At 36.9% G+C, this 72,089-nt stretch overlaps 1 protein-coding gene across 2 annotated transcripts; it reads right to left on the bottom strand.

Annotated features, from left to right (window-relative positions):
- Positions 1–34,879: 34,879 nt before the first annotated feature.
- On the bottom strand, positions 34,880–68,472 carry LOC114539738 (pro-epidermal growth factor-like). 2 transcript variants are annotated; one of them, XM_028560345.1, is made up of 7 exons: positions 68,398–68,472; positions 59,900–60,229; positions 59,120–59,498; positions 50,716–51,125; positions 46,631–46,738; positions 40,062–40,187; positions 34,880–35,602 (listed from the first exon to the last, which is right to left on the bottom strand). In XM_028560345.1, the coding sequence occupies exons 2-7, from the start codon at positions 60,192–60,194 to the stop codon at positions 35,259–35,261; spliced, it is 1,662 nt and encodes a 553-aa protein (XP_028416146.1). In that variant the 5' UTR covers positions 60,195–60,229; positions 68,398–68,472; the 3' UTR covers positions 34,880–35,258. The 2 variants fall into 2 exon arrangements, with proteins under 2 accessions (XP_028416146.1, XP_028416145.1); XM_028560344.1 differs by lacking the exon at positions 68,398–68,472 and adding an exon at positions 62,569–62,736.
- Between the last annotated feature and the right edge of the window lie 3,617 nt (positions 68,473–72,089).

Below are 72,089 nucleotides of genomic sequence, written 5' to 3'. Positions count from 1 at the left end.
AGCTTTGTCACCTTATCTGCCTGACGTAGCACGTATAGCGGCGAGGCCGTCATCGCGGCACAGCCCGACGTTCTTCAGTTGCCCTTTTAGTTTACTTAAGATTAATAAACCAACGAGTTTGCAGATTTCGGCGCCATCAAAACTGCCCATCGTTACATCAAAAGCATCTGCGGTGTTTGACTTTGTCCACGTCTGGTTGTTGTTGAATAATAGCGATTGCTAAAAGTTTTATAGTGTCAATGATAGCGTGTTGTGATATTTGTCGTGTCAAAATTCAAATTACACTTTCAATTGACTTAAATAACACTTTTTCAAGTTAAAGGTGTGATAGCCTTTCATAGTTGGTTATGCCTTTGTAAAACGGCATACAAAGCTGAAAAATATACAAATAAACTGCATACTTACCGCAAAGCAAATACGAAAACACGTAATTAGTAAAAGTAAACACGTATACCCTTTTAAAACATTTATAAGCGTGCAGATAGTGAATTATTTCTCTTACACTGCTTTCTCTTAAACTGTATCCCTGCTCTTCTTAGTTATCTGTCATTCTTTATCTTGTTTCTTCTCTTTTTTTTTGCACAAAGTTTATGATGAAACGACACACAAACGCTTGAAACAAGAGTTTGAAAGACGAAATGACAGTTAAATTGCTGACGTTCTCATTGAAATACAAACTTTCTGTCTTAGCCAATAAGAACGTTGTTGATGATTACCAGTCATTACTCGCGCATGCGCATAATAGACAAAACGGTCGAACGTCGACCGTCTACCATCATAGAGATTATAAATAGCACTAGAGGGGTCATCGAGGAGAAATTGGGGAGCGCGTTAATGGGGGGCAAATCCAAGTCCCGGATGTTCACTCAATCACGATGTCCGAGGCCAAAATATGTCGTTTTTAACGAGTTTTTTTTATTTCTAAATGTTTTTTTGCCTAAAATATCGTCTCAGGATGTCTAAATTAGTAAAACCAGTTTCAAAAAGCACTGTTTTTCCTTAAAAAACCGGCAAAGCGACCTAAATAACGAATATAATTTTTCTAAAATTGTTGCTAACGTGGTTGCTAAGGAGGCATTGATCTAGCCAATCAGCGCTTGGCTTACCATCCGGGACTTGAATTTGCCCTCCATTGTCGCGCTCCCTTTTCCGACTGATTCTTTTGATACCAATGCCTCCTTTAGTGTTATTTATAATCTCTATGTCTACCATCATGACAAAGAATTTGGTCAACTTTAGATTCCACGATGTTCTCCCGGGTTCCGGGTGAAATTCCTAATCTCCGGGCGGAATTAGTACCCTCGCACGTTGCTCCGCACTTGGGTCGGCTTGGGGATAATAGCGAGTTTGAGCAAGGCAACGAAGTACGAAGATTAGGACGTGTTTCGGTGGAGGTAGGCTGGGAATAGTAGTCTTCGTCTTAAGTCTTCGTGCAGCGGGATATTTGAATTGAGCAGTTCTGTCAAAGTTATACGACTACGAACACGGTACTAATTTTGTAAACATGAACAAAGCTGAATACGAGATGGCTATTTTAGCATTGTTTTCAGAAGCTGCTTTGGAAGTGGAAGATTTTATGCTTCTTTACGGTTTAAAATCTCAAACAACAATTATATTCCATACTATTCAGGATTTGACTTGAATATGTCTTACCTTGAAAACTTTGTTCTGACCACAACAAACTTTGTCAAAATATTCGTCCTAAACCAGGGCAACAGGACGAAGACGTTAAACCCTCACCGCTGACCTTAAGCGGAGTATGCGCAAAATGATGCGCAGGCGTTAAAAAATTGTGAAGTTTGTCTTCATCTTCGTACTTCGTTGCCTTGCTCAAACTCCATAATGCGACATTGCAAAGACTTGTGTAACAAATTACTGCCCTATCGTTGTTTTTGGGTAATTTATTAAGAACAATGTTGTTAAATGGTTAGGAAAATAGGAAAACCTCCATCAATACACCTACCACTACCAGATATTTTGCCTTAACATGTGTGGCTTACTGTCTGTAATCACATGGTGACTGTCGGTAAAAAATACTGAATACAACTTTGCATAAGAAAAATGAACTATACAAAGCACATACCGCCGTAAAGCCTCTTACAGACTAGCAAGTTTTCTATGACAGGTTTTTATGTGATAAGTTTTAATTGTTCGTCTGTACGCCTAACTTTGACACTTTTTTCTATGACAAGTACACTTGTTCAAAATCAAGCGGTAGGCCAGCGGACTATAGTATTTTGCGCTCACGTTGTTCGCTGTAGGATTACATCGTTGGCTGCAAACTAAATTGTCAAAGTAAACTTGTTGGCACGTTCACACGAGCAAATAAACTTGTCAAAGAAAAACTTGTCATAGAAAATTTCATTGTGCATACACACGTGCAATTGCCAATTGAAACTTGTCATAGAAAACTTGCTCGTTTGTAAGAGGCTTATAAATGCAGTTTCGCCTTGTTGTAGATTGGTTTAGTTTCCTTTTGTTGATTAACATCACTAAAACTAAAATTGGATTGACTAGGGGTTGAATTCATTAGGAATCTGATTGCCATTGGGATGTCGTGTATAATAGTGCTGCAGAATTGCAGCTGCCATGTCACTGATTTTGTCAATTTGATATTCATTGTATTTCTGTTCAGATAATCTGTCTACATTTCTTGTGAAATAAGCAGAATTGACTAAGATGGCCTTCGTTTCAACCAAAATTTTGTTTCCTTTAACAATCTTGATTTACTTTGGCGGAATTCTGATCAATTGCAACGAAGATATTCCCATTTGTGACAAGCAATTAAAACAACTGAGAGAAGACGTGAAAAACTGGGAAAGAAGATGTGTGAATGAAAGTCTGGGAAACTTGGATGAAGTCAAACGACATTTTAATGCAAAACGACTATCACTCAATGAACGTCGACGTGAGAATAATTCCCCTAGTTGCACGGCAGAAAAAGAATATTTCCAGGCAAGAATGCGTATGCACTCAAAAATGTGCTTCTATGATGGTGAGCTAATCAATTCTCTTATATCTTTTGTGTATTATGTCAAAATGAGGGCTGGTTCAACCCTAGCAGTGGTGCAGGCTCATTAGGAAATCTTTCTGAAAGTTTTCGAGTGTTTCAAGATGTAACCACTCTTTTTTTCTAAGAAGTATACAACATAGGTCTAAGTTAGGTTCATGTCACATAAACCCCACTCCTACGAGGAGAATGCAGGAAATCGTCTTCTTATTCCAGGACCTTATCCTGAGCAATATATGTTCTTGGCGAACGACACTGCAATCGTGGTCATTGATTTAATAACACTTGACACAACAGTCGTCGTCGATGGAAAAAGGAATATAAGAACGCTGGGCATTGACCTAGAGGGTAAGAAAATATATTTTGCGGAATACGAGAAAGAGATTCGTCGGGCAAATTTTGACGGCACTTATGAAGAAATCGTTGTGAATGATGCTGAGGCATGGCAATTAACAATTGATTGGATAGGGCGTCGTATATTCTGGATTAAACACTCTAAGCTTACCATTAACGTGGCGACTTTAGACGGTAAAGACAAAAGAAAGCTGATTAAAAGATCCAAGTCTCAGGGCATAGCAGTTGACCCCATCGAAGGGTGAGTGTTTCATAAATTGAGAAGTAATGGCATCAAAAGCTAATTATTGAGTTCCTTTTAAGCAAAAATATAATCACTATAAAGTCAGATTTGTAAGAAAGTTTATTGCGACGTAAGTAACTGTATTATTCGGATTTTGTTTGTGTTTTTTTTCCGATTTGTTTTATCATGAATTCATTCTTCTTAATGTCATTCCATTGTGAGATGCTATTTTACAATGCCGAACCGGCCTTAACATAAAATAAATTATTTATGTCTGTTATAGGGGTCTGTTATTTGCACAAAATCAGTTGAATGTATCAAGTCGGGTTTGCAAATCGGTTAAAATGCAGGGGGTGCTTATAATCGCATGTTTCTGGACACGAAGTCATATCCTGCCCAATGATGTATCTTTGGATGAGAATATTGTTTGTTTTCTCTTGGTAACACAGATCTTTAAAAGAAAATATTTTTTATTTATATAATAATGTTAAGAATTCAAGCAATTTCATTGGTCAAGAGCCATGATCTATAAGAGGACAGAGGCAAGGAATGACGTCACAAATAACTTCTCTCGTTTTATTTTTTTAGCTAATCACATTTTAGCATGGTCTTAAGCTAACCAATAGAATTTCTTCAATCCTATAGATCATGTGCGCGTGATATCTGCAAAATTTTTACTTTGACAATTTTCCAGATTGTTCGTGAAACTATTTGCCTGTTTAATTTCGTTTTTTTTTATTTTATTATATAAAATAAATAGACAACAATGAACCGTTAGTCTGAAATAAAATAGAAAATTTTCAGTCTCAACCTGTGTCTTGCTTGATTCATATTTTGACTCTCAACATGTCCTGTTTATTCGGAATTTGTTTTTTGAGTGTTCAGAATACAGGCGTATGTCTCTCAATAATTTCATTATTCATTTCTTTTCAATGATTCATTGCATTTGTAGCCGCAATATCCCTGATTATATAGCTAGCTTTCAGCCAGTTTTATCAATAATCACAATTCTGTATTGTTGTTCGATGTAGATATTTATTTTGGACTGGTCGTGATGGAGAAAACGTAATGCAAAGACACTTGGCTATGAACAACGACAAACAAATATATGGTTTCAACAGATATGAAAATTACGTTCTGGCTCTTGACTACAACAGGAAGCGAATTTACGCGTTCGAAGAAATCGAAGAAGCTAACGTCATAATTGAAATGAATTACGATGGATGTGACAGAAATCATACAATTAATTATGGTTCAAATGGTTTTGGCGGACGTTTGTCAGTGGACGTTATTGGAGATTTTCTTTACTGGAAAGAAAGAAATTCACCCATTATTATAAAAATGAATGTCACCAGCAGAGATATATCTCGTTATATTCCGTTACCAAAAAGCTTCACCGTGAGAAAGCTTCTCGTCGTAGACAAAGATCGACAGCCTGAAGGTATGTTCATACATTCGGATAAATGATGCAATTTCTAAATTCGTTTTTTGGTAAGGAACTACCCAACCGACATTAGAATAAATCGTCCGTCTCGTTTCAGGCATTTCTTTTGTGTGTCTAATGTCGTTTGAATTGCTGCCCTTTAAGTTACAATATATATACAAATTTATACAATATATATACCAATATATATACCATGCTTTCAGTAGCTAAGTTGGCCAAATTTTGTATATCAGAAACTTTATTCCTATAGAATACTAACTTATGGAGTATTTTTACTTTCGCAGGAAAATGCGCAAAAATTTCATGTCTTCACGGCCACTGTTCTAACACAAATGGCACAGAAATTTGTCATTGTGATGAAGGTTTCAAACACAACGGACAATCTTGCGCAGGTATACAAGAAATAAAACCAAACAAATTTATGCACGTCTTATATAGCTACGAGTCATTACTATTTCGACTAGATACACTTTAAAAGGCCTATTTTTTCCTGTTTTGTCAGCGGCTAATGTTGCAAATAGAGATAACAATGGCTTCTTTTGCCTGACTACTCCCTCCCTAATTATGATTTCGGTGGTTCACAATTGAATTGTTAGACGTTTTCTTAGACCTGCATACCTTTTTTTGTTAGCTTAAACAGCTAAAAATGCCTATGTGACGAAATTTTACTCTCTATTTTTATGGTCGCATTATTTTCATGCTCGCAAAGAACTCTTAAAAATCACTGAATCACTGAATATAACAAATTTTGGTAACATATGCTTTTCCTCAGGATATTGAATTTTGTATGATATCCGAATTGCACATCTAATGACACCACACTTCTTAATGAGTTTTTAGAAAATCAGTTGTCTTAACGAACAATTATCAAAGTGCATACAGTGCATGTGTGAATTCATAACTGGGTGAAAGTTCACTGTTTTAATTTTTTTAATTCGAAATTTTACTTTATGGGGGTCTGACAGTTTAAAATTTTTTCGTTGACTTTGAACTTTGAACATGAAACTTTAACCTGGCTATATTAGTAAGCTAGTTATTCTGAGCAGAAAAAGAGTTGTATGAATGTGCAGTCACCATAGTTACGACAACCAAACGCACCCAATGATGAAAAATGGACGATTTTTGTAAACACGATAACTAACCAGGTGTTAACGCTAGAACAACAGAATTGGTATTATTTAGTTACAAATATTTTTGCCTCGGAGCTAAGCCTACAGCAAATCAAACTTTTACGGTATTAAAGGCTATTAAACGTTTGGCAACCTATGATTATAAAACTTCTACGATCTATCTAAAATAATTAACAGTTGGTATTTTTCTTATATTGAATGGAATACGCCACTTTTAGGTTCACCCCCGACACAATCGTCTTTAATTAAAGTCGACTAAGAAAATTTTATCAAGTTAGCTTCATTACTTTTTGAGTTATCGTGCAAGAAAGTATATAAGGGGATTTTAGTTTGCTATTTAGTTTGCTCAGAAAGTTTTGCGTTATAGAGAACAATACAATACAACAATGAAACAATAGAATAAGCCAATCGACCCCTTATATTTGCTCGGGTTAAAACCCTCATTAATAAAAATTTCGTTTAACTCTCGCGCGTTCTTTATGTAATTTTTTTTTTGAGAAAAATATTCAGCATCTATTAGGGAGACATGCATTTAAGATTGCATCCCTAAAAATTTTTAAAATAGGTATTCTCAGTGCGGTAGACCACCTTAATATTTCTTTTACTCATTATGCAGTGTAGTTGTCATTGATTGTATGGTATTTAAATATTCAGTTCTGCCCGACGGACGAATCCGTCGGGCAGAACTGAATAAATAAATAAATTCGTCGTTTTGGATTTGGCCCTGAACTTTATATCATCGAGATATTTTCTAGTCTCTTTTAACAAATTTGTTTAGATATTGATGAATGCGTGCCATCCCCGTGCAATCTTACAGGTCTGGAGCGCTCATGCAACAACACTCCAGGTTCTTACATTTGTATGTGCAAAAATGGGTTCACTTTCAAGGAAGCCAGTTGTGCAGGTATGTAGATACTCTCACATTTTGTATTTTATTTTCATTTCTTATTTTCTTGTTAGGACACACACATTTAATGAGAGTATATTAAAGTCAAATAAAACCATTCTTTCCCCCAAAGAGTCAGTTTGAAAAGACAGATTCGATTCATCTCATTAAAACGCATAAATTGTAATAATTGTTCTCCGCGTTGCGGTCAAAATTACGTACATAGACATGAAAAAAAATTCGGTTTAAATGAATTAAGAAATTTAGCAATAAGATCGAAATTAGCGTAAAAGAGCCTTAAAGTTGTCCGATCCAGCCTTTTCGGTATTCGTAGAAAATAATTAACACTTATTTGCCGCGATGGAAGGAAACAAAGATCAGAGGAATAATATTCCTGTCTGCCTAACATTATATAAGCCAAGTAGCTAGCGCTTAGTTCATCTCAAAGAAAGGGGTGGGGTCACTGATGCTACATCTGCTATTACTAACACTTGTGTCAGTCCAGATGCCTTTTTGGCTGGTTTTCACGATAGTAATAGCAATATATCGTGTCAAAAAAATTGAACTTGTTTATATTATGATAAACGTACACAATATTTTATCGCGGTTATGCTGATGAGAATTCTCTCACGAGTTGAGATCGCACATACGTTACGTAGGAGCGAATATGAAGTTTCACACATTTGCATGGGATGAAATTGCTGTTCTATGGTACGTGTACTCAAAAAATCCTGAGGCCACACAAAAATCGCTGAAATCGAGATGCACGTCAAGAATACAGGGCTGCGCGCGGTTCACACAATAAACTAAATAAAGCAGCTAATATATAGCGCAGCAAGAGAAACTCCAAAAAACAAGAAACAGAATTTAGATTTAGAAAGTGTGGAATGTATCATCGTCGAGAATTGCACTCATTTACATACCGCAGTACCTATATTTGCCCGAGAGAAAAGAGACACTTGGACTAAGGGACTAAAAATCAGCTGGAAGTTGTCTTTCTTTACATGTGTAATTTTCTATGTTATAGCCAACTCTGAACTGAAAATCAGATTGAATGGTTCAAGTAACAATATGAGCGGAAGAGTGGAAATATATCATCCAACACTTGGCTGGGGTAAAGTCTGTGATCGACACGATTATGGATACTTGAGAACTACCCAAGGTAAGGTCATCTGCCGTCAGTTGGGTTTCTCAGGAGTGACCTGGATCGGGACCGATTATCGCTTTGGCGATGGAAGTGGTCCCGTATTCCTTTCTAATGTTCAGTGCTCTGGTGATGAAGCTTACATCTGGGATTGCAGTCATAATGGATGGAATAATAATCCCGGGTACTGCGAAGATAGTCGTGGTGTCGTTGTGGATTGCAACTGAGATCACAATCACTTTCTTTTACTTACTGCTCGCATAGTGAATAATAATTATGTGGTCTGTAAATTAGCTAAACACCTGAGCGTCAATGATTTAGAAATTTGCGACTAAATGTCCGTCGCTTGTACACTAATTTGCGGTTCAGCAATACGTGTAATGGCATTTAAGTTTTACGATATAAAATGCATTGAGTTAAAATATAAAACGTAGAATCTTTTCAACCACAGACTTTGAGCACTGTTTGGCGACCTCAAGATGGATTGAACAGCTGTTTAAAAATGTTTTGGTGACCGAAGTTTTAAATAAACAATATTTAAAAATAAAGTGCTTAAATTTTAGCTGTGCTCTCTCAAGGAATTTCTAACATTACCCACATCCATGCATACGAACATTTCGATTCGGATAATTGATGAATTGACGTGTGATATATTATTGCCATTCGTACTCCTGATAAAAATTTTTCTGTACAGTTTTTTTATGAACTCACTCCAAAAATATCATCAGAATCATCAGGCAGTTCAACCATGCGTAACCTATATGAACATTTAAACACAATCAGTTAACCGAACATAAAAATATATGTTGCAAAACGGTTGCTCTATTGATCCAGAGGTCGGCGAACAGTGGGAAAATCTAAATAATTTCAAGTTTTGTACTTAATTTCACTATAGGAAAAATTAATGCGACATGTGTTGCATCTATACTAATTTGCATTTCACCCTTACATAATGATGTAAGGGTGAAATGCAAATTAGTATAGATGCAACACATGTCGCATTATCCAGATAATCCAGATATGTTGCATGAGGAGGAATGTCCAGCATAGCAATTCGAAAAGATTTACTCGCTCTTTATATTTCATTTAGATTACAATTTGTAAGATTTGTAGTTTATTGTATATAACAGTATTTCTTAGTTTTTAGACGCGTCTGAAAAAGGGGTTATCAGTCTGCATGTTGGTCAGTCAGTTATGATATGAAGGGGCTTTGGGTTAAGGCTTATGAGAATAAGTATGAGTTAGGGATCATGACTGATTAAAGCACGCGTCATTAGCGATTGCATGTTTCATTACGTTTTCTTGTTATGCTATAATGATTTATGAAATTATAGTATACAACTCTGTTGTCACTGGCATTTGCTATTGAATTTTCACCCGGTGAAAGTTATAAAATTCAATCACGCGTGTGTTGTTATAATTCAGCTAAGTAATCTCCAACTCATGGTGTTAGTAAAGTATAATGAAAGTGGTTTACTCTGAGTGAAACGTCTTTTAATGATCTGAGTACAAACCGAAGCAAGTATTTGGTAAGTATTCTGTATTTTGTATCGGTTATTTAATTTAATTTACTTTACGCCATCGTAGTGCTTCATTGTGATGTTAAATTGTATACCGTTTCTAGGTATCGCCATTTAGTACCATTTTTGTCATTACAAAAGAAGACAGAGTCCGGCATTCACTGTATGATATCGGTAAATAAATGGATGATCATAGTCCTGTTTTTACACTATACACTCAATTCATTGGTGCGCGGCATTGTTAAAATCCATGCAAAGTCTTTGTACAGGTATAGGCTGAGCATAGATAAAGATGGGTATAGGTATAGTAAACAGGGCTAAAATATAACGTTAGTATAATTGTAAAGGTGGATATAACTATGCTATAGTATTAACATTATGGGTGTTTCAATGTAACATCTGTAATATTAACTATCAGCAGAAACAAAATACAAACATTTGTCTATAAAATGCAAACATGTATCAAATGGTTTTATTATAGCCAATTATTATGACTGAACATAATTAAATATATGACTGAACACATTGTCATTTGTCCAAACCCCGTTTATGCGTACATTATACTGGTAATAGGTTTTAATGACAGGACGAACCTCCGAACAAAGGGTAGCTTACGCAAAATATCGCACATCGAACAGAAATTTCTCGAGAAAACACAGAAATAGAGTGCTTACATGGAGTGCCTTCGACGGTGCGACCGCAATCTCTACGAAGAAAGGAAAGTTTTAGGCTTGCACCAGGAACAACCCTAAATGTTGTGAATTATTTTGCCCTGAGAAAGATCGTTCGTTATTTGATACGGCTATGATGATGTGGACGTAACTGTTTTCAGTGCGAGGAATACTATCCTATTGGAAATATTTTACAGTCTTGCGATTTTCGTTGACGAATTTAGTGAAACATTTGCAAGATGTCTCAATCTGTAATGAAAATGTTTGCTTTAGTGTCTTTTAGCTTTGTTTTTTTTAGATCTTTTCCTTAAAAAATCTTACTTGATTTCCGTGTGCCAGTTCACAGTTTTTTTTTCATTTTATTTGTAGATCCTTGAAATGATTCGCGAGTACGAGACCGAAGCTGCCCTTGATATATTTCTGGAAGCGCTCGATCTCACTGACGAGGAAAAAGAAGCTGAATATGGACACAGAGTGGCGCTATCGATCATAGGCTGATCGAAAACTTGTTAGATTCGGTAAGTGAAAAATGTAGTTTTTGTTCGTTTTCTTTTCAAGTATTTTTGAGTATTTTTCTTTAAAGTTTTACTTTAATTAATTCTCGCGTGTTTGTAGACATGTTTTCCTTTTTTTTTTATTTTTTGTAGATCCTTGAAATGATTCGTAAGTGCGAAACCGAAGCTGGCGAGGGGAAAGAGGCTGTTTTACTACAGCGATTGACAATTTGGACACGGGAAAATTCTGTCGACCATGCACAGTCTGATCAGAACCTGGTCAGATTCCCAGCGTCAACGTTTTGCCAAAGCATGGACTGACGATATTAACATCTGTGATGACATGCCAACCGAACCGATCGAAACCCAAACATGAGAAGGAAAGCGTCCCAAAGACAACGAAAACGTTGAATCGTTTGCTAAACGGCTGAAAGCGGAAGATTACTTTACCTTCAAATCGGTAAAGCAAGTGAATGTGAGGAACGACAAGTGCTTATTTGATTTTACCGTACTTACATGCATATACCTAAACCCTTTTTTATTTTGCATGCTGTGGCATGAATTATAGAATAAATATTATCCCAGCTAGGGAGAATTGGTAAGGTTCCATATAATTCTATTAGTTAAGTTACATTGTACGATATTTGCAGGCGTTTATTATACTGTCCAGTCCAACCCACTGGACGTGCATGGCATGTCGAATGTTATGCCGACATTGCATCGAGCTTTCCGTAGTTTATTTGACCGCATGACCGAAGGCATGCTTCCAAACGATCTTGTTTGCTTTATATATCATGAATTCAAACCAGCTTGATAGGCCAATTTCCTTGCGTTTCGCGCCTCGGGATAATTTAACCCTAGAACGTCTCCTGGCGGTGGTGGAAAAAGTTGCTCAGTCAAATGATCAATTCACTCTGGACGATTCCCTCAGCGTCCACGTCGTTCATGTAGAAATGCCCCAAGGTTCTTGTCGAAAACCTCGTGCTGTACGTAATTCATCTCAAGGCCTATTTAGCCAACAAACGTTCCATTATCCAAATTAAAATAATGACGTTATCTGCTGTGCTCGTGCTATTGCTGTGGCCAAAGCGAAGCATGACCAAGATCCTCAATACAAGCACATATGTTAACCATCAAAGACCTTTGCAAACCTGCATTGCTCACCAACGTCATGAATTTGCTGGTGTTCCCTTCGGACCTTGCGGAATCCCCGAAATTAAAAAGTTTGAGGCGGCCCTTCCCTGATACCAACTAAACGCCGTGTCAAAAGAACACCTGAACGCTCTTATCTACTCTGGCCCCGTCGAGAAACCTCTTTACCTGTACTATCGCCAGAACCACTACGATATCATCACCAGTATGCGTGCCTTTCTTGCACGAAAGCAATATTGCCATAAATGCAAAAAAGGCTATGACAAGATTACCAACCACCCTTGAAGCGACCTTTGCATGCTGTGCCATAGGCACAGCTGTCCTATCGTAGAGTGGACACGTTGTAACGATTGCAATCGCTATTATAAAAGCCAAGAATGCTACAAACGTCATAAACATGACGTCGGTCACGGTGAACGTGAGCTTGCCACAGATTCAGAAATCAACTGGTTTTTCGACGAGTCTGAAATCTTGGAACCTCTGGAACCACGACGTGCTTTCTTCGGTGGTCGCACGAACGCCACACGTCTTCGCTATGACGTCGACCCAGAAGAGAAGATACGTTACGTACATTTCTGCAGCCTCTGCCCCTAGTATGTATCTTGTTAAAAACTTTTTTAAACTCAAGGGCGCTTATCATTAACCTCGTTAAACAATTTTAGGTGCAACAAATACGGCGAATACCCACTTGACCATCCTCAAATCATCACCGAGAACTTTGCACCAATCAACGAGAACTTTGGTTTAGTGAAATGTTCCGTTCTCCCTTCTCGTGCCCTATATCATCCCGTGCTGCCTTACCCCACTCAGGATAAGCTCATGTTCCCACTGTGTCGTACTTGTTCCGACACCCTGCAACAGGAACCTTGCCATCACAACGACGCCGAGCGAACACTTCACGGAACATGGGCGACACTGGAGCTCGAGAAAGCACTGGAAAGGGCTACAGACTAAATGTGGCATATCCAAAAGCACGCCGATGGGCTCTTCAAAGATCATATTGACACGTTTCTCAAAATCAAGCAAGAGGTAAGATTTAAATGATCTTTACCGTATTTGAGTACCAAAGTCTCATTATTCTTTTCTCTTTTCTAGGCGAGTGGTTTTCCAGCAGGTTGTGATACGGAAGAGAAGAAAGCTCAATATATTACCGGCTACGCCTGAAAGGAAGGCAAGCTGCATTCAAGCCAAATTGTGAAGAATCCTGGTCTGAGGGCGTTAGCCAAGTTCATGTTAAGAATGCATCGTTTCTTGTTATAGGAAAGTTTGTGCAACCCAACATGACCAAGGTCAAAATAATGTCTGATCCAGCCGAATACTTCGACCTCCTCTCCAGCGACAAAATTAACATTACCGATGCGAACTTCATCAATGATGAACTCATCGAAGTCCACGTCGAGAACGTGGACGAATTCGTCCGGCGGAAAAACAAATGTCGTCATCGCTGCGTTCACCACAGCCCATGCCCGCCTCAAACTTTATGGTGTCCTGGAGCAATTAGATCGGCGAGTATTTTATTGCGATACAGACTCGGTGATCTACGTGTCGAAAGATGACGGATGGGAGCCACCCACAGGAGCCTACCTTGGCGAGCTTGCTAATGAGTTGGATGGGGCCCACATTAGCAGCTTTGTGTCAGGAGGACCTAAAAACTACGCTTACCAAACAAACACGGGTAAGACTGTATGCAAGGTTTGAGGAATCACCCTGAACTACAGGACCCAGCAACACGTCAATTTTGAAGTCATCTCAGAGATTGTTAGAGGTGTCGGACCTCATAAAACAACCGTGGACATTCCATAAAAGATTGTGAGGAAAAAGACATGGAAAGAAATTATTACCAGGAGCGAGAAAAAGGACTATAGGATTGTATATAATAAACGTACGTGTTATTGTCAATAATTTTTATACTTTGGCTTATATGGTTTTTAACATTACGCGTGTTTCAATTTTGTGTGTGGATAGGGAGATTGAAATTATACCTTTACATCACTTGAGATAATTTGTGTGATTCTCGGGTGAGAGTCACGGGGTTAAATGTCAGAGATTCGGGCCACAAGGCCACAAAAATGGCCCGCTAAGGCCCTGCTGTCCTTACTCCATATGCTTTCGAGGCATGATGGCAAATGATTCACATATCGAAAAACTTCTATCTTTAATAAAATAGCCTTTTTTGCGGCGTTGTGGCCTTGTTTCATATCTGTTATTGTGTGAAAGCTTTGCAACAAGCTTAGCTGTTTTCAGTACGAGTAACTCCGTTTGCATCCTGTTGGCAAATATTGTAATCGTTGTGTGATTTCTCTGACGAAATTTGTGAAGATTCTAAAGATGTCTCAATCTGTAAGTGAAAATGTTTGCTTTTGTTTTAAGGTTTTTTCTTTCTTTCAAAATCGTACTTGATTTTTTCATTTGTTTATATTTATAGATCCTTAAAATGATTCGCGAGTGCGAAACCGAAGCTGCTTTTGATGTTTTCCAGGAAGCGTTCGATCTAACCGATTAGAAGAAAGAAGCTATTTTGCTACAGCGATTAACGATTTGGACAAGGAACAATGCTATCGATCGTAGCCTGATCGAAAACTGGTCTGGTTCTCAGCGTCTACCTTTTGCCAGCGCGTGGACTGACGATAATAGCATGTGTGATGAGATGCCAAGCGAACCGGTGGAAAGCCAAACGGGAAAAGGAAAACGTCCTGTAGACGATGAAAACATTGTATCGCCTGCTAAACGGCCGAACGCCGAAGAATACTTTACCGTCAAATCTGTAAAGCAAGTGAATGTGAGGAAATTCAAAACAACAGGTACTGATTTGATTTTATCTTACTTGTATAAGGATCAAATGTTCAAACATATCTTGTATGGTGCTTAAAAATAAAAATTAAAAAAAAAACTTATGATGAAAACTCAAGATTGAACATCTGATTAGAGTGACGCTAATCCATTTGCTTAGGCATCTACACCGCGGCTAGTTAACCTGTAGTCAGACGTTAATGTTTAATCATGTGATCAACAATGTGTTTTTATTCTTGCATGATGCTTGTGCATGATACAGCATAGCTTATAGAATAATTGTCAAACTCTTATAACCTTAGAGTTGGGACCCAGGTGTCAGTCCACTTGGAGATAATTGGTAGGGGTCCTTATAATTATAAAAGCTAAGCCACATTGTACTGCATTTGCAGGCGTTGATTATACGATCCTGTTTAATCCCTTGGACGTGCATGGTATATCGAGTGTTATGCCCACATTGCACCGTGCATTCCGTAGTTTGTTTGACCGCACTACTGATGGCATGGCTCCCCACGACCAGATTCGCTTCATTATGCATTCAACCCAACTTGATAGACCCATTTCTCTACCTTTCCTCCCTCGAGATAATCTAACCCCAGAAAGTTTCCTGGCCGCAGTGGAAAAAGTTGTTCAGTCAAATGAGCAATTCACCCTGGACGATTCCCTCAATGTGAACGTCGTTCATATAGAAATGCCTCAAGGCTCCGTTCGAAAACGTCGCGATGTAATTAAGCTCGAGGCCTATTTTGGCCAAGGATGCATCGTCCAAATCAAAAACAAAGACGATATGTGTTGTGCTCGTGCTATTGTCGTGGCGAAAGCAAAATATGATCAAGACCCACAATACAAACATATTGCTCACTATCAAAGACCTTTGCAAACCCGTCTTGCTCACCGGCTTCACGAATCTGCTGGTGTTCCCCTCGGCCTTGCGGAATCCCAGAAATTTAAAAAGTTCGAGGAGGCCCTTACTTGATAACGTGGTGTCCAAAGAACACCTGAACGCACTTATATACTCCGGTTCCAAAGCTGAGAAACACCTGTACCTCTTCCATCATGATAGCAACTACGATGTCATAACCAGTATGCCTGCCTTTCTTGCACGAAAGCAATATTGCCATAAATGCAAGAAAGGCTAAGACAAGATCACCGATCACCATTGCGGCAACCTCTGCATATTGTGCCATACGCAGGGATGTCCTATCGTAGAATGGGTTCATTGTAACGACTGCAATCGCAATTACAAAGTTGGAATGCTACAACCGTCATAAAGATGATGACGGCCCCGCCAAATCCATATGTCGCTCCCTTGTAAAGTGCCAGACATGTGATCGTGTCGTAACTCGTGCTAGCCTCAATGATCATCATTGTGGTAAGGTGAGGTGTTCCACCTTAGTCATTAGGTCAATTAATGACCAACTACGTGTAATTTTTAATTCCCGCCAACAACCTAATCGCTTTGGGAAAGGCCGGGATGTTCAAATTACGCGTAGCACCTTTGGCAACACGATTCGATATAAAGCGGAGTGAACTGCAATACGTTTCAAACAGTCTGTCAGGAATCAAGATGCAGTTACAAGACATTGTCGGGATGTGGACATGGATGGATTTTACCTGGAATCCCAGAGGCGATTTTTATGCAAAGAGCTTGGTGTGATTGAAGTGGGCAAAGTAACAGCCAAGTCCTTCTTTTTCGACATTGGCGTTCATTGGACCTCGCTCACAGAAAAAGAGAGGCGAACGTGTAATTACGTTCAAAAAAAATTCGCAAGTTCCCATTCGGAGTGCCGAGGGGCACCAAAGCCTTTCCGATTTCAGACTTGAAGGCAATTGTAGAGGATTTCTACCGTAAAACACGCGTAGATTCATCCTCTACAATTGCTTACAAAGGTGGACATTACAAGAAAGACTTGCTTGCGAGTCCCCATATTCCGGCCGTAAATTTGGAAGGCTTTGGCTGCCCTAAAGCTGAAGAACTTTTTGACGATCTTGGTTGGTTGGAGACATGTGGGCATCATTTAGCGGCCGATGCCTACAATCACTGCGCTAAGGTTGATAGATAATACTAATTACTTCCAGTAGCGTAGCCAGCCTGTCAATCTGTCCCGCTATGCTAATATTTTGGTAGTCGGATACGAATGTGCAGCAGGCTTTTGCATACTAATTACTTCTGTAGCCATAGTGATGGGTGTCACTACTTTCAATTTATGACCTAGTCGCAGATGTCTTGAGTTAAGACGAAACGTAACTATCAAATATTTTTTATTAATTTTAAATTGTTGAAATTGTTTTTTATGGCTTTACTAAAAGCACTATGTTGGGCTTTGATATATTTAATTACCAAAACGCTTCCCGCCCACATCTCTGCCAACAGTATTCAATGCGTGTCGATATGTATATTGATTGCTATAAAAACTGACTTGTAGATTTGGCAACTAATAGTCTTTGAATCCAACAAATCAACAGGATTAACTATTATGTTGTTCTCTCGCAAATTTGGAAGAGATTGGTTTGTCCGGTGAAGTCGAAGAGATTTCGTACAAAATTTGCTGTAATATACACAGCGGAATGTCTCAGAATTCATGATTACAAATAACATTTACTGCAAACACGGAAGATCCCCTAAATTAACATTGTAACCAAAAATAGCGTTAACTAGAAATATGATATTACGACGGAACTCGAAAGCGCGATAAATCTATTTCGTCGCGACAAGCACAATCATCAGGTGAAGCGGAATTTTACATAAAATGACGTAATGCTTATAATACTAGTCGTTGATTGGCTAGAGGTGAAATGTGAACAAGACGATAGCAATATCTATCACTATCACTATTACACCGACGTGTACTAAAACCATTATGCCAACCCCGCCTTTTTTCAACGAATAAAAGGCAAAAGTCAGATTTGTATTTACAGCAGTTTCAAACATTAACACGTCGTCATCTCCTTTCTTCGTTTTTTCCTTTATTTTATTAACCTTCAAAACGACACTTACAGTATGCAAACACATTTAGGCGAAGCTTAAAAAAGGGGTCGTTCTTTACAGGCCTAAATATTCATAGCCGGAGAAAGATGCTATACAACCATAACATACGAGAATGGAACTAATGTTAGGTATGTGCTTAATTTTTTTTTTAATTACCTAGTCTTATTACTCTCGTTTATAATTCTAGATACCTATAAGTGTATATTACCGTATTTTTTCCAAAACACGTGTGACCAGTGCCAAAATTTCTATGTGAAATTGAAATGTCGGTGCAAAACCCAAATTTCAGAACTTCCCATTTTGGAGGGCAAACACTTTTTTTGCCCCACATGTTGGTATGTAAAGATACTTACAGGGTGTATAACCTGTATAGCCTGTGCAACCCACTTAAAATATTCATATAAATGTTCGCTTCTATTCAATAACAAAACATATCGCAGTCCCTTGGTAATTATTGAGGTTGCGCTTTTTTTATACACCTCGTATAGTTTAAATTGATGTTTATTATCATTATTATTATTATTTATTTCGATATTTTGATAATTCTTCATGTAAGATGATCTTATTGTTATTATTAACTCTGCAAAAAATCCGTTAGTTACGAAACAACAATGTGTGCTATAATGACGCCTAATTTTGCCCGCCATGTTAGCTATAGACAAAGTAGGAATTTTAGACCACCTTTTATTTGTACATTAACGATAGGTTCAATATTTTTTCCCTTTATACTTAGTACCTTTCTCTCTTTTCCCACTGTAGTGTGATCAATGTTTCAGCTATTTTTGGTGGAAAAGGAATTTTCATTAAAATAACATGTGCCGTTTATATGATTTCCTGTAGTGTGATCAATGTTTCAGCTATTTTTGGTGGAAAAGGAATTTTCATTAAAATAACATGTGCCGTTTATATGATTTCCAAGGGAAACAATACAGATACAAAGCTAACTATGTGTTTGTTTTTTTTACCATAGTCTTGTGCATAAATAATATTTTTAATAATTCTACATCCTTATAAATGTATATTACCGTTCTTTTTTGCATACACGTGTGGTCAGTGCGAAACTTTCTCGGTGAAATTGAAAGGCGAGTGCAAAATCCACATTTAAAAGATCCTAATTTTGGGATTGTGTAAAATGCACACGCTTACATACCAATCTGCTTTACAAGTGTAGATTCTTTCGCTCCTAATCAAGCTAACTTTTTTCTTGCAGTAAATTATCAGACTCGTATTGAAACATCCGTTTAATCGCATATGTGCAGAATAGAAGAAACCTGAAGAAATTTTGTAAGCAGAAGAATATGCATGCATGTATTTTAAAGGGCAAGATAAGAAGAAAAGCCAGGAGCCTCATAATTGAAATGAATCACCCACTGTAAGTGCTCAGACTGAAGCACAAGGTTTTGGTATTAAAAGAACTTTCCAATTTATCATTAAGATAGGGGAACGTTCTACAGTGTGACTTGAGGCCAAACGCCGAGAGACAGAGGAAGCACTTTCTGGGATTGCCTGGGATTTTTTAAGAACTACGAGTTAAACAATGTCTGTTAAGAATGTGTTGTGACATTCCAACATGGAGTTTGCTCAAATATCTTTTCGTATTATCAATTGCCATTCGCTATAAGACGTCGATTATTGGGATCTTCATCATCATTGTTTACATATTAACCAGTGTTTGTAAGGATGAATACTGTTTTGGACGAACTTAACTGAACACATCTTTTTACTGCGTTATCATTTCAGACATCTTGGGTACATCATTATCATCACATTCGAAATCCAAAATATACCAACATATTTTAGCTTTACCCCGAATTAACTCCAAAATCTGTCTTTATATATGTTCCTATACACAAGAATACACATTGTCGATCGGCGATGGATAATCTGAAATGCTGGTAATTGTGGATGGTGTTTTCAACATTTAGGGTGGTGATCACATTTGTGATTGGAATAAACACTTTAGGTCGATGAAGTAGTGTTCGACAGTAAGGTTTTTCATTCATGGTTTGAACAACTTTGAGTGTTTTCGCAATCCCATGCAGGGCATTTGTGAATAACATTTAAGGAATATTCCGCCATAATAAGCCTTGTAATTCTTCTCTTTAAAATGTTCACCACTTGCGTGCCATTGTTAGATAAGTTGGTTACAATGTATTTTGTTACCATGATGTTTGAAGAGGGACAACTAGGGGAGGTAGATCACACGTTGATTTAGTAGAGGGTTGTGTCATGTAGTGAGTGACAATGTATCTTTCAGTGCAGAAATTCCTCCTGTTGAGAGTGAATATCACTTGAATAATCAGATTGCTTGGCTTTCTAATATTATTTGATTTAACAAACATGTCGACATTCTAACAAGTTGTGTGGTTATATTTGAGGTTCATCAAAAAGTTTCGATTGACGTTTTATTCTTTGTGGGCTTCCAATTCGTTTAGTAAAGTGTTTCAGGAGCATAGTGTGTTTTTAAGGATGTTTGCAACACTTTCCACTTTACTATTTAACTGTTTGCAATCCTGCATGATGATTCATAGAGAAATTTAATCCCTTTTCATCATTTACTAACACAAGACAGTGTAATTAGAAACTGCAAAAATACGACACGATTTCTTCATTGATATCTTCATACTATTTCTCTGCGACAGGATGTATAATAGTTTCTTTCATTTCTCGACTTTATTATCAAAATGTTTTAAAGGCCATGAAGTATTGAGCATTCTCTCCAACACAATTTAGGTTGCACACATCAGTTTGTCTTTTTAAGACAGATACTACCACAGTTCTTTGTCAAACACACACTTGTTGCAGGACAAGAGATGAAGGGACCCGAGTCAAGGAGAAGTTTCGAATAATAATAAACAAACAAGTATCTTGACAAATTGAATACGTGTACAAAAGGATGGACAAACAATACAATATACGAATGTTAGTTACTAAAATATAAAGACGCCAATTATTTGATCTTAACGAAGCAACGCACATAACATATAATGAAAAAACACCAAGAAGGTTTTTTTCCCAACCACCACCAGGAAGGTTTATTTCCTAACAAATATTCAGGCAAAGACCAAACTCTGGAACCAATCAGAATTTTAGGTGTTAAAGAGAACGTGATGTTTGAATTTTTTCGCGGAACTGTTTTCTTTTCAAATGCACTAACTTAATCAGAAAGCTCTTTCGGATTAGTATTTTTTAAATGTCACGAAATATCTATTTTTTCTGATGTAACCCATTTTAAAATAAAAAGCTCCGCAAATTTTTTGTATTTGAAATTAAGAATCCTGCACGAAAGTATCTACAATTGTAACGATAGTTATTGATTGCATAATTTCATGGTTATCGGAAATGTTTTCCGAAAAAAAAACAGGTTATTCATATCTTTATCCACATTGACAATTGACACGAATATTTCTGATGGATAAATCTGAATCAAAATTAATATCTAAGTTGAAGATATTACATATCTAGTGGTTTGTATAGTGTCATAATTTTTCTGCTTAAATAAGCAAATTTCGCATTCATCTGATAACAACAAGCCTCTCACTTCCGATGGTACCGTTCTTTGAAAAGTCAGTTATCAAAAGTCAGTCAGCTTAAAATATTCTTAATTTCTTATAGCGCTGTTACACTATTTAACTTTCCTTCCAACTTGCAATGCAATTCTAATTCTTAGGTATGTTAAAGAGTGTTCGATATGCTCAGAAAACCTTATCGATCGTAAGAAATGTTCCTTTTTCTCAACTTTAGATGCATCATGCAGGAGTAGAATTGCAATGCAAGTGAAGTTGCAAGGAAAGTTGCATAGTGTAACACCGCCTTTAGATTAATTTTTGGGATATAATGAAGCCATGAAACGTTGCATAACACATGCCATATTAACTTTCTCTTTGGCTTTTTGTTAGGGAGTTGTTACATAACAATCATTAATCAAAAAGTGATTCCATGGGAATATGGCTTAATCCCATGATATTGGGTATGATATTCCTAAAGAAATACCAAGTAGTGTTTTTGTTCCAAAAGATTAGGCAGGCTATCATGTGAAAGAAGGCGATCTGCTGAGCTCACCATGATGTCTGCATGAGTCTAATACTAATCGTAAAATGCGAGGAATTTTGAAAGATATCAATCGTTATAGGGTTAATTAATCGTTATTCCCCAGTAATATTGATATGAGAATTAAGTAGTATTCTAAATAAAGAACGTCTGCCACCGAAAAACAAGTTTTTGTGGTACCATGCACACGGACATAAAATAATTTGAAAATGGTTGGAACCAATTGTCTCATAATCATATTGTTTCTTAACACAACTTTTAGCTTTACTTTAAACCAAAAGCTATTGCGCTGTCCTATATAAGGCTTTCGCATACAAACTATGATATGCGGTCTAACAGATACAGTTTTAACTATTTGAAATCCAATTCGGCTTTACTTTGGACAAGTGCCTATATCATAACACAGTTAGTTGCATATGAAGGTATTTAACGTCTAGAAATATACACGGTCATATAATTGATTATTTAGAAACGAGAGTTTTGGTCTAGTACATTGAAAATCACGATTTACGCCGTTTTAAAAATTTCTTGGAGTGCAAACTTCCGTAATTGATCCTGAATATATTTTCTTAAAAATATAGATATAAATAACGCTAGAATTAAACGAAAAGTTTTACTAATTAGGGTTTCACCCTGAGCTAACAAAAGGGGTTCATTGGATTATTTTATTGTTTCATGGTTCTTTATAATTTATGCATCAATATGTACAAAACGTGTTTTCGTCGCCTTTCTTAGCAAACTAAAATTCTCATTCCCCTTACTTTCGTGCACGATAACTCAAAAAGTAATAAAGCTAACTTGATAAAATTTCCATGATTGACTTCAAAGACAATTGGCTTCGAGATGAAATGAAAGTTGTGTATTCCATTCCGTCAGTAAAATAGTAACTGCTTATTTTCAACGAGAACGTAGAAGTTTTATATTTATATTATATCGGCTTTAAAACGTTTCATACTGGAAAATTTTTATCTATTTGAGAGGTTCAGCTCCGAGGCAAAAATATTTAGAACTAAATAAAACTTATTCCGTCATTCTAGCGTTAAAACTTAGCTATAGTTTGTTATCGCGTTCACAAAAAGCGTCTATTTTCCACCATTGCACATGGGTGTGTTTGGTTTGGGTAACTATAGTGAATGAAGATTTCTATAAGTCTTTTTTCACTCAGAGCAACTTGGCTTGCAATATGTCATGAAAAGATTTTTATATTTTTCAAAATAATGCTTTAAATATTAATAATCAAATATTTTAATTTACTAGACTACCTTAACTGGCTATAATTTATATAGGCAAGGTTGTTAAAAGTTTGATGCAACTGCTCCAAAGCCAAAGGTTCAACGATTCTATAACTAGATATTTGCCCCGAATGCTACTGTGAATTAAGCGGTACAATTAACAAAAAATAAAAAGCAAATTCCTTAACCATGTCGCTAGATTTATAATCCCAAATATTCCCGCATGTTGCTGCAGACTTCACGATCTGCCTCACCTAAAAAATGCACATCTTTGTTGTTGAATTCTAGCATGTCCATCGATTCGCACCTTGTAAATGTGCACCCTGATTTGCACCCTGCAAATTGTCCCAAGGTTATTACCCCTGTATGGTTGTATTATTGCTGCGGAGCGAGCGAGCCTGAAGCGAGCGAGCGTAGCAGCAGTCTAATTTGTCCAGAGAGAAGGTTCTGAACTAAATTTTATTTAGCGGAAGGAATTGTGGTCGTGCGCGTTTTTTATGCGTAGAACACAAATTTTAAACTCACTCATATCCAAGTGCTTTTTGATTTCGATGGACAGGATCTTCAAATTTTTGTTAAATTTTAAAGCTTCTGTTCTATTTTGACTATTCAAGGTAAGATATTTTCATCTTTTGTTCATATGTTACGTTTACAGCTGTTTACATTTTTAACTTGTATATTTATGAAACGCGAAAAGCATACAATCGATCACAGCTAGATTCATGCTGTTTATTTACGAACTATATAAATTCTTATAGAATATTAAGATGTACTATCCAATTTGCTAATTCGCTTTGTTTGAGCAGTTGAGCTGTCAGTGCTGTGAAGCAAATCAAGTTTTACATACAGATGCCCTACTAAAAGTTATTTTATCCATTGACATTTGTATTCTTTTGCTGATTTCCATATTTTGCATCAAATGATGTTTCAAGTATGCGGCTTGACGCTTGCGAGTCGTGTTTAATAACATGACACAGTCGCAGATAAAATATGCAATTGATCGTCTAAATTGCCTGACTGAATCACTCAGATTCGTGCAATGTTTGACTTATTTTATATTAGGTTACTGTAAGCATAGGCATATGTTTTTATTCCTATTTTACAATGAGCTAAATATTTTTGTTATTTAGTGCTTTTACCGGATCTTCACGTGGTTTCTGATTACACGTCTTCTCGAGCGCGTTCAAAGTTCAAAGTAATAAGTGATGTTTTGTTACTCTTCACATGAAGCCAAACATTTACATGGACTCTTACAACAAAAACAAATAGCATATTTCAAAAACAAATACAATGTTATCAAAAAATGTTTTTGCTACTGCTCAGGGCCTGTATTTTCGCTAGGCGGAATTTTGCGCCCAAACAATATTTTCCCCGCGGAAACTGAATAGTACAATACTTTCAACTTTGTTGCGGGGAGAATATTAATGTCGCTACGCGCGCAAAATTCTACCTAATATTACTATTATTGTTAATACACCTGTTGTGATTCGTATGATAAAATAGTTTTAAAACTAGCTGCTTCTAAAGACTTTGACTTCAACGAGCTGCAACTCGCAAGACAGCGTTCTCTCCTTTACCCTTCGACAGCAGGAAAAAAACACTCTCAGACCCTAAAATGCTCGCAGCAATCCCTACCTTGCAGGTACCCTAGTTATATATATAGACAATGCAGAGAGCGGAATGAAAGAGATGAAAAACCGCGTCATTTGGGAAAGCGTTTGACAACACAAGGGTAAATGCGGGAATCCGAAAGTAATTTATTAGATGGTACTAGCTTTTCAGGTATACTGAATTTATAGCATCAAAGAAACAACAAAATGGCACAAAACGATAAACGAGATTAACAATTCACTGCTTCCACGTTCAAACTCACTTTCTGAGGAGAAACAATCATCTGCGTTTATTTCGATTTAACTTTCTTTTTAATATAAAAAATTCACAATTTCCTTGCAATTTCCATGTCCAGGCCACTGGTCCAGGCAATGCAAGATCGCATTTTAAAAAACAAAATTAAAAAATCTGATAAGAATTCTTTTCAATTTCCTTGCTTGACATCAGATTTCCTTGCCATTTCCTTGTTATTTTTATTTCCTTTTAAATTTCCTTGCAGATGCCAGAATTTCCTTTTGCAGGGAAATTTCCTTGCAAATGGAAGCACTGCCGGCCAAAGCAATCTAGCATTCTAGCATGCGGTCAACCTTAAAATACAACCTTGCGATGGAGAGTAAAATAAATTCGGAAAAAGCTGAACCTTTTTCGAATTGGGTAAGTATTTTTAATATATATTCAAGTAAAGCTTTACATGTACGTAGTAGTTGTAATATAATATTTTGGAATGTCGGATATACAAATCTTTTATCTGCTGTATATTAAATCTCGTTATCGCAAGATTACCAGATTAAAGTTTAATTTATTTTAATCTCTTTATAATGAAGCATGCATTATCGGCACTGGATAGAAATTACTGTATAAAACCTTGACTACTTAACAAATTTTATCCTAGCCTACAGTATAGCTAATATATAGACAACTTTGATGAAATGCAATTAATGCATTATTAAGTGCATGACAAACTCTTAAAGAGTGAGTGTCAATTCTCGTGCTTTGAGCAGTCGAGGAGTAAAATATGTTTGGTGCCATTTTTTAAGATCAATTTCACGAATACTATATGCCGTCGTTATACCTGCCTATTTTGACTTTTTAAATCTTTGTAAAACGCATCAAAGGCAAGGCATCCTATTTCTTAAAAGTTCGTATTCCTGTTTGACCACTTTGAGTAAAATTTCTCGTCTTGATATTTTTAAATGACAGTCAGAAAAGTCCAAAGGGAATTCAGACATTTACAAATGATAATTGGTTCGGTCATGCAACTAAATTTTAGACGTATTGGATTGAACAGAGAATGTCTAATGGGATTTCAACAATGTGCAAATGATATAATCAGACTATCAGAGCTATAAAGCAATATGCAGATATTTCGAAATGACAATAAGAAATCTCCTGATAGATGTTAGAGCTTTACAAAGTAATGAAAATATACTAAAATGCTGCCAATGCCGAAAGGCGTCGCAAGAAACACCATTGGTACACTTTGGTGAGAAATAATGACGCGTGATTCATATTCGCGATTTGCACCAGCCGATATAGCAAGGATTGCAAAGGCGCTTTTTACTATGCAATTTTTCTTGCAACTTGGAATGCAATTATAATTTTAGGGATGTTAATTTGTAAAGAGTATTCTAAATGCTAAGAAAACGTTAGCAGATCGTACGAAATGTTCCTTTTTGACAACTTTTGATGCATCCGGAGTAGAAATGCATTGCAAGTCCCAAGGAAAGTTGCATAGTGTAACACCGCCTTAATACTGGCCATTAACGGTGGAAACTGGCGGGATTGAGCTGCTTGGTGTTCACTACAAAACGTCGTACACATGGATTCGAAACGATGCGGAAAATGCTTTAACTCTGTTTGAAATTCATGTGTATTTTTCTGAATTGAATTTGCAACCGTCTGAAACCGGTCTGAAACTATCTGAAATTCATTTAACGTTTTCTGGATTACAACTGTAAGGACTGCAGTTGTAATCCACTGCTGTCATCGGCTTTAATATCTTACGATAATATATTTGCATGACATGCACGTGCAGGTCCAAACCAGTGACCCATCTCAGCAATCAAGCATCGACAGAGATTTTTAATGAAAGATATATATAGTTAAATATAAACATACAACATTGATCTAGAACTTACCGAACTCAGTAGCTTGCGGTCTTTCATCGAACTATTCACCTTTATCTTTTAAGTGTACCGAACGCCAATGCCAATGGCAGCTCTACGAAAGTAACGAACAAACATTTCGGTATGAAATTTTGTAGCGATTAAATTGCTTTTTCTCGGCAAAACTTTGCCAGCAAGTAGAACGATCGCTGACCTTCTTATATTCAAGAAGATTCAAACAAATCGGGAAACTTTAGATTAATTTTCCTTCATGATGATATGGATCAAAATATATTAATAATGTTTGCTACTGCTCACAACTGCGGCACAATGCCACCGCATAAAACCTTTTAAGTTTGTATCCTCACGCATACCGAATGCGGACCATTGTCCGCTTTTATTTTGGCAAGTTGTTAGCAGTCAATAACATGTTAATTAGCTTTTTAGCCAAGCAACACGCCGAACTGGCTTGGTCTGCCTGTCTGCCATTACTTTGGCCAGTCGATAGGATAGAAATCGGGGAAACACGTTGTCAGCTTAGAAGGTTACAGTCTTAGAAAATCTTAATAACTTGAAATGCGTGCATGATTACGCAAGGATGCTTTAAAATGTAAAATAATGTATTTGATGCCTGTTTCGAAGACCAAGTATTTCATTTCAGTTAATTTGAATGCATCGATATAACTGCATGTACTTTCAACTTAATCTAACTGGAAACGCATCAAAGCAACCTGAGTTTCTCAATATTCTTTCTGCATGTAAACGATATTTGTGTTCCTGACTTCCTGTCTCCGATGCGCACATATTTCACACATGCAGAACCATACTCTGATTAACCATCAATTTTTAACTCTTTATGTGTATATTTTTAAATAAAACTTACCCAACAAAGTAGTTTTCTTATTTTTCATTAGGCTTTTAACGTCGCGATCGAGTCTAATATCTTTACTCTACGTCATAAAGTCTATTAACAGCCACAACGCCAACGCCACGATTTCGAAAAAATTCTAAATTCGTGTTCAACAAAACTTTAAATTATCAGGTAACGTTAAGTTCATTGTCGGTCAATAAGAATCCACGACCGTTTGCCACGACAGGAACGACTACGTTGCTGAAAATGTTCAATGTTTACAACTACGCCACAGTTTAAAGATCATACCAGTAGCCCATTAATGGCGTAAACTTTTGTGTCCCCACGCATTTCGGATTACAGAACATTGTTCGCCTTTATTTTGGCCAGTCATTACCATTAAATGATATGTTCATTATCTTACTGGCCAAACGGCACGCCAAACTCGCTGGTCTGCCATTACTCTATGGCTCTTTGTACTTCTGCTTATGCTTATTTCACTCGTGTGAAACAGGCTTAAATGTTTGATTAACGCTCCAAATCGGATAGACACAACGCTATAAATCATTAAAGGACCAACCAAGACACCAAACGCGCAGTTAGTTGTGGGAGAGGTTGTAAGGGAGAAGTGCTCCAAATATATTGTAAATGAGTTCAACGTTACCATTGGATTCATTAGGCCTGTCGCACACGTGAGCTATTAGCTGAGCTAATTACCTGAGCGGATGGTTTTCGGGATGAGTTAACTGCCTCGCGAGGTCGTTAGCTCAGCTGATAGCTCTCGTGTGCGGCGGGCTTTACAGCTTTAAGCCAGTTTTCCACTAGCGATATTTTTCGCGCGAAGCGACTTTATTCCTTTGTATTTGAGCAAATTGTTCCAGATGGTTGCAGTTGAGAGCTCTGAAACAAAAGTAAAATGTCGCTCCGCGCGAAAAATATTGCTAGTGGAAAACCGGCTTTATGTACGTAGTTTATGGTATAAAAAAATATGTAGTCCTGACCAAGGACTGTGATGTCCTCAGGGTTCGTGGATCCCCATGTTGGTCGTCCTCAGGGGTTTAGAAGCTGCTCCCCAGTATTCTGCTCCCCAGATAGGTATCTTAAATCGCAAAAGGGGTCGTGGATCCCCATGATGGTCATTGTTTATTTAGGTATATACCGGGTGGCGCAAAAAAATGTTCCCCCTCTTAAACTTATCGTAATTAAAAAACTAATACAGATATCTTGAACATTTCTGTACAATAATGGTCGAGATCGAGCCGTTTAAAATAAAGGTGCAGTTTTTGACGAAGCGAATAACATGACTAAATATCGCGACTCAACTTATTTTCAACTTCCACGATAGGCGTTTTTTACAGCGTTTTTTTTCATGTATGTTGTCTTTGCATGTTTAAAGATTCTTAGATTAAGGTATTCGAAGTATCTTTTAAGTGTATTTGATGTTAAAATAATACTGTTCATCGTTCGAGCAAATTGGGTCCCTAAGGAGTTGCAATGCACAAGGGAACGAAAGCAAAGGAGCTTGCCCGCTTTGTTATAAACATGCCTCGTTTAACGATACAGCAACGAGTTTGGATTTGTTTGGAATATGCGAGGGCTAATAATGCAAGAGAAGCTTAATTTACGTCGATGGCAAATACATTGGAATAATATTCCATCTCCGAGCATAAAAACAGTGAGGATTTGCCAGACGAAGCTAATCAATATTTGTTCTTACTGTTGCGTGCTGTTTTCATTCTATTTTAGAACATTTTTTGCTTCTCCCAGAAACGTTACTTTGAGTTTAAACGCCTATATCTTGGCTAATATGGTTATTTTGAGGACTGCCTAACAGCCCATCTCGAGAACATCGGGGTACTACCGTACGTCCGTACCCACCTTTCAACTATTCTACCTTGTTTAATTTAGTTAATAAAAACATTTTGTTCAATGTATTTTTCAGTAAATAAACATTGGTTCTGGGGTGTGGAGTGCTCCAAAGGTCACCCTCTACCCCTTAAACTCGCATAAATCTACATGCATTCTATTCTACCGGGTGGCGCAAAAAAATGTCCCTCCTCTTTGACTTAATTTAATTTAAAAACTAAAAAAGATATCATTTTCAAGTAAAGCCTATTGAATGGAGTGGCGTTTACTTAAATTTTAATGTAAGCCTTGTAAATTTCTATACAATATTTGCAAGGTTTTATGCAAATCAGCAAATTGGTGCAAAATCCAAAGACTTTTTAATGTTGGTGGTGGTGGTGGTGATTGTTTTTTTAAAGCTGTTTCCCACCAACTGTGTCAAAATCCTGATTCTCACCAAAATGTCAGCTTGGGGTAAACCCTAATTAATTAGACCTTTCGTTTAATTCTAACGTCCTTTATATATATTTTTGAAAATATTCAGGATAGATTAAGGAAAAATTTAAGTTTGCATTCCTAGAAATTTTTAAAACATGATAAATCGTGATTTTGAATGTACTAGACCACCTTAATTAAGACTTATTGACTGATCCCGAGGGAAACACGTGGTCGACGGTCCACAAAAAATGATCGGTGACAACCTGTGAGAATACGCGACAAAAGCGTAGGCAAAACTAGCAGAGGAACCTCTCGTTTTAAAAAGAATTCGGTCATAATGCCATAATGTCACGTGATGTAGCGTTGAAATTAATATCGACTGCCGGTTTTATTAATCCCCGGTGGTTACAAGCATTAACGTCCGATGAAACTGGTTTAAACCTGCCGAACAAGATTTTGCGGTGAACATTCGGATTTCCCGTCTTTCACGTGACGTAGCCTTAAACAGTGGGAATAATCACAGGGAAATGTTTTCTATTTCTTTTATAATATAACTCACTAAAAAGATTTTGAGAAAATATTGTAACTCGATTTAATTACAAATACTCATTACATTAGTTCGCCTGTCAAGTTCGGCGGGAAAGTTCCCGTGTTTCTATACAGTTTTAGAAACACGCTTCGCGACCAATCAGCACGCGCGGATCATAAATGTTATAAATAATAATGAATTCACCCGTTGCTTTCAGAATGCTATATCGTCCTCAAATTTGGTCTGTCCTCATTGCTTTCAGTCCATAAATGGGCAGACCTAAGCCCAATTTAAATACTAGGAGTTACTATCGCAAGGAAATTGCTGCCTTAACATCCCCGGTTAGGCCAAGGATTAAAGGCAGCATGCGGAATTTTCTGAATTGGTTGTTTATATGTTTATACGAGCACAACAATCGACTAGCGAGATCGAAATTTTGAAATCTGTTTCGACTAAACTATTATGGCTCATTTTCCTATCATAATGATTTTAGTTTAAGCTTGTCTTGTATTTTCTTACAGTATTCATTTTTAAAAGTTCGTTATTTAATTTGTGGAACTGGATGTTAAATTGAAATGCTCTAACACTTCAAAAGCGCTATATATTTTGTATACGCTCAAAAATACAAAAAATAGTCATTTCGACTAACGAGATCGACATTTTGAAATGTATTTTAACTAAACTGTTGTGATCTCATTTCCTGATAATGATTTTAGCTTATTAAGCTTGTCGCAAATGGAGCTAGTTGACAGTTCCCCAAGATCAAGTGTTGCGGTGGCGTTTTGCGCGTTGTCGCCGAATATACAGGGTGTCTCAAAAAAACGCAAACAATAATAGGCTTAGAATTCGAATACCCAAGAAAAAGCTCGACGCAATAGCGAGTAAAATTTTGACAGGATACGTGCAATTAAAAATAAGTTAAGAAATTCGTATTGAATATTGTGCTATTTTCCATCCATTGGGGGGGACGTGTTAGATTATTGCTAATATGAATTCATTACGTGCAATGATATTTCTTGAACTGAAATGTAATTGCACTGCACGTAACCTGTGAAAATTCAACATGCCACTGCTTGTAGTTTGTCTTGGGTATTCAAATTCTAACAATCGTCAAGGCTATTGTTTGCGTCTTTTGGGACACCCTCACCTGTAGTATTGAAAACCCACAGTCCATACTTTATTTGTTCACCGTAAAAGTCAGATGAGCTGAACAATAATGGACTAACGAGATCAACATTTTGCGTATCCAATATTCAATAACATTTACAATATTCGTTCGCTTGCATGAATACCCATATACTTATTTGTTTACAATGAATTAAGTCATAAGAACCATATACTGATATAGGCGATAAATTCATAAAAGCACCGCGCTAGATTGACAATAAAAATTCATCGCCTTGATGTATATGTATTTGTCTAAGTGCGGGAAGAAATATATCCTTGTTCTGAAAATGTCTATCTTCTGTTCCGATCCTGCATTACTGCGTATACAATTACGTGATTAACAATATCTATTCGCTTGGGTATATGAGCTATAATATATTCAATATTTGACATATAAGAACCATATAAGCTATAGCCGATAAACTAATGAAAGCACCGCTCTAGAGATGAGAACATTGCTTGATGTATACGTATCTATATAAGAGCGGCAAAAATATATCCTTGTTCTGAAAATGTCTATCTTCTGTTCCGAAATGCGTATACAAGATTACGTAAAGGCCGAGACACACCGGACGCGAATCGACAACACGACGCAAATTTTTAGTTTCCAAAAGCTGATAAAACACTCAATGAAAGAAGATTTTAAAAAATATGTCAAGCAAATAATTTAAAATGTTATAGCGCGTCTAAATATATGCAGAATTTGAACCAGGATCAAAGTTATCGGTCAGTGAAAATCGTAAAATCGCGTCGCGTTGTCAAATCGCGTCCGGTGTGTCTGAACATTACAATATCCATTCGCTTGGGTATATAAGCTATAATATATTCAATATTTGTCATATAAGAACCATATAGGCTATAGCCGATAAACTAATGAAAGCACCGCTCTAGATTGAGATGAGAACATTGCCATGAAAACCATGTAGCCGATAAACGAATAAAGGACTCCTCTAGGATTGAACAATGAACGTTTATGCATCGCCTTCATGTATATGTATCTGTATAAAAGCAAAAAAAATATATCCCTGCTGCATATCCCATTTATCTAGTACCTACAATATTCGTTCGCTTGCATATATTCATCCCCATATACTTATTTGTTTACTATGAATTAAGTACGTCATAAGAACCATAATATACTGATATAGGCGATAAATTCATAAAAGCACTGCGCTAGATTGACAATAAAAATTCATCGCCTTGATGTATATATGTATCTGTCTAAGTGCGGGAAGAAATATATCCTTGTTCTGAAATATATTCTTGTTCCGATCCTGCATTACTGCGTATACAATTACGTGTTAACAATATCCATTCGCTTGGGTATATAAGCTATAATATATTCAATATTTGTCATATAAGAACCATATAAGCTAAAGCCGATAAACTAATGAAAGCACCGCTCTAGATTAAGATGAGAACATTGCTTTGAGAATCATGTAGCCGATTAACACATGAAAGGACTCCTCTAAGATTGAACAATGAACGTTCATGCATCGCCTTCATGTATATGTATCCATGTATATGTATCTGTATGAAAGCAGAAAAAAAACATATCCCTGCATATCCCATTTGTCCAGTACCGACGGCTCTAATATTTTGTCCACTCCCCCCAATTTTAAAAGTGACTTGATGATCGACCTTTGGCCCGGAAAATGCAGACATCCGGACAAACGGACACGAATCGAGATTTCGACTATACATAGTTCGGCGCGGAAGACTGGGTCGAATGAACTCTGGAGAAATCTCTGCCGTGTCAAGAATAGTGTGCTGCCTCGCTACGCTCGGCAGCAACAAGCGAAATATGTACGGTACTGTATTTATCAACCTTGTCCAGTTTCACCTACATTATATAAGGATATAATATAAGGGCAGTGGACTAAGTTATACAGAATACTTACCAAATAGTTGCTTCGGTTTGTACTCAGATCATTAAAAGACTTTTCATTCAGAGTAAAACACTTTCATTACTTTCATCACTTTACTAACACCATCAGTTGGAGATTATACTTAGCAGAATTATAACAACACACTAGAATGAATTTCATAACTTTCACTGGGTGAAAATTCAATAACAAATGCCGGTTACAACAGAGCTGTATACTATAATTTCATAACATAACAAGAAAAAGTAATGAAACAATCGCTAACGACGCGTGCTCTAATCAGTCATGATCCCTTACACATCCCTTGATATCATAACTGACTGACCAACATGCAGACTGATAACCTCTTTTTTAGACGCGTCTAAAACTAAAAAAAATACTAATATATACAATAAACTACAAATCTTACAATTGTAATCTAAATGAAATATATAGAGTGATTTGCACCACAGGGCCTTTTGAAATCGAATTGGTATGCCGGACATTTCTCATCAACCATTCAGTCGCTCACAGGGAGGTTAGCAAAATAAAGCAATCGTTCAGTGGGATTATCTTGTCACATCTCTATATATAACCTGTTGAAATGAGGATAAACAAAGTTTCAACAGTTTTTGTACAGTGAGTGGTGTTTTTGTAGACAAGTGGGGTTTTATTTCAAGTACGTACTGACTTGTTAGTGCATGTTCAGTGGTGCTCACTATTATCGGTACAGTGTGACACCACTGAACAAGTTAGTGCATGTTCAGTGGTGTCACACTGTACCGATAATAGTGAGCTTAAGCAAGTGACGTTTTTAACAACACGTATACGTTAACCGGAAGTAAAGTATTGTTTTTCACCAATCACAATCCTTGACCCAGTCTTTTCACGTTGCTCATGCCGTTTGTGTTGTCAAAAACGTCACTTGCTTAAACTCACTATTTTATTGCCGTTGTCATTACTAGAAATTTGCGACATTATGATTTGCGACATGTGTTGCATCTATACTAATTTGCATTTCACCCTTACATAATGGCCTTTTATTTTTTCTATAGTGAAATTAAGCAGTAGCGTAGCCAGCCTGTCGATTTGTCGCGCTATGCTGATACTTTCGTGTTAACGTTCACTGACTGTGAAAACTATAGATTTTTAAAGACATCAATAATTATAATAACTGGAAATTTACATAGCGGGACAAAATCGTCAGGCTGGCTACGCCACTGAAATTAAGTACAAAACTTGAAATTGTCTTGATCTTTCCCACTGTTCACCGACCGCTGGATCAATAGAGCAGCCGTTTCGCAACATATATTTTTATGTTCGGTTAACTGACTGTGTTCAAATGTTCATATAGGTTATCATGGTTGAACTGCCTGATGATTCTGATAATATTTTTTGGAGTGAATGTTCATATGGTTCATTTAAAATTTCGGTCACCAAAACGTTTCTAAACAGCTGTTCAATCCATCTTGAGGTCGCCAAACAGTGCTCGAAGTCTTTGGTTGGAAAAATTCTACGTTTTATATTTTAACTCAATGCGTTTTATATCGTAAAACTTAAATGCCATTATAATTTATATGTATTGCTAAAACGCAAATTAGTGTACAAGTGACAGAAATTTAGTCACAAATTTCTAAAGCACTGACGCTCAGGTGTTTAGCTAATTTACAGACCATATAATTATTATTCACTATGCGAGCAGTAAGTAAAAGAAAGTCTAGTCTATTATCTAACCCAGCGTCCTGGAATGATTGTGGTCTCAGTTGCAATCCACAACGACACCACGACTATCTTCGCAGTCCCCGGGATTATTATTCCATCCATTATGACTGCAATCCCAGATGAATGCTTCATCACCAGAGCACTGAACATTAGAAAGGAATACGGGACCACTTCCATCGCCAAAGCGATAATCGGACGTGATCGAGGTCACTCCTGAGAAACCCAACTGACGGCAAATGACCTTACCTTCAGTAGTTGTCAAGTCTCCATTATCGTGTCGATCACAGACTTTGCCCCAGCCAAGTGTTGGATGATATATTTCCACTCTTCCACTCATATTGTTACTTGAACCATTCAATCTGATTTTCAGTTCAGAGTTGGCTATAACATAGACAATTACACATGTAAGAGACGACAACTTCCAGTTGATTTTTAGTCCTTTAGTCCAAGTGTCTCTTTTCTCTCGGACAAATATGTACTACGATATATAAATGACAGAGTTACAAAAAGAGTTCATCCCTCAAGTTTTGAAAGCCTTCCTCAAAATGACGTTACGTCACTGAGTCAAGTGGCATTTTGTATCTCTATCTTATTCTTGGAGACTTAACTTGTACTAAAAGCACTTGTAAGCTATCGCTGAAGAACGGCGCAGTGTTGACATGCTCAATAGAAGCTCCTGTCGTGAAAATTCCGTGTGTTTCAAGACGCCGACGATCAAAGGTCAAAACGCAACCGTTATCCATCAGACGCAAAGTGGCTGTTGGAACACAAATACTTGTTCAGGCCTCCATCGCGACCTTATTGCTACAATTGTCTGGAGATATACACTGTAATCCTGGACCTATAGATATGGCAAAGAGCAACAAACGATGTCTGTCTTTTAACGCAAGGAGCCTATGCAGCACAAATAAACTCTCTGCGGCGACCTGGCTGAAAGATTCCATTAGCGACAAGGAAATTCTACCATATGGTTATCATATTTTACGAAAAGATCGTGCGACTAACATGCGTGGAGGGGGAGTGTTGTTAGCGCTGCGTAACGACATTGAATACAACCAAATAACATCTGAACATTGGTCGGAATTTGAAATCGTTGCCGCTGAGTTTTTAGACAACGCTGGCACTAAATGCCTCGTTTCAATATGCTACCGTCCACCGAACTGTAATCTTGCGGCGTGGCTGGATCTGTTTACAAAATTTCTACAGCTGACGGAGTGTTATGATAAAGTACTTATTACTGGTGATTTTAACTTTCCGGAGTTAACATGGGAGTCAAATTTGGTATCAAACTCAACTGAACTAACGTCTGTTTCGGCCGTAGAGTTTCGTGAACTTATTTATGATTTCTACCTACAACAAACTAACACACATCCAACGCGACTGGCTAATATTCTTGATTTAATCATCACAAATTGTCCTGAAATCATTTCTGACATATCGTGTATATCGCCAATTAATATGGACATGTTTAGCGATCACAAACTACTGTTCTTTGATTTTTGTTTGCATACTAAAGCAACATGTTTGGATTCACGTAAAGTTTTTAATTATCGATTGGCAGATTGGGAAGGTTTGTTTGAAAAACTCTCGCAAATCGACATAACTTCAAACGTTGTTTGGACTGGCGACAGTGGCGCAAGTGATGGCGACGTGCGTAACCACGCAAGTGCTTACAACGTCACGACTGAGAACATCGATGAGATTTGGCGCTGCTGGAATGAGCTTTTTTTAAAAGCAGTAACTCAATATATCCCAACCAAAACTATACGCAGGCGCAATACACCTCCGTGGTTCGATAGTGAACTAAAACACCTTATAAATAAGAAAGAGACGGCTAGAAGGAAAGCTAAAATAACCGGGAAAACTCAGCATGTCGAAAAATATCATCTGCTACGTCGTTTGACAAAAAAATTAATCTCAAAAAAACGTTACGACTTTTATCAAACTTTACCTAATGTTTTAAAACGCAACCCTAAGAGATTCTGGTCTGTGTTTAAGACGGTGTCCAACTCATCCAGTGTTCCAAATAAACTCTACTGGTCACATGATGACATTACGTCCACAGCAGAAACCCCTACTGATATTGCCCACTTGCTGAACACTTACTTCAACTCCATGTTTAAAGCTCCATTGACAAATGAACAATACGAACATTATACCGTTGATGCAGTGTTATGTGAGGCATTAGACGAAATATTGATTTCGCCAGATGAAGTCGAAGCAGTACTTCAATCATTAGACACGGAGAAAGCAACTGGACCTGATAAGATCCCAGCATTACTACTGCAAATTTGTGCTCCACACATCTCCACAAGCCTCTCTCGCCTGTTCAACAAATCAATGGCACTCGGTCAATTTCCAACTGACTGGAAATTATCTAACGTTGTCCCCGTTCCTAAAGGTGGAGCGATGAAATCAGCCACCAACTACCGCCCAATCTCATTACTACCCATTGTGTCCAAAGTCCTAGAGCATTGCGTTTACAACAGATTGATTGAACATGTCTCTAATCACCTCCACCATCTTCAATTTGGTTTTCTGAAAGGGAAATCAACAACCATGCAACTGCTACATGTCCTATGTGAAATTGGCGAGGCTCTTGACAACCGTGTGCAGACAGACTCCATCTACCTGGATTTCGAAAAAGCGTTCGACAGGGTTGACCATCGCCTCCTAGTTAAGAAACTTCGCCAATATGGTGTCTCTGGTAGTTTGTTGCAGTGGTTCGAGAGTTACTTGTTGGATCGCCACCAGAGAGTCACTGTACTTGGTGCAACATCTGCACCAGTGCGTGTACTATCTGGAGTGCCACAGGGTTCAATTCTCGGACCACTGCTCTTCCTGATCTACGTCAATGATCTCCCGTTGACGGCCACCACCTCGTCTTCCACTGCGTTGTTCGCTGATGACACCAAGTGTTCTCATCCCATCAACAACCGTGGTGATGTGAAAGAACTGCAGAGTGATCTGGACAACATCTGCGATTGGTGTGATACGTGGAGAATGGACCTTAACCAGTCCAAGTGTGTCCACCTCAGAACAACAAGAAACCTGAAGCCCATCGAATCCGGCTACCATATCATGGGTAAGCCCGTAAACTCGGTTACTGTGCACAAAGATCTTGGTGTCTTAGTTACGCCCAACTTGAAATGGAACCACCATGTCACTTCAATATCCACCAAGGCCAACAAGATGTTGGGACTCGTGAGGAGGTCATGCCACGACGTTCGTGACATAGAAGTTCGTTCTGTCCTCTACACCACCATGGTACGAAGTCACTTCTGTTACGCATCGCAAGTCTGGGCTCCACAAACAGTCATGCTCATCAAAAACATCGAACGAGTTCAATGTCGAGCGACCAAGTTTATTTTACCTCTCCCGTTTAGAACCCCAATCAGCTACAAAGACCGCCTCTTAAAGACCGGACTCCTACCACTAACATACTGGCACGAATATCTGGACCTCCTCCACCTATTCAAACACCTTCAAAACTCCACTGATCCCAATATCTCTGTCAAACAACCTGGTCGTGCTACGAGAAGCAATCCAGCTGAAAACCCTAACCTTATCACCTTGAACATCCCTAAAGCGAACACTCTAACATTCCAAAACAGCTACCACTGCAGAACTCCAAGAATATTCAACTCTCTACCAACCCACCTTCGTAACTCCCAACTATCTGTTCACCAATTCAAAACTGGACTTCTGTCACATTATAGACACCTAACCGAACAAATATATGACGTAGACACTCCTCAAACTTTTAAAACAGTATGTATTAAATGTCATCTGTGTCGTTCATTATTAAGTCGTAGTGTTAAACTGTGTTGTTAAGTCACTATTTGTATAGTTTAATTTTAATAATTCTTGTAGTTACTTGTATCGTCTGTATTCTACTCAATTTCTTGCCTATGAGTTATGTAGTACTGTAATAACTTCATTGGGACAAGTCACATAATTCACAAATTACGAATAACGAAAGTACGAACCTCTGTAATGAGGAGTAGTTTGGGCATATAAAGCTATAGTTAAACGCGCGTTCTCCCCTGCTGATGACGGAAATTAGCTACAGTGGAAAGTAACTCAGTGGAATCATGTAGCTGCTTCAGTGACAATCAGAGTAGTAACCAAATGCGTGGCAAGACAGAACAGCTTGCGAAATATTTCGCGAGCAAAAGCGCGATGGCAAGGCAGAAAACGTTTAGAACAGACTTTACAAAGTAATATAACTGTAAGTCAAGTCAAGAACCGGTGCAAATTAAACTTTTCATGATTATCAAACTGTAAATTGACCTTACCAATAGAAAAAAAATCATTCACCTTCGCGTAACATTACATTTAAAAAAAAATTGATGCCGATGCAGGGAGACATACAAAAACGTGCAAAAAATGTCACAATACTCAGACAAAAGCTATATTGTTTAATTTCCAAACTTTTCTTGCAACAGTGACTCTTTTTCAGCGATTGTCAAAGCAACTCTATTAATCTGCATGCAGTAAAATTTTAAGGTTCCAGTCAAGATTGGGATTCTTGTGATTGTAATATTTATGGTATTAAACAATTAATTTATGGTTTCCGTACGTGTTTGGGAATATTGCTTGAATGAGGAAAAGCTCGCACGCTTTTCCTAACTTTTTCAACATTCTGCGTGATTGGATTAGACTACGTAGGATAGGATTTAGATTATCAAAATACAGAAACTGTAAAGTAATTGTTTTAACAAAATAACAGCAACAAGGTAAAAACAAATGAACATTATATGGTTCTGAATCTTCTATGGTTGATACAATGTTAGGCAGATAGGAGTATGTGTATCTATATGTGAGAGTATCTACATACCTGCACAACTTCCTTCCTTAAAAGTCGACCCATTTTTGCACATACAAATGTAAGAACCTGGAGTGTTGTTGCATGAGCGCTCCAGACCTGTAAGATTGCACGGGGATGGCACGCATTCATCAATATCTAAACAAATTTATCAGAAGAGACTAGAAAATATCTCGATGACATAAAATTCAGGGCACAGTCCAAAACGAAAAAAAAATTAAAATACAAAAAAAAACCGTCCGGCAGAACTGAGTAAATAAATACCCCTTCCCTCCATTCATTGTTCTACTTTCGGCCCTGATAAACTTCGATGTTTCAATACAACGAAATTGCACCCCTGATTTTTATGGTTGCACTGTAAAGAATACTTAAAATGACTGAATAGTAAAATGGCTTTTGTACAATTTTGAATTATTTTCATCATTTTCTTCATCATCAAGATATTGAACTTTCCAAGATCTCCTGCAAATAGCACAACCAATGACACCACACTGCATGATGAGTGCATGGAAAAAATATAAGGCGGTCTATACCATACGATTTATCCTGTTTTAAAAATTTTATGGGAGCAATCATACTTGTCTCCCTAATAAATTCTGAATATTTTTCCTTAAAGAAAACGCGGGAGTTAAACGAAAAGTTTTAGCGTGAGCAAACAAAAAAGGTCGATTGGCTTATTCTATTGTTTCATGGCTCTATTGTATTGTTCTCTATAATTTATGAATATATGCAAAACTTTTTTCTTCGCAAACTAGATAGCAAACTAAAATTCACTTACTTTCGTGCACGATAACTCAAAAAGTAATAAAACTTGGTGAAATTTTCTTGGTCGACAATTGGCTCGGAGGTGAACCTAAAAGTTGTGTATTCCATTCAGGCTAAGTAAAATACCGACTGTTTATTTTAGATTTTAGAGGCTTTTTATTTATAGACTGCCAAACGTTTAATTATTATTATTATTAAGTCTTTACATATAAAATCTAGCCACAACAGACGTGTGACCTTACAATTTAAACTAACATATACTAACATATACAGGAATGGAATAGAATTATTAATGTACAATATCTATTATGACTAAAGTTATTAAAAGTCAATCCTTTAAGTTTTACTATTAAGATTATTAAAATTTAAGATTATTAAAGTTAGCTAAAATTGTTAAAAAGACATCTATTTAAAAAAGACCTTTTAAATCTTTCTGTTTCGACTTTGGGTAGAATAAAATCATGTTCTCGTTCCCTTAAACGCTTTTTCCTTTTAGGTGGAAGTAGTTTGTATAAAGGGTGGTCCAGGTTACTACATATTTTACCAAATAGGATTTTGTCCTTTTCCTCGATCACATCCATTATTCGAACACATTTTGTTGTGTATCCATATTTATATGCTCTCCGTAAAAATTGATCAACCCGTTCTCGATATTTCTTCTCAAGGGCGGAACCCCATATTTCAATTCCAAAAGAAAACAGCGACATAATAAGGGCATCGAAGAGAGTTTTTAACTGTTTTTTGAGTAACCGTATGATCTGCACATCCTCAAAATGTACATTCGACTACTAGCTCTAGTTAGCAAATTGTCAACTTGAATGTCCCAACACGACGGATCATTCTGCAATGTTATTCCCAACAGTTTCAGCCAAGATTTACGCTTAATACCCTCTATTTGGTTTGGCGGAGAATTTTTTGATTTACGACTTATAACCATTTCCCAAGTTTTACCTAAATTTAATGACATTTTGTTTCTTTCTGTCCATTCTTTAATATTGTCTACTTCAGCTATTGCGGAATCATAATTCTTTCTCACTGGAACGCTGAGAGTCATGTCGTCTGCAAATTTGACTAGAATGTTGTTATGTGGATCTTTGACTGCCAAATCGTTCATCATCAGGGAGAGAATAAAAAGGGGCCAATAACTGTGCCTTGTGGTACTCCTTTATTAGTACCTACATAGTTTGTTTCGATCCCATTTAGTATTACTCTCTGTCTTCTATCTGTCAAAAAATTGACAATCCAGTTTATTACGTATGGGTTAATGGTTGTTTCTTGTAATTTTTTGCTGATAATACCATGAGAAACAGAATCAAAGGCCTTCTTTAGATCAAATGAAATAACTCTGACATGGTCGACGTCGTTATCCAGCCAGTTTAGCCATTTATGATGGCACATTATTAGAGCATCAGTTGCACTTGTTCCTTCTTTATATGCGAATTGGTCACATTTTATTATTTGCTTTAATTCTGATGAGATCTCTTTCTTAAGAACTATTCTTTCGAATAGTCTCATTATTACATTTGTAAGGGATATAGGCCTTAATTGAGTACATTCCGTAAGAGGACTTTCCTTAGGTACTGGGTTGAGGTTGGCGGTTTTCCATAAGAGGGGAACACATTGTTGCTCTAGTGACATGTTGAATATCTTTGTTATAACTGGGGCTAAGTATTTTGCAAAGTCTTTCCATAACCAATATGGTAGGCCATCTGGCCCTGCCGATGTTTTCTTTTGTTTTTGCAAAAACCTTTCTACCGTGAATATGTCAACATGTGGTACTCTAGTAGAATTTGGTATAGGGGCGATTTCCGGAGATGTGTAGTTGTCATCTGTATTCATCGCCTTGAAATAGCTATTTATGACATCTGGATCTATATCTATACATGTGCGGTTCGCTTTCCTTCCAGTAATTTTATTTACTGTGTCCCACCATTTCTTCGACCCGGATACATATTTTCCATTTGTCTTCTTAACTGCTCTAATCATGTTTTCTCTGATGAGCTTATTTATTTTCCTTTGTAAGTCCTCGTTTATTCCTTTCTTTGCGCTTTTATTACGCATATTGCATAAATGTTTTACCAGAGGAGACATATAAGGAGGATCACGTGTAGATAATTTTACTTTGATTAATGGGAAGCTTTTGTTGAAGGCCGAAGTAATAATATGATTTAGAAGTACAACTGATTCGTTCAAATCTCTACACTCTTCAATGCAGTTCCAGTTCTGTGCTTCCAACTCTCTCATCATAGCAGATTTTCGGTGGTCTCTTGCATCTCTAAAGTAAACTGATTTTCTCTCTGGTTTAATTGCTTCTCGCGGAGTTGTTATAATGATCAAATGGTCAGATTTTACCAGACTATCGAGAACTTTAGGATTTTTCCATAAATGTGGACAATTAGTTAGAAAAATGTCAAGTACCTTGTGACCTCTTGTAGGTTTTTTTACCATTTGTTCCATATTATGTTGACTTATGATGTCCTTTATCTTTAGTTGATTTATATCTCCTCCAATTATAATTCGGGCATTTGATTCACACTGGAGGATTTTCTCAATACTCTCTGATATATGATTCAGTAATTCGTTTTCTTCATATGTCGGATCCGGGGGGTGATACACGGCTGCAACATAGTATTTGCTATTTGTCGTCTCAATGTCGCACCAAATGCATTCCAAATTATTTCGGAAATTTAGAGGCTTACACTTCCAATCTTTCCGATAAATTATAGCAACACCTCCTCCATTTCGGCCATCACAGCGATCTTTTCTAATGATTGAATAATTATTTGGGCATATTAGGTGTGATGGTATCTTGTCGTGCAACCATGTTTCGCACACAAAACAAATATCGATTTCCCAGGTACGAAGCTCAACATCTAACGCAGAAGCAGCTTGAGGTTTAGCAAGAAAGCGAGCGTTTATAACCATGCATTTAGGTATGATCTTTTGTGCAGGTGGACCATTTCTAATAGGTTTTATAGTAACTAAATTCGGGTTGGAATATGTATTTCGCAGTGACATGTCTCTCCAATTTAATTTCGTATTTCGATAACTTATTCTCACTGGAATCTTGTAATAACTGGGAACGTGTTTTTGTGAGTTGTTATTTATCTCGACATAATCAGTTTTACTAGGCGTAAATGGTTCCTCCAATCTAGGTCCGTGGATTTTGGTCGATGTTGGTGGACATACCCCTGCTGTGGATGGTCGGGCGGGACTGTAACTATGCCTCCCCAAAAAGGGGTCACATTTGGTTGATTGAATTTGCTTCTTTGATTAATGCGGTATTTCTTTAACTGGTTCACAAAGGAATGAGAATTACTGTTAATTGCTTGGTGGCTACTTCTGTTTGGTGTATCTTCCATACAAGGGTTTTGTGCATCAATTGGGGTTAGTGGATTAAATTTCCTTTGCTGATGAATTTGATAATCTCTTAATTGATTCGCGAAGATATGGGAATTAATGAGGGTTTTTGTAGTGGCTGTAGGGGCTGGTGGATTGAATTTGCTTTGCTGATGAACTTGATAATCTCTTAATTGGCTCGTAAAAGAATGGGGGCTAATGAAGGTTGCTGTAGAGGTTCTGCCATCTGGTATATTATCCGTGCAGGGATTGAATGCATCAATGGGGACTTGTGGTTTTGATTTACTTGTCTGCTTCTTGTAATAGTCCCTTTGTTGATTTTTGTCTAATTCAAAACGTTCGCAGCTAACATTTTCACACTCTGGCTTGTTTACTTGATTGATCGAGTTTTTAATTTCAGAATCCACTTTAATAGTATCTTTTTGGGACTTTTCACCTGGTAATTTTGTTGGACTACATTCTCTAACGAGTGGAGGGTTCTTTTGCCTGTGCACCGGTTTAAGTGTTGGGATGTTACTATCACTTCTTTGCTTGTGTCTTGTGTCTGTCTCGGGATGTTTTTTGTTGGATAATTTGCTCTCCAGAGTGGCTATCCGTGATGTTAAATTCAAATTTTCACTTCTTAATTTGCATATATCTTGTTGACATGTGTTAATCACTCGATTTTGATCACTAACCTTTTCCAACAAATCTGCTATTTGCGATTCGGTTTTCCTTATAAATAAAGTAAGTTGTAATTCCGTTTCCAGTCGGGCTGAGGCATCGTTATGTGGTCGAAGCGGAGTAGATGTTGCACTTACTTGAGCAAAGTTTGGAGTGACAGTACTTATAGTATTATGAAAGGAATTATCAATAAAGTCCTCAAGGTCTTTGACTGTCAATTTATTTGCAGTCATGGGCTCAATATCTATTATTGAAGACGATCCCTTGCTCAAGTTTGTTTCTTCACACGTAGTTGTTACATTTGTAGGGCTGTTTATATCGATCAAACGGCTGTTTGATACTCCAGCGCTACAAACTTTAATGAGTGTGTCGGCTAACTCTTGACTTTCCTTTCCATGTAAAATCATGGTATTTTGCTTGCCCGGGTACCATGTTAGAGTTAAATCTCGGTCAGAGCACGTCAGTTTTTTTGAATTCCCTCCTGGCGAAGACCAAGTGCCGCGTAATTTCATGCCGTATTCGACGAAATCTTGCAGGGATTTTAGGCTTCCAGTCCATCTAAAGCGATTGCCATCATAGCTAAGATGTATGCAATCTTTATGGTTTCTAATTTCCTTAGGATTTTCTATTGTTAACAGCATATTTTGATATTTTGGCTTTCTTTGATATTTTGGCTCACTGTCCGCCATCTTGTTATATTGAGATCATCTAATTGATCATCTAATTAATACCGTAAACGTTTTATTTGTTGTAGGTTTAGCTCCAAGGCAAAGACTAGTGACTAAAAATTCAAACTGAGAGATCCCCATAAAATAACATTTCGAATTAAAAAAAACTAAGAACAGTGAACTTTTACCCAGTTGGACTGTATACATTTTGATAATTTTCCGTGAAGACAACTGATTTTCTAAAAACTCATTATGCAGTCTGATGTCATTAGATGCAATTCCATGGATATTATACAAAGTTCAATATCCTTAAAAAAAGAATGTTAACAGTGATATATTCAGTAATTTTTAATCCTCTTACAGATGTGCAAGTTTTCTAAGACAAGTTTTTATGTGACAAATTTTAATTGTTCGTCTTTACGCCTAACTTTACGTTCAAAATCAAGCGGTAGGCCAGCGGACTATAGTATTTTACAATGGCGCGCTCACTTTGTCCGCTGTACGATGACATCGCTGGATGCAAACTAAATTGTCAAAGTAAACTTGTTGGCACGTTCACACGAGCAAGTGAACTTGTCAAAGAGAAACTGCATGTCATAGAAATTTTGTTGTACACACACACTGCAATGTCATACAAAATCATACAAAAACTTGTCATGGAAAACTTGCTCGTCTGTAAGAGGCTTAAGAGTTCTTTACAATGCGACGACCATAAAAATAAAGGGCAAAATTTCGTTGCATAGGCATTTTTAGCTGTTCAGCTCACAGGAGAAGGTGGGTGAAAATGCAAGAATTTCAATTGTGAACCACCGAAATCGTATGACATAACTTGTTTTAGGGAGGGAGTAGTCAGACAAAAGAAGTCATAGTTGTCTATATTTTTTAATATATTCCGGGGACAAAAAAGGTAAAATAGGCCTTTTAAAGAGTATCTAGCCGAAATATATGGAGTAATAGAGACGTTGACGAGACGTTTATCAAATTGTGGCCGAGAAAGTGTCAAAAATCTAATTTTAAATGTTATTTAAAATTTGCCGTTTGATGTTCGCGGTTTGTCACATTGGTTAAGCTAAAGGTCTCTAATAACTCATATAAGACGCGTGCAGAAATTTGTTATTACTATACCTTTACAAGACCGTCCGTTGTATTTGAAACCTTTATCACAATGACAAACTTCTGTGCCATTAGTGTTAGAACAGTGGCCGTGAAGACATGAAATTTTTGTGCATTTTCCTGCGAAAAAAAAACCTCCATAAATTTGGTATTCTAAAGGAATATAATATCAGGTATACAAAATTTGGCCAACTTAGCCTGAAAGCATGGTCGGTAGCCACTTTGACGGTCGATATAGCATAATTCAAATACCTAATTAAATATAATTTACCTTATAGAATTTTATTTAAAACAGTAGATAGCTTTTTTGTGCAACTCCGACCAGCGATGCATGGCTAGTTGTTAATACGCACGTTGCGATGCATTACGCATACTGAATTTAAGCCAGGGCTGCTTTCCACTATCGCGTTTTTTGCAGGTAGGTACACGCACATAAAAGCTTGAAACTTTTTAAGCCGTTGTATAATATTATATATGCCAGAAAAAACATACCGAACCACCAGCATGCAGAATCTAACCCTATGCGAATATTCAATAGTTGATTTCATATTAAGTATTATTTAAATGATTCTAAACTTTCACGTGCGTGTACGTCGATGCCAAAAACGCGACAGTGGAAAGAAGCCCTAAGTTTCAAGATCCCCTTAGGTTTTTCCGAATCATTCCTTTCAGATAATTGGCATCGTTGGTTCTGGTATAAGCGCTTTTTAAGTATCTAAAGGGAACACGTGCTTGATATTTATGCTATTATACTGTATAGCCTCGATTAGTTTGTCTCAGTTTAATGATGCTATAAATGCTGATTGTTCAGCTTTTAAGTCTCCACCTTTGCTGTCATGGCAGAGTTGGTCATATCCCAAATATCTCGTTGGTCACATCCCAAACATCGAGAAAGAGAAACAAACATGAAATGGCACTTTAGAAGATTTGAAAGCTCTGGTTTTGATAGAAATTGATGAAGATACAATTCAAAATACTGTATAGCGCTCGCCCGTGGTGGTAAATGGTCGTTTGAAAGCAAAGTGTTTACAATTACTTGGCATGACAAGTAAGCATTACAAGAGCAAGTATATATACTTCGGAGGGGATAAGGGCAAAGAATTAATAGAACGAGTACAACACTCTTTGAAACAAAGGGAAAATGCCTCAGACAACGGCTATGCTGACGAACTTCAGGCGGCGGAGTCGCTCGAAAGTTTTCAAAAGGACGACTCAGATGAGGCAAGCCTTATCGATTATACTTCTCAAAATTCATCTAGGAGAGATGATGAACGTATATTTGCATTTGTTATGAAAACAAAGGAACTTAGGAATCTAAGTATACTAGCTATAGACATCAAGATATCGAAATTAATCTATTGAAATTGAAACTTGATAGAATTGCCAAAGATGTGACAAATAAACTAGACAATCTCGCCGTTAATTGAAAACAAACTTTATGCCATCGTGATTCTGGAAGGCGCAATTACTGAGCTAAAGAAAGAAAGGCAGGATTTACAAAGAATGAACGACGAAGCTTAGCAACTATAATATACATATATATATATATATATATATATATATATATATATATATATATAATATATATATATATATATATATATATATATATATATATATATATATATATTATATTATATAATAATATATATATATATATAATATATATATATATATATATATATATATATATAGATATATATATATATGAAGGAAATATAGAATTTGTTTCTGATATCGTGTAGGCTATATGAGCTAAATCTCCTGGGATTTTCTGGTTAAATAAATAAATTCAATATCTCATTCAATTGAAGGTTTGGATTAAAAAAATCTACTCAACTGTCGCCTTTGTTAAATAACTATTCACCCAACATTTTATTTCTCAGAAAACTGGCTTGTTACCTAACTAATTTATTTATCTTTGGTAATAATGAACACTTTGCAAGCTTTTCACGAGTTTTCATGCAGTTTTAACAGCAGAAAAATGCATGTGTGCCCAAAAACATGAAATTAAATACTAAATTTATATCTCATCCAAAACAGTAAGTTTGATTCCTCTATAAATCAAATTATACTTAAAAGTTTATAAAATGGCATTATAATACTACGAAATGATTAGATTTACATACCTTACCGACTTCTAAATCACAGATTTCGCTATCGCTTTTAGCGTATTTTTAGCCATCTCTGGGAACAGAATTTTTTCCCCGAGACTTCTTCTCAATTTTTCGCGCTGCTTTGACCCCCCCCCCCGTTTCGCACCTCCTACATCTCTACTATCCCTGCATGTAATATATATTAACCCATCGATTTCTTATTTTAAAATATATTTTAATTATCCAAAAAAATCAAATTTTAATTTTGATATTTAATTTTAAAGGCAAGAATCGAAACATGTGATAAAATACCAGGTGTCCCAGAAAAAAGTACTCCGGTTTGATTCATAATAGCTTCTAAACTAGCTAAGCTATTAAACTGAAATAACTTTCGCTAGATAGAGGGAAGATTAACTTAGATTTTGATAGATTACAGTTGTATTTTACTTTAAAATGTACGGAGATATCAATGTTCAAAATTGGTAGCATATTTCTGGATGTGTCTAAATTATGCAAGAAACGCCGTATCAAATATTAATCAAGCTTTTCCCAACTGAAACATGCACTATTAGCAGTAAATAAATGACACTTGAAAATTGTTTATTATGAAACGAAGTATTATTATTTAATGAAGAAAATAATACAGCCTTTTTGCAATTACACATATAACAGTATCAGCGCTATTGTTTTCATTACGTTTTGTTCGAAAAATGTTGGATGTCTCTGGGGAGTTGCATGTTGTGCCTTATGGAATTATGGTTTGAGTGTGTTTTATTTTGAGTTTATCGTGAATATGCCAAGATTAAGTAAAGATCAAAGAGTATGGGTGTGTTTATTTACTGCTAATAGTGCATGTTTCAGTTGAGAAAAGCTTGATTAATATTTGACACGGCGTTTTTTGCATAATTTAGACACATCCAGAAATATGCTACCAATTTTGAACATTGATATCTCTGTAAATTTTTAAGTAAAATACAATTGTAGTGTATCAAAATCTAAGTTAGTCTTCCCTCTATCTAGTGAAAGTTATTTCAGTTTAATAGCTTAGCTAGTTTAGAAGTTATTATGAATCAAACCGGAGTACTTTTTTCTGGGTAGACTATTTAAAAACTATATGAAAATACTTCTCGACGTTTCGACCTAGAAGCCTTCGTCAAGAGAGAGAGTATGAAAATAAATTGGAGAAAACACATGTTTTGTACGGGGGAAAAACATGTGTTAAAAATAGACCAATGGGAAACAATTCTAAATCATATTGGAATACATTAGATTGTCAAAAAGACGCCCGATTGCAGGACAAAAATTGCCAGGAATTGAGAGAGACTGATATGACAATATTTAAAACTAATCACGACCAAAGGAAACATTATGTTTTTTGAACCCGAGAGCGGTTGGATACCATGCAGAGATGGAACGGAGGGCTCGAATTCTCATATCCGTGATGGAATGATTACCTGAGTTAAAATGCTTCGTAGTAAGGTTTGCTGCCTCCATCCTTGCATAAATGAAAGACTATCTTCAATTTAAGTCACCTTACCTGAGTAATATGATTCACCATTTCTTTGTTTACATGTTGTAATAATATTGTTTCTTGCTATATCAAGAGCTTCCTCGCCTGCTGACTATTTCAGGCGTCTCTTCGGCAACGTATTCCAATGTGTTTTGGTTTATTGTTTCCAATTGGTCTATATTTATCACGTGTTTCCCCCCCCCCCCCGTACCTAACATGGGCTCTCTCCAATTTACTTTCATGCTAACTCTCATGACGAAGGCGCCTAGGTCGAAACATCGAGAAGTGTTTTTGTCTATTTCAGGCAGTTATACCACATTTCGAGCGAAGCGGTTTGGAGACGCTGCCATGCTGCCCATTAGTTATATTGGAACATAGGGCAACAATTCAAACGACATTAGACGCACAAAGGAAATACCTTTCGCACCTTGCCAAAAAGCGAAGTTATGAATTGTCCTTACACTAACATTTACCAGAATGTATGAACATACCTTCAGGTTGTCGATCTTTGTCTACGACGAGAAGCTTTCTCACGGTGAAGCCTTTTGGTACCGGAATATAACGAGATATATCTCTGCTGGTAACATTCATTTTTATAATAATGGGTGAATTTCTTTCTTTCCAGTAAAGAAAATCTCCAATAACGTCCACTGACAAACGTCCCCCAAAACCACTTGAACCATAATTAGTTGTATGATTTCTGTCACGTCCATCGTAATTCATTTCAATTATGACGTTAGCTTCTTCGATTTCTTCGAACGCGTAAATTCGCTTCCTCTTGTAGTCAAGAGCCAGAACGTAATTTTCATATCTGTTGAAACCATATATTTGTTTTTCGTTGTTGGTAGCCAAGTGTCTTCGCATTATCTTTTCTCCATCACGACCAGTCCAAAATAAATATCTACATCGAACAACAATACAGAATCAAGCATTTGAAATAAACGACAAAATTTTTAATTGCAAACATGTTTCGTCTTAACTATAAGCCATCTTCAGTGCGAATGAATTAGTTATTTACATTATGAAATATAGAAATAAAGTAGAAATATGATACAGGCGAGGTATCAAGAACACACCTTCACTGACAAAAATTCGCACGTCTACAAAAACCTACAAAACCCTGCAAATCTAAATACACCCGCTCTTGCTTCACTACCCTAGACACTGCTAACACCTCCTTGTAGTGCCGTCTCTAAACAATCAATGCCGTCTCGAAACGTGCAGTGCCGTCTCTAAACAATCTCAGCTGAAATTCTGAGATATATTATTAAATAGTTTTAGCCCACTAATTTTTGACAAACGTCAGACGATTTTAGTTGTCAACGGGGAATCTCTGGAGCTTAATGGGTTAATACACATATCCTGGATGTGTACAAGTGTCTTGTTTACATCATACAGGGAAAATAGTTCAGTGGAAGTATGCCAATACATGTTTGTAATATTCCCAGATGCAAACAAGGCTGTTAGTTACATATATTGTTTTTAAATCAGGCCATGAATATATCTGTTTCTAAAATTGCAGCACTCAGATGGAGTGGACAAAGGCGCATGACTTTTTTCTGCTGAGGGAAATGCTAGCTTCTGACATCTTTCACCATAGAAAAGGAAGCCCTGACAGGGGGAGAATTTGGGATGAAATTACAGACAGACTTAATGCATCAAAAGACATTGTCTTTCGAGTAAAGGAAAAGAAAGGGGTTCGAGATAGATGGAATTTACTAAAGAACAAGTTCAAAAAGAACAGACGTGAGAAAGAAGCTGCAAGCGGTATTGAGGTGGATGAGCAGGATGAAAAAATATACTGATAGAGGAGCTCATTGATCAAGAGGAGACAACGCAAGAAAGCGTAGGAAGCAAGGACAAGGTTGATAAAGCTGCAGCAGAAGATGTAAGAAACAAAGCCCTAGAGAGATTGGGAGAAACCATGAAGAGAAAACAAGAGGTTGATGGTAATGATGCAACCAAGAAAACCAGAACAAGAAGAAGTACAGAAGGTACTTTATCCTTTTTAAAAGTGAAAGCTGAACAAGAGCTGGAGATAAGAAAACAAGACCAAAAGATACAACAGCAAGCTCAACAACAACAACTGCAACAGCAGCAACAGATTCTGCAGATGGTCCAAGCCCAGAATGAGCAAATGCACACACTCCAACAACAGCAGCTGCAACAAAATCAAGCTTTAATGATAATGCTACAAAAGGTTATTACTAACCAACCATAACTCCAAGCAAACACTTGCACCATTTTCCATGTTTGAACTTATCTGTTGAACCTAATACTGTAGCTTACAGTAATTTTGGTTGATGTTAATGTTTATATTGTGTTAAACTTGATATGCTGTCAAGGTTTATAGATATTTTCAACCAGACCATGCATAAAGAGATAAAAATGAAATGGAAGGGTTATTCTAAATGTTACATTTGGTGAAATAATTTCCCAGATACAAGGTTTATTCAATTCAAACATTTTATCCTTCCCCTCTACCATAATTGCGAACATGAATTATTTCAGGAAAGAAAGAAGAGTTCACTCTCCACCACCTTGATATTTATCTAGTTAAGTTTTTGTGTACAACTAAGAGATTTATTTAATAAAATATTCATAGAACATGTTGTTATGAATTGTGATATATACAGTTCATGCTGGTGGTTTAGGTTTTCCCTTGGCACCTTTCAGTCACATTTTCCATGCCAGTTTATTGAAAGTACTCTTCCAGTGTCGATGGGTCAAGTCCAAAGTACTCCGAAGTTTGATTACCATAAAGACAGGTGATGGCATTCCTCAGCAAAGCACAAACTACATACATTTTGTCCACACTGCTTAAACCGATTTTTAGATTCTTCTTAAAATCTGTAAACTTGAAAGAGTTAGCAATGTCTCCAAATAGCCACTCAACTGCAATTCTTACTTGACTCATCGACTGGTTCTATTCCTGCATCAGTGGTCTAAGTCGTGCTTCCCGGAATCCCTGCCACCGGGGAACCTCTCGAAGACGAGGTAAGTCCTGCTTTAACACACGAAACTCAGCCTTGCATTCGGCCTCTTCTACATCGTCGAGGGAAATGGCAGGATAGGTATCGTAGCAAAAATCTGGGTTTTTCGACAAGAAAGAATTATACATGACAAAAAATTCTATATCAGAAATGAAGTTGCTATCGTATGAAAGTACAAGCAATTCTCGCAAATCTCTAAACGAAGAAATTTCCGTACGATCAAGATGTTTTGACCGTCGCCTACATGATTGTTGTTTGCTAAAGTATTCGAAATTTGGCGGGAACGCGACGCGAAGGTGTTGTGTCAGTTCCAGGCCCTTCGCGGTCACACGCGTCGCCGTCGCTCAGAAAACGTTGCGTGCTAAAGGTCCCTTATAAATAACACTAGAGGAGGCATTGGTATCGCAAACATCAGTCAAAAAAGGGAGCGCGTTAATGGGGGGCAAATTCAAAACTCGGATGCTAAGCCAAGCGCCTATTAGCAACCACGTTAGCAAAAAGTAAAATTTACACAAGAATGCATTAAAACAGTAACTGCAACTTGTAACTACATGCAGACTAGTGTGTGAGCCCGACAGTAAGAACCTTTTTCAGTCCCAACCACAAAAGGATCGCCATGTATGCACCATTTATTTGTACCTTGTAACTACAATTTTAATAAATTGAGAAACTTTGTCTTACATATTGTAAACAAACTAATACAGGGTGTTTACCCTGTAACCTATTACCTTTTCTCAGCCTCTTTTTGCGCCTGTAAAGCTAAGAATCGCCAATAACTCCATGCGTCGTGTTTTGATGTTAAAATTTCACTTAATGTCACATTAATTCTAGTTTGGATCCTATGAAATCACTTCGACCCAAATTCAGAGGGTCATTTTATATATTTGACACAATAAATCAACTAACTGTGCACTGACCGCATTCTCCAACATCGTCTTATATAAAAAAAGTTAAATTATCATAAAAAACTTTGTGCGTTGTATTTTTTTTCTAAACCGAGTGCCGCCATTGTTGTTCTCGAAATATGTGCCTATTAAATTACTTTAAGCAAGTTTTAGAGCCCCATTTGAAGATAGTTTAAACAAAAACAATAAACTGTTAACTTTGGCAAATTGGCAATCCTTTTACTACTCCCAAAAGAAAGCCCCCTTACCGAACTTAAACAGCTGCGACCTATTTCCTTAACCAAAATAATAATGCGCCTGTTCGAGAGAGCTATTCATAAAAACGAGCTAGCTCCATCCATGCAAAACTTTATTGACAGTGACCAATATGCTTATAGGAAGGGTAACAATTCCACAATGGCGCTAATAAAAACACAACATACGTGGTTAGAATGGTTGGATGGCAACGCCAAGATGGTCAGAGTCTTTTCGTTTGATTTCAGCAAAGCATTTGACACTGTACCACAAGATATATTATGCAACAATTTAAAGATGCTTGCTATAGACCCTTAAATAATTAACTGGAATATTAGCTTTTTCACAAATAGGCGTCAACGAGTTGTTGAGGGGTCCCTCAAGGAACAGTTTTAGGACCGATATTGTTTTCAATCATTATTAATGATATAAAACCTGTCTCACCATCTAACATAATCGTGAAATTTGCAGATGATATTAATTTAGGAGTTAAAGTTACTATTGATAATGACAATTCAGATGAAGAAACTAGAAACATTAGTAACTGGGTGGATTCAAATCGTATGGTATTATAGGAGATGGTTATTCGCGGAAAAATATCATATCGATTGCCTGATCCATTACCTATGATATCTCAGAAAAGTAGGTTCAAAATCCTTGGGATAACGTTTCAAGAGTATCCATTTATTTGGGACATGCATTTTTATGAATTAATGAATAAAGCTTGTAGCACAATGTATATTAGAGACCTTAAGATCGACTACATGACAGCGACGGTATTCGGGGCCCGAGGCCCGGGTCGAGACTACCGTTCTCACACTAAATTTGAAGCCTTAAGAATTTTTAAAAACAAAGACGGGAAAAGTCGAATGGCATCTTTTAAACACAGTCGAGAAATTCTGCTGGAAAGTTTCGATGATGGTACTATCGATGAAGAAGAATTTCTACTTCTTAATGAACTGCACTTCTCGAAAAACCCAGAGTTTCCATATAAACATATCGGCGAGTTTGATTTTCATGAGATGAATGATTTTGAATGTATGGCTGAGTTTCGATGCAGGAAAAGTGATATAGAAATGCTTGCCGAATTATTAAATCTACCTCAAAAATTTGTCTGCCCACACGGATCAGTATGCAGTGGCATTGGGGGCTTGTGTATCTGCCTAAAACGACTGACATATCCATGTCGCTATTCTGATCTTATACACCGATTTGGAAAATCTACCCCTGCATTGAGCATGATTCATAACGAAGTGGTTGATTTTATCTACAAGGAGCATGGGCATTTGGTTACAAGATGGAACCATTCCTTTCTCAGTTCCAGAAACCTCCAAATATATGCCCAAGCAATCTATCATAAAGGGGCAGCTTTAGAAAACTGCTTTGGGTTCGTAAATGGAACCGTGAGACCCATCTGCCGCCCCAAAAAGCTCCAGAGATCAGCTTTTAATGGGCACAAACGAACTCACGCCATTAAGTTTCAACCAGTTTCTTTGCCAAATGGATTAATTGCTCATTTGTATGGACCTATAGGTTGGTAATAGGTTTAAATTTTGGTTACTTCTGTTTTGAACATTTTCTCTCCACTGTTATAGTAAGCTACATGTGTTAATTAGTGGAAGTTTTGTCACACGTTTTACTGGAGGTGCACCCCAAAACATTGAAAGATAAGCAGTGTACTCACCCACCCCCCCCCCCCCGACACACACACTTTCTCTAAAATTCAGGACTGGATCAACCAAATACATTATGCATGTATATATTCTTTATGCAATGTTCTTTTCGAAATGATTTTAGAGGGAAAGAAACATGATGCCTCTATGCTTGCTCAGTCAGGGCTTCTTTCACACCTTGAAAGATTTGCAATCTCAGAGGCTGGCCAACCAATGTGCATGTATGGAGACCCAGCCTATCCCCTACGTGTTCACCTCCAAGCCCATTTCCGGAATGCAGTGGTAACAGCCGACATGGAAAGATTTAATAAATCCATGAGCTCAGTAAGGGTGTCAGTAGAATGGTTATTTGGAGACATAATCAACAGATTTAAATTTATGGATTTTAAGAAAAATTTGAAAGTGGCCCTCAGTCCTGTTGGAAAAGCTTACATTACAAGTGCAATTCTTAGTAATGCATTATCATGCATGTATGGTAACACAACATCAACATTCTTTGGTCTTGAACCTCCCAATCTACAAGAATACTCACATCCACAAAATCATTAATTAAAGAAAATTGCATGAACAAATTAACATCTTTAATATATCTTGTTTACATGCAATATCTGAAGTGTAAATAGTGTGCAGCAAAGCCAAGAAATATTGAAACAAAATTATGAGTGTTCATCATTAAAACGACTAATCAATATATTTTTAATAAAACATCAACGTGTTATTTAGAAAGTCATTTTGATCCAAGTTTTGAAATAGCAGCCATCACAATCTGATTTTGCTGCTGCTGTTGTTGCATAATCATAGCTTGGAATTGTTGCTGCTGTTGCAACATCATTCTCATGAACTCATCATGCTTTTTTCTTTTCTCGTTTTGTCTTTGTTCTTCCAATTCCTTGTCCTCCATTCTAAACTTAACCATAAGCTCATTTTTTCCCCTTAAATACTGTATGGTCTCACTGCCATTAGACCTCTTTTTTTATTGTTTTTCTGAACGTCACCTTCATTTTCTTTTCGTCTTTTAGTTTCTCTCAGTTTTTCCATACCCTTCATACGTATATCATTAGCACTCCACACTTTGTTTTCCTCATCATCCAATCTTTTTCTTTCTGCAGAGTCATCTTCAATCTGAATCAGCTCTTCAACCATGTCCTCAACTTCAGACATATTGGTATCTATTCCAGATGCTCTTTCCTCGCTGCTTAACTTTCTTCGAAGCTTACTTGATAGAAGGTTGTATCGCTCCCGAACTGCACGTTGATCCAAGTCATTTTTAAACTTTGGTTCTGTGATATTTGAACGGTTTGTCGCTATCTCCAACCACACTTGACCACGCTGAGTTGAACTCTTCTTAAATTGAAAAGGATTTTTTACCAAAATTTCTCTGCACAATAAAATGCCATGGTAATCAGTCAGACCATAGCACTAAATTAATGAAAAAAAACAAAAATTAGATTTTGTACAAATTACTTCTTCTAACGCAGTCTCCAAAGAACCCTTGTAATTTTGCTTGTAAGCAGGTTTTTTGAAAAGCTCTATGCAATAATTTGTTGATGTTATAATCACTTTACATTGATCAGTGAAACACAATGTAGAACAAATAATTCATTTGCTATAAATAAGTGAACACTATAAATATGTGAAACTATAGCTTAGAAGTTTAAGGTAAACAACAAGATAGTCGGAAAGGCTAAAACTCCTCTTTTAAATGGTACATATCTGACTATTCCCTGAATAACCTTTATTTGTTTACATCTCAATCTGCATTGAAAAAGCCTGCAGTTTTACAAAATCTGTGATTTTTGACAAATGCAATCAATAGTAAATAAGGTAAACATTTCCTTGTGTATTTAAAAATCGTTTGTTTTCCTTATCTTAAAAATTAAAGAAATTTTAATCACTTACTGACTCTTCCTGCGTGAAGGTTTATCCTTCTCAACTGATTGCACCGCCATTTTGGAAAGACCTATTTTAAAAATGAAAAAGTCGGTCAATTTCCTTTGTATAAACGAGTATATATTTTATGCCATCGTTAAATAAGCATTATTTTATCCATTCAAAAAGGTTATATTTGAATGTCTAACAGAATAAAGTAGAAAATATCATAAAAAAACTCACGTTTTCTAGAAGACGGCAAACCAGCTACCCAGACGTATTCTACGACACAGCACGGGAGGTCACGCATGCGTACAAAAGCAATTATTAAAAAAACACTTCCGGTTTCCCGCATTCTCTGTTTCCGTCGTCGATCTTAAGGTCTCTATTGTCCGAACTTGTAAATATTATGGCTTTTCCAGAATGGAGCTGGATCTTCTTTTCCACAGTCTTATCTTATCGATATTAAACTTTGGCATCAAAGTTTGGGGTGCGCGTCTTACTCAACGTATCTTAATCAAATTGACATAGTTTTAAATCGAGCATATAAATAATGGTAATTGCACTGAGTGGAGTGCAAACACCATTGATTTCAAAATGAATATAATTAACATGAATATCTTCTTTAAATACTAAAGATGTTAAATTTTGGAAAAAAATTATAACAGATCCTAATCACGCCTTGCACGCCCTGTTATCACCCAAACGCCAATTGGAGTTACGTAATCGTGGACATGACTATGAATTATCAAGGGTTCGTACGGAAAGATTTAAAAGAGTTTTTATAGATGCCTTTTTTAACTTAGTGTGAGTTTTTTTGTGGATAATTGTATACTGTTTTTCAATATGCTTTCTTAAGTGTATAGTTGTAAATCGTAAGTCCACACGTTTGCTGTGAGCCATTACCTCTTATAACAATTAAAGACTTAATCAAATCAAATCAATTATTGTTTTTACCAACATTTTTTACCAACTTTTTTACAACTTCATAGGAGGACACGAACAATTTTCTCCTCCAAAGATACATTATTGGGCTGGAAATTACTTCGTGTCCAGAAACATGCGAAATTTAACTAATTATTAGCACACTCTGCATTTTATGAGTTAACCGATTTGCAGAACCGACTTGATACATGATTTTGTGCAAATAACCGCCCCTTTATAACAGATTTTACGTTAAAGCCGTTAATGCCATTACTTCTCAATTTATGAATCACTCACCCTTCGACGGGGTCAATTGCTACATCCCGAGCCTTGGAGGTTTTACTCAGTGTTCTGTTGTCTTTACCTTCTAAAGTCACCACGTTGATTGTTTGCTTAAAGTATTTAGTCCAGAGTATACGACGTCCTATCCAATCAATTGTTAATAGCCATGCCTCAGCATCATTCACAATGATTTCTTCATAAGTGCCGTCAAAATTTGCGCGACGAATCTCTTTCTCGTATTCCGCAAAATATATTTTCTTTTCCTCTAGGTCAATGCCCAGCGTTCCTATATTTCTTTTTCCATCGACGACGACTCTTGTGTCAAGTGTTATTAAGTCAATTGCCAAAATTGCAGTTTCGTTCGCCAAGAACATATATTGCTCAGGATAAGGTTCTAGAAAAGAAATTACGGCTGAAGTCAAATACAGCATATTAATGTATAAATACAGCCTATAGACATGCATAATTATAAACGGATGCGAACTAATGTACAATGTGGTGCTTCTGTGATTGTTAATTCGCTGAATGACCTAATTTGATCTCAGAAATAGCTGGGATGGTTTATAGAAACCAGATGGCGATGCTGTACTCCTCGTTGGAGTAATGTGGCATCGAGTTTACGATGTATACTTCTTAGAAAAAAAATAGTTGTTACATTCTGAAACACTAGAAAACGCATTTAGTATACACTCTACTTTCAAAAATTTCCGGATGAGCCTGCACCACTGCAAGAGAATGAACCAGCCCTCCTTTTGGCATAATATACAAAAGATATCAGAGAATCGATTAGCTTACCATCATAGAAGCACATTTGTGAGTGCATACGCATTCTCGCCTGGAAATATTCTTTTTCTGCCGTGCAACCAGGGGAATTATTCTCACGTCGACGTTTATTTTTGACTTCATCCAAGTTTCCCAGACTTTCATTCACACATCTTCTTTCCCAGTTTTTCACTTCTTCTTTCAGTTGTTTTAATTGCTTGTCACAAATGGGAATATCTTCATTACAATTGATCAGAGTTCCACCAAAGTACATCAAGATTGTTAAAGCAAACAAAATTTTGGTTGAAACGAAAGCCATCTTAGTCATTTCTGTTTATTTCGCAAGAAATGAAGACAGATTATCTGAACAGAAATACAATGAATATCAAATTGACAAAATCAGTGACATGCAGCTGTAATTTTGCAGCACTATTAAGTCTATTATATACACGACAGCCCTATGGTAGTCAGATCCTTCTCTGGGACAGAACAACGCGAATCCACGTTGCAGTTGGTCATCGATTGTTGTGCGCGTGCAAATAATGCGATAGCTTTGAAGTGTTACCAGTTGGTATCTATTTACTTCATTCTGTACTTGCTGCATGGAATATCACAGACACAAGCCAATACTATTAGTTTCAACATATAACTTACTAATGACTTCAAAAAGAGCTATATTTTGAATTTTGTGAGAATTTGAATTTTGGTGAATCCAAATCCAATCCCTAACAATCCAATCTTAGTTTTAGTTAATCGAAATAAATCGAAATAAATCGAAATAAAACTTTTTCCTGCTTCTTCATTCTGATTTCAGCGGCTCATTAAACTTCCTGCTTCTTTGTCCTAAACATCAGCAGCGGGTGTGAGGAGTGTTTTGGCATGCGATACGTTAACAAAAAGTGTAATATATAATGCGTTTGATTATGCGTTTTATTAGTTAAGTAAGTGCTAAGGAAGCGTCTTGTTTACTTAGAAAAAATTTATAACGCGGTATTTCAGCCATGCAGGAATGAGAAACATTAATTGATGTTAATTAATATTAATTAATTAATTAATTAATAAACATATAATTAGTTAATTAATAAACATATAATTAGTATACTCACATATCACATAATTTTTTCACGTAGATCAGTTCAAAAATTATCTCTATCACAATTAACTATATAAAGGCGTACGGAAAGAATCATACACTTCTACATTTCCGAAATATTTACAAAAAAATTTTAATCTGATACAGGAAATTTATGCGGGGAATAGCTAAAGCATGACGCTGTTTACCTGCGCAATAATTGACTAACAGCGCCCTTCACCCGAACCCACGCCTCTCACCCGGGGCTGAAACGTTTGCGCAGTTTATGTAAATCAACAAAGGAAACTAAACCAATCCTCAAGTAGACAAAACTGTATTTACGGCGGCATGTGCATTGTATAGTTCGCTTTTCTTATGCGAAGTTGTACTCAGTATTGTTGACCGACAGTCACCATGTGATTACACGCAGTAACCTACACATGTCAAGGCAAAATATCTGACAACGACACTAACGACGAATATCAGCTATCAAATTCGCTGGAGACATTACTAACAGTCGACGCGGATGACACGGATAATATTCTTCACGAAACGCCTAATAGAACTGTTAACGAACTTGAGATTAAAAAAGTATCGACGAAAGAGCCTGAAAACGAAGGAGACGCCCTGAATACGGAAAGTCCAAGGGTTATAGGCAAAGAATCCCACACAAACCCGAAATCCATGAAAGTACAGTTGCACGAACTCTGAATGGGATGTTGTTCACACTAAAACTGGTGCGACGTGTGTCAACCGAAAGAAATAGACCTGATGTGATTGTAAAGCGTAGAGAATATGCACAATGGTTGATGAACCATGCTATCCTGCGCAGCTGTGTGTTTATCGATGAATGCGGATACAACGTTTGGACCGCCCGTAGTCATGGTAGAGCTAGAGTTGGTGAAAGAGCGTATCACCAGGTTTGTGGACAGCGTGGACGAAATATGACAGTGGCCTTAGCTGTATCCGCCAATGGTGGCTTGGTGTTTCACACGGCATTTCTTGGAGGAATGAACCGTGAACGCTTTGCTGACTTCCTTACACAAACACGCCTTAATCTTGATCCTGATGAGGAAGTAATCTTTATATATGACGGCGCACCAGCACACAACAATCCACCCGTCCCTGCTCCTAATACCGAGTTACGGAAACTTCCTCCATACAGTCCATTCCTAAACATTGTGGAGCAAGCAATAAGCGTCCTTAAAGCAGCAACAAAAGCAGACATTTCCCGTCCCGAAATTCAGCGTTTGATGGGTGATAGGGCCGCGGCAAGAAATCAACGACTACCTTTGGGAGAGTTCCGCACCCATCTCCTCTTAGATGCCCTTAATCGAAACATCGGTACAATAACTGCAGCAAAGTGCGGGCAATGGTACCGTTACATGCAGACGTACATTCCACGCTGTTTAAACGGAGAGGTCATCGACGGTTGAACGATAAATTGGGTCTTTTACTGCTGGATATTTTGCCATATTTTGCAGTGTTAACTTGAAAAGATATTTGTGTTTTATAATACCCGCCCTGGAATATGCGTCTCCGAGGACACATAAATTGAAAATTTAAAAATTTGGGCAAAACAAATACTTGGGACATGAAAATTATACAACCGAATAGAATATATCAATACCTTTCTCTTGTGTTGATTTCGTAGATTTTCATCGCGTTTTAGGCGAGTTATCGCAATATTTCAACAAACAAATGTCTCACTCAATCTCAAAAATGCATTGTGGAAAGTATGAAGCAGTGACCTATCTTTGTAGCGTTGTATCTTCGTTTCTTTTCAGCCGAAAGTGACCGTTCGCCCACCATTTTGTTTATAAAATTCAGCTCTATTTGTGTACTAAATATCATACGCTACAAGTACATATTTTGCCTTATGTGGGCATTTGCGCAAACATTCGGTCGTGCGGAAAGCCCTTTCGGGCGACTCTCGGGCTTGTACGTTTTGATATGTGTATCCTAGGAAACCAGAAGCCTCAGAAATCGATTTTACGGGTAAAAATCATTCAGACGACTTATTTTAGTTGATTTTCAGCCAAATGTGTGGCTGCTCTTTGCAATTTTTAGCGATGCGGTTGCACGGAAATAATGCGTAATTTTGCACTTCAATTCCGTCATGGCCGAAGCGGTATTTACATCAGATGAATCGTATTTTCGAACTGAAAATGAGTCTTCTAGCGATGAAAGCACTTGGGGTATGTCTGAAAATGAAGAAATAAACTTAGACTTCGAGCTCATGCTGTCTGATGGAGATTCAGAGTAAGTATTTTTATGTATTTTATGTATACAAGATCGCACATGTGCGTCCCGCATTATTGTGAGTTGTCCAAAGTTTGTTTCCAAACCAGTGAAATTTCCTTATTTTTTTTGAAAGATGAACAAAGTTCTTTTCAAATCTTTCGCGTTTTACAATCTCTGGTTCAAACTGTTAAAACTAGAACGTGATTGATGATTCAATATCCTTATGTTTATTAGTTGGGAACCTCCACTAGAAGAAACTTCTGCTGCAGACCAGACTCTATCTGATGATGAAAGTCTTGAAGCCAGCAGTAATGTGAACAGGGACCGTTCTCCCATTGGCAATGTTGATGAGCGAACTGACTCTGGTGGTAGACAGGGTGGCAGAAATGGTGGTAGTAGTGGACGTGGTGGCAGAGGACGTGGTGGTAGGGGACGTGGTGGTAGAGGACGTGGTGGTAGGGGACGTGGTGGTAGGGGATGTGGTGGTAGGGGACGCAGTGGTAGGGGACGCGATGGTAGAGGACGTGGCGGCAGGGAACAGGGTGGTAGAGAGCAGTATAGCAGTTATGATGACCAAGATGCTGGTAATCTTATTCCTCCTTTTGAGCCTAATCGTCAACCTGGGCTCCACTTGGATAGGGCTGTTTTGCGTGGTGCTTTCTCAACTGAGATGGAATTTTTCAAATTGTTTTTTACCCACCAAATAGTTAGTTCCATAGTAACTCATACAAACTCCTATGCTTTCATCAAAATAGCATCAGGAGGCTACTCTAACTACACTGATTCCCAAGGTGCCTGGAAGGTGACCAATAATGATGAAATTTACAATCTTATCTCTCTTCCGATATATTTCAGCTTGGTCACTATTAGGTCTTCAGTGCAAAAATATTGGAGCACTAAGACACTCTACCATGGTCTTTGGGCAAGAAGTATAATGCCATTGAAGCGATTCAAAGCTTTGATGGCATTCCTTCATGTGGTTGACCCCTGTAACGAGGATCCTCCTTCCAAGTTACGGAAAGTTGAAGAGTTCATCTGTTCATTCAAAGAGCGATGTCACCTCTTGTATCAGCCTTCCCAAAATATTGCGGTAGACGAGCGAATGGTTAAGTCTAAACATCGCTCTGGTCTACGGCAGTACATGAAAGACAAGCCCATAAAATGGGGGGTAAAGCTGTGGGTGTTGGCAGATAGCTTGAATGGATACACCATTGACTTCGACATTTATGTTGGGAAAACTGCCAAGCCCATTTCAGAGCATGGATTAGGCTATGATGTTGTCATGAAACTTGTTGAACCCTATTTCAACCAGGATTATCATGTATACTTTGACAACTTCTACACCTCTCATCAGTTAGTCAAAGATTTCTTCTTACAGGGAACTCCTTCTTCTGGAACTGTTAGGACCAACAGAAAAGGTTTTCCCAAAGCCTTTGCTGATGCAAAAAAATGGGGGCGTTCTGTTGAGAGAGGAAGCATGCGCTGGCAGAGAGATGGTGTGGTGGTGGTAATCCAGTGGAGTGATAATAATCCTGTTTCATTGTTATCAAGTATTGATACTGCCAATGATTATAGGATGGTAGAGAGAAGGGTCAAGGGGAAAGATGGGTTCGAGAAAGTAAATGTTCGCCAACCCCAAGCCTTCTATCGGCACAACAATTATATGAATGCGGTTGACCGATCCGATCAAATTATTGCTGCCCACAAGGTTTCACGCAAATGTAAGCGTTGGTGGAAGACATTATTCTACCACATGATAGAAATTGCTGTCGTCAATTCCTTTCTTCTCTTCCAGATTCATAGGAAAAATAATCCGAATGATTCAAACTTGAATAGGCCAGGCAAATCCTCTCTTGTTGAGTTTAGGGAAGCTTTGGTTCGGCAGATGGTTGGGTTGGATGAGAAAGGTCTACCACCAGTAAATGTCAATGTCAAGCCAGTTCATACCTATGAGACTGAACACATGCCAATGACGTCAGACAGTGAAAGGAAGGATTGTGTTGTATGTTATGCAACTGGAAAGGGGCGGCTTAGAGTTTGGACATACTGTTCAGCTCCACAGTGTCAAAAGTTCTTACATGTTGGCAAAGGATTTACCTGCTTCCAAGAATGGCACTCCAAAAACTACACTGGGCGCAGATGAGAGTATTGATAAACTTTGTTACCAAATAGTACTGTGCAGTTTCTACGCACTTGACATTTTCCAATATTTGTGAGATAATACCATTCCATGTTGAAGGACACATTTTTTGTATTTTACATTTTTTATATTTTACATTTTTATATGATAGTTATATTCCACTTTTCCCTATATTTACCTATACTTGTGCAAGTATATTCAAATGAAAGTTGCAAACTATGAAATGTTGTGTTTTATGTATTCAAAAGGGCCGAATTCAAAAAATAAAAAAAAATACTTCTACTATGTCAATATTCATATAATTTTGCATGCACACTTGCTGAATCATAAGCTAACGTTTCATTTACAATATAGCCCAAAATGCATCCCGTTTTGGCCAACTATCAAGTTTTACGAAAATGTAACAAAATTGAATTGCGCAATCTTTGTATGTTTATGCTCAATCCAGGGGGGGATAGTTATGAATTGCAAAAACAAATACATCAGATGAAAGATCATACTTTCAGCTTTCAAATGGCACCTTCTGCGTATTCATACGGTAAATACTTACTAAGATACCCTTGTGTAAACAGAACTTCCGGAAAACAGTAAAAGATCCTCGAGTACGATAAAGAGTTTTAATGAATTCGATATGAATTCTATTGTTAGTACGATCACACAATTGGTAATTAACACCATTGTAATGATTATACATTCACTTTATTGACATCCCCTTGGTGTTTAAAAATTTTAATGAAAGACCGACGACAATTTTTTCTGCTAAACGTGCTTTCAAACTAGCTTTATGGAATATATTTAGTTTAATGAAACATATAGACGAACTTAAAATTCTGCCTCCCGATTGTCTAGTAGACATTCTCTCAATTACCAAAACTAAACTCGAAAACTCAATTCAAGACTGTGAGGTTTATATATATACCTGGTTATGAAATAGTCCGCAGAGATAGAAACAGAAATGGCGGACGTTTTTTGTTTTTATATCAAAGATTCAATTAACTTTATTACACGTAGTGACCTCAAGATGGAGAATCTTGAAAACTTGTGCATTGAAATTCGTAAACCTCAATCAAAACCATTTGTTGTTGTCAACAGGTATAGGCCACCAAACTCTCCTGTCGAATTATTTACTTCTTTCGAAAACCATATCGGACAAATCGATATGGCAATAACAATGTTCGAATTCTCTCCAATATTACCGATACGTATATATGGCCTCCAACAACTTACAAACGAGCCTATTCGTTTTACGATCTCAACTTCCACCTTGATTGATTTAATCTATATACAAACGAAGTACTCTGTTCCGGAGTTCATCGCAAACGGAGTGTTCGCGATCAGCGCTATGCGCATGCACTGCAGAATCACAAAGAAACTTCAACGCATTTATTGAAAAATACCACGCTTTAAACGCGGAAAAGTTATATGTATGTTATAAAATTTGCTTCAGAAAATATAGCTTAAGTTCGTTTATATTAATTCAACAAGATCAATTTAGTTTGGAAAAATATCCTAACCTGGCTGGCTTCTGTTTTAAGTTTCCTTTCGAGTTTCCTCCTGTACAGCGATATCGGCTATATAGGCCTAGATGTTGATGCAGCTATCTTTTTCAGTTAATGATTACCAGCAACTATATATTCCCTCAACGATCTACTTTGACCCTTTCTTAAAGGTCAACACAGACGGGACGCGTTATGTGACAACGCAACGCGATTTTTCAAAGTTTTTCATTTTCGAAAAGCGAATAAATTTTCAACTATCATTATATTCTTGTAAGTTACTGAAACATAATATATTTTGACTGCTCTGGTACCGATAGATTCCAAATTTTGCTTCCGGAAATTAATTTGTGTGCTTCTGAAAACAGAAAATTCGCGTCGAGTTGCCACATCGCGTCCGGTCTGTGTCGATCTTAAGAGCGAGGGCGTAGAAATATTATTAAATATGTTTTTATGACATTGCTTTGGTAACACACTTTAACCTATGTACAAAGGAAAACTGAAGCATACGAATGCAATTGCGTCTATAGTTTTCATGCATCGTTAAAGCAACGTATATACGTCGGAGTCTATATAGTTTGAAAATCACCTACCTTTGAACAAGAACTAAAAAATGGAAAATTTTGCTTTTTTAGCTGTTTTAGTGAACAAGATATTTTATCAATAATTTACAAGCACCTGTCGCAATGATGTTTTTAGTCTCAATGCAGTCGCCTAGTGTTCTAGCTTTTATCTCATTCTGAGTTATTTCCATGCAGTCATCGTATATCCAAGGGAAAAAACGAGGCCAGGGGGCAGCGTGAAACCAGCGCGGCTTCCACCAAAGCTTTTATACATTTTTACAAGCACAAGCACGCCCTTTTTGAGGTCTGACTACGTCATTTGTAAAGGTACATTCATTTCACATAATGCGACTAGTCATGCAAATAGTGGTTTTATTAACGAGCAAACCTAATTCACCTCTCGCGCAATTCTTCATTCATTTGCCTCGTCGAGCGTTATAATGCAATAATATCTAACGTTAAATATGATACCTTAAGAATCGAGCTATAAAACGATTACAATTTCACTTTACGTTTTGGATTATTCACCCGGCTTGCGTATATGCTTTTAACAATGCGATACTCGTAAATATGTAAAATTTTCCCAATAGTCATTCACATATATACGTATATAAAATAAAGATGAGTTACCCAACTCGATTTGAACATATGTATTTCTGCTTTTAACTTAAATAAAATTAAAACGGGAATACACCTTTCGCATTATAGACTACTTTTTGATCTTTGCAAGATAAACCAATCAATCAAAACGAACGTACCAAAATTAGTAAAAATGCAAAGTTGGTTGAGAATTGCCGTAAAATGCGGAAAATATAGCCTTGCAAAATTTGCAAATTTGTATATATACTTTTGTTTGACACACGAAAACTGTCACCACATTCATGCCAAAATGGCTATATGCAATGAGCATCAGCAATAAAATATATAATGTATATATAGACAAAAAGGAACAGTTTTTAATTTGACCACGATGAAACTGAACAAGGTGTTATTCTACATCATAGAAAAAATCCTACCTTAGCTGCCTTGGTTGTTCTTTCAGAGGCGATATAAAATTATTTCTTTTCCAAAACCGATATCTGCTATACAAGATGTACACAGTACACAGCAGCTGTATTTCTGAGTTAACTATATACGTGCGGCTATACATATATTATATTTACCTTGCATAGACACGTCCTTCAGATGAAGAGCGTTTGAACATTTTGTTATTAATTTTACTGGGTGAGAATGGCTGGGTGAATTAAGAAAAATGTAAATTGTTACAGGCCGTTGAATATGTTGGGAAATTTTAATTTAGTTGGGTTTGGTACACAATGCCATATAAGGACATATTGATAGAAATAAGAGGAAGAATCGACAGTCAGAAATGGCTATCTGTAAAACAAGGAACGGGGAATCGGGGAAAGGAATGGAGAAAGGAGCGGGGAACGGTAAAACCAGGAATGAGAAAAGCCGGAATCTGTAAAACCCGGAATGAGAAAAGCCGGAATCTGTAAAACCCGGAATGAGAAAAGCCGGAATCTGTAAAACCCGGAATGAGAAAAGCCGGAATCTGTAAAACCCGGAATGAGAAAAGCCGGAATCTGTAAAACCAGGAATGAGAAAACCCGGAATCTGTAAAACCAGGAATGAGAAAAGCCGGAATCTGTAAAACCAGGAATGAGAAAAGCCGGAATCTGTAAAACCAGGAATGAGAAAAGCTGGAATCTGTAAAACCCGGAATGAGAAAAGCCGGAATCTGTAAAACCCGGAATGGACTGAGCTACAAGCCCCTTCTATATTATTACCATAGTCTCTTATCATTATTAAAATTATTCGTTTATACTTTATATTTTACGCGCAATATCTTACATATAAAGATAAAACGAACAATTCAATACGTAAATAAAGCAATCTTGAGAGTAAAAATTTCGACTTCATTTTAAAGAAATCTTCAGACAGAATGAAATACGATACTTCACAACGTATACAACACAGAGAATTAAAGCGCACGTCTGTCAAACGTCTGTTGCGAATAAAATTATAAGACTGAATATGTATATAATAACAAACATAATAATGTTTGATATGATAATAATGTTAGATAGTCTATGATAAATATGTATGATAACAACAATGCTACAGTCTGTTCCCGTTTGTTAATTAACACCAGTCAACAAACACGCTCTACTGTTGTGAATATGATCAAAACTCAAAAGAACATAAACATAACAAGTTTAGCAATGTTAATGAGAATAATATTAATATTTATTATATGGCACGCGGTCTCGTGACTAAAACGGCGTGCGCTGATTGGTTCTTTGCCGGTCTGGAATCCTCCAGTATTAGACCGTTGCCGTAGTAACGGTCCAACTCTCACATTTTTGAACAAAAACAAGCTTGCACTTTTATTTTTGACACGAAAAATATCGACGGAGAATGGACGAAGAAGAGCATTATTTGGTACATGTGAATTAATTATTTATTTATCTTTGATTTTTGTTTATATCACTGTATCATTCTTATTTAACGAGTAAAAAACAAAGTTTTGGAAGCCACTTCAGTGCTTGCTTGGCGACTGGCTGGCGAAAGAACCGGCAAGAATGCTGGAGCGCATTGTATAAATAAATAAACTAAATACTGTATGCCATATAATAAATCCCTTATTAACCGAATACGTTCGGTCCGTACTGGAAAAACAGCGAGGTTCAGATTTCACTACCACTACCGCTACCTTAAATAGTACACGCATGCGCAAAGTCAGTGAAAACATTAGGTTATCGTCGTGAGTTTTTGTTTTGGTACCTTAAAAACGCAAAATAAAGTCGTCGAGGGAACCTCTTCACAAGTAAGTAGTTTTTCACAAATTTTTCATAGTTTTTCGCAAATATTACTTTACAGAGGGTGTAAGAGACGATGTTAATGTAGTTCATTGAGTCTTTTACAAAAAAAAAAGATTTTTTAATGCCTTAATTTTAATACAGGCTTAAATAATAATGGCATCGGTCGCTGAATTGGTCGACAACGATGTTGTCTTTATTGACAAAACGAATGAAAATAATCCGTAAGTTTTGAATCAGATAGTTATTATTAAACTATTAAAAGAGATTCACAATCACATGTCTAACATTGTAACACTGACCTGTTTTATAATTTTTGTTTCACAGGATTAATAAACGAACAAAGTTTCGATGGAAATCTACGCATGATATCTCGCTTTTAACTGAAATAATTTCCATGGAACCTTACAGATGGAAACATGGCTCCAGGGAACGTGGAGAAGCTTTCCGAAAAGTATCAGAAAACCTGAAACTAATCCCTAATTCTGCCTTCCCCACCAGTCTTAACCAACGTGGAGTTCGTACGAGGTTTTTTGAATTGTTGGACACATTCAAAAAGCAAGAAGCAAGAGAAGCAAGAGCTAGTGGTATAGATGCAGAATTCGATGAAAAAACACAGTTATTAACTGATATTCACAGCCGTATGGTAGATTTTGAAAATGGCTTTGTGGAAGAAATGGAATTAAAGCAGCAGAAAAAAGATAAAGAAAAAGCAAACGCAGAAGAAATGCGACAAATTGCTTGCGAAAAACTTGGGGAAACATCACAACGAAACAACCTAGATACCCCAAGCCGAAAAAGAAAGGCGACTGAATTTGTGGAATACCTGAAACAGAAAGAAGAGGGTAACAGACTAAATACAGAAAGGCAGCTAAAAATTCGCGAAGAGGAATTAAAATTAGAAAAACAAAAGCTTGATGTACAGCAAGGGATGCAAAATCAAATTTTTGAGCAATTGAAAATGCAGCAGCAATCCCAAGAATCAATGTTCAATTTATTTCAAACCTTTATTGACAAGTTCAAGTCCCAATGAATTTTAATTAATTTATAATACACAGTTGGTTTGCTATCATTCTTAACTCTTCAGTGGGTCTATAAATAAGTACATTTGTTGTCAAATTATAATAATTAATTAAATTGTTGTGCATTAAATAATTTACAAAGTCAATGTTAATATAATTTTTCAAATAATTAAGTTGAATTATGTACAGTATATTAAATGTTCCTTGAAATTAAAGGATTATATGACCTTTGGTGAAATGTCTGTATTAATTTAAGGCATCAACTATATAAATTGTGAGAGTGGAAGATTGGGAGATTTTTAAATTATGTCCATAGGCCAAAAAATCAAGCAAAGGAAAATGGTTAGATCATTCCTTACTGTTGATCATAATAAATTCTTTACAGTTACTTAAAATAATTATTTGCAAATCATTATACCAAAATACTCCTATCCTATCTCAAATGGTCTCAAGAATCTCAAGAATTCACACAATATAATTTATTGAAAACTCAATTTACAATAATGCTGTTTACGAAGGGATAAATGCATGCCCTTTTTAGTACTGAAAGTCAGGGTAGCCTGCCCAACAAATAAATTTATTCATATTGACTAAAATATTCATCTAGGCTTGGGGGCTCCAGATGAAAGAATTGTGAGGTCTGTGAACCATAAAGACATGTTTTGGCATTAAAAATTAAACACGAGACTGCATAAATCTTTGCGACTGATTGCAAGCCAATTTTTAAATTCTTTTTAAAATCATTAAAAGCAAAATAGGTAGCAATTTCCCCAAATGGCCACTCCACCGCAACTCTTACTGAACTCATGGCTTTGTTAAACTGTTGTTGTACATTGGACAGGTTTGCTCCTTTATATGGGCACT

This window comes from Dendronephthya gigantea, unplaced genomic scaffold (genome assembly GCF_004324835.1).
Source record: "Dendronephthya gigantea isolate DGI-Jeju-01 unplaced genomic scaffold, DenGig_1.0 000216F, whole genome shotgun sequence".
NCBI classification, from domain to species: Eukaryota; Metazoa; Cnidaria; class Anthozoa; order Malacalcyonacea; family Nephtheidae; genus Dendronephthya; species Dendronephthya gigantea.
Note: the sequence above shows the minus strand (reverse complement) of the source record. Positions and strands in the feature narration are given on the sequence as shown.

Coding starts and splice junctions, on each gene's coding strand:
- LOC114539738 (XM_028560345.1), bottom strand. CDS start 60,194: ATGACTAAGATGGCTTTCGTTTCAACCAAAATTTTGTTTGCTTTAACA. Junction 51,126..59,119: donor GCAATTGACCCCGTCGAAGG/GTGAGTGATTCA, acceptor TGTTCGATGTAG/ATATTTATTTTGGACTGGTC. Junction 40,188..46,630: donor CAACGGACGGTCTTGTAAAG/GTATAGTAATAA, acceptor AAATTTGTTTAG/ATATTGATGAATGCGTGCCA.